We start from the raw sequence: 72,089 nt of genomic DNA on the forward strand, positions 1-72,089 counted from the left end.
ACGGCGATAAATACCACCAAAAATTTTGTATATGTATGAAATCGTGCTGAATGTTAAATGCGTTGAATGAGTGCGGGAAGTGAGCGGAAATCGTGGTGCTAAAGGTGCAACAGTGCTTGGGAAAGAAAAATACAAAAAAGCGATTGGCTTGAAAAAATCATAACATAAAGTGGACTAAGCAAATAAGCAAAGCAGAATGAGTAAAGTGGCATGGAATGAATAAAAAAACAAAAAGAATGCCTTAGTGTGCTTTGCTTTGATATTCGATCGTTTGGTTGGTTGACTGGGTGCTAGTCGAAGTATTGAGTTGTGTAGCGATCGGCGGTTGCAGCTGTTGTGCGAGTTACGTGAAGCACGCGGTACATAGAAATAAATAAAAAATAATAAAACATAACTAAACTAAAAGGAATAATGTTAAAAGAAAATATAAGTTAAAAAGTAACATTCTTGTTGTTATTGTTATTGCTGTTTTTCGGTGTAATATTTGTGCCTTTTAAAATAAAAATTACCTTGATAAATAATATAAAAAAATATATGACCGCAAATGCACGGAAATTGTTGAGGAAGTAACGCAAATCGTCAAAGCGAAGGAGAGCATAATTGTAGAGAGCTTAATTTTTTGATAAAATTAAATTAAAGAAACGCTTAAAAGAATGTGTGTATGTATGTAATCAAATAAATATAAAAAACTGTATAAAATATCTACGCATACGTAAATATGTTGCAAGATCGCTAATCAAAAAATAGACTTCATCAAATAAAACTTTTTGTAACGACTACGTAAATAGCTATTAAAAAATCTTGAAAAAATAACAAACAAAAAATAATAAAAAAATTGTGAGAAAAATCAAAAAAAATTTAATTGATGTTTTCTTCACATCCAAAAACCAGCGAATATAAAAAATTGTTGAAAGCAAATTTTAAATACATAGGTAAATAAAGTGAAAATATAGTTTTTTGAAAGCCAGCTGATATAAAAGTGTTCTACAACTGGAAATTTCGACTTAAAAATTGCAAAAAAAAAAAAAAAAATAATAATGCAAGTAAAATAGTAAATAAATAAAAGAAATTATCATTAAAAATATGTATAAATAAAAAGAAGTAAAACTGCAGTATATAAAAAATTAATAAATTAAAAAGTTAATCTGCGAGCGAGAAGTATGTCTCCAGACATTTGACATTTAACAAAAAACAAACAAACAAAGACAGATAATGAGATTAAGTGTTTAAAAAAATCAAACATAAAAAAAGAAGTCTGGGTCATGAAAGAAATTTGAGATCTGCAAAAACAAAACAAAACGCAGAGTAATGGTAGTCATTAAAAAAATAAAACAAAATGCACTTTTAAAAAAACTTCGAAAAGCTCTAACAAAGAAGCAAGGAAATAAAAATATATTTAAAATTAAAAAAATTGTAAGCAGAATCAGCCAGCACTTCTAAAATATTAAAAAATAGTAAATATTAATTAAAAAAAAAAGTTAATATTAAAAAAATTAATATAAGAAATAACTAATATTGTACAATAAAAAATTAATATTAAAAAAAATTAATATTAAAAAAAATATTAATATTAAAAAAATATTAATATTAAAAAAAAAAAATTAAACATTGAATTTCTTTCAATTAATGCAATTAGCCAAAATAAATGTGCTTGTTAATTTACATTTATTAAACTGTTTACTAAAAACCGCAACAACTTGTGATTGTTAAAAAAGAAGAAGCATTAAAATACATATTTTCATACAACAAAGCACAAAATCTATTACATACATACATCCGTCAAAGTGTCGTCAAATGAGAATAAAATTGTAAAAATATAAAAATATAAAAATTAAAAGTTGCACAATATTCCATTCTCTCTGCGGTTGCAAGCTCATCCGCAAACAAGTCAAAGCACTACCAGGCAATCGGCTCGCTTATCAATTTTTCTTCGCCTGCGCCTGCGCCTTCCACACCCACCAACTCCAATCCCATCTCTCCCATCTCGCATTTCACTTCTCGCTTCCTTTGCCGCTTTGCCACTGTCTTCTTGTCGTCATCGCCATTGTGTTGCAACAACAAACAATGTGTAGCCGGAAATGTTTTCGCGTACACACACTGGTCATACTCGGCATCATAATCACCATAGTGCTCGTCTGCATTGTCGGCATTACGCTTACAAACAGCATCAACATATCGAATATCATCAAATTGCGCGAAAAGGTCGCCAGCGATTCGGCAGCAGCGACCGGTGCGAATGCTGTGCAAACACGTGCCGCGCTCGTCGAACAACAATACTCGACACTGCAGCAACACCATTTGTCGCGTAGCGATTTGAATTATATTGCCGCAACGCATCCGAAGAATTTACAACGATTCGCCGCCACTGGCAGCGGTAGTAGTGGCATTGGCGGCCGGAGCGGTGGTGGTGATCCGGCTAATTCTGCGGCGCAAAATAAAATTGTCATCGAAATTGGTGTACGAAATTTTTCGAGCTCACCAGCTAATGCCAGCCTCACTGAAGTTAACTCTGCCAACTCATCGCTGGTGGATACTTTGATTACTAGGCTCATCGAGCCCATCACAAGCGCCATCGTTGATGGCAATGTTGATTCGATTTCGGTACCTGCCACCGCTACGCGCCACCAAGCGAATGCATCACTTTCGCATTTCGTTAATACGGAGAAGCCGCAACCGCGCGCAAATCCAACAAAAACGGAAATCAATGCTGCTACACTGGCAGCAACAACAGCAGCGACTACGGTTGCTTTAGAGCCAAAGCAGTTTACCTCCCCGGTGACAACATTGCCATCATGGCAAGCTGCAGATATGTTGAGCATTGCCGACCACAATCCCGGGCAGATTGATTTTGCGAAGCGCGAACATGTCAAGCAGGTAAATGAAATACCTATTGGAATTGCAAAAGTGTGATATGTAGGTATATGTGAGTGAGGAAGCGGTATGATTTTGTTTCTATTTTTTATCCAATAGAGCAATGAGTTATTTGAGCGCATGGGGGCCTCAGTTTGGTGGGAATGAATGTGCCCACATACCGGTGGAGTTGTTAAAGCGCTGATTGTGGCCCTTACACTGACATGCTTGCCTTAAGCGCTTTGAAGCTGAACTGATTTTATAAAAGCTTGAAACTCCTGTTGGGTAAGAATATCGGAATATACCTTTAGAAACAGCGGGGATGAAAAACCGCAATTAACTACTAAACTTCTACTACGGGTTTACTTCGCACTTTAAAGCAGAAGGCAGAAGTTCCTGGGCACAAAAATTGCAGCTGATTTAAGCAGCGGAATGGATGCACTATAACCGACTGCATGCGGGGTAATTCGTGTAAATCTCTAATGCTTATCAACAACTTGATTGAACAGCTTGCAAAGTTGAGCAAGTTTTTAAGTAGTTAGAGGTGTGGTTAATGCCTTTAGGGTAAACAGGTAAAATGCTGCCCCATTCTGATTCACAAGTGGCTTTTTCAGCTTGGGCTCGTTGGCTAACGAAATTAACATTGGGTACGTATTGGGTTGGGGGAAAAGGATCGAAGCATTTTTACCGAAGACTTTTGTTTAAACAAAAAGCAATAATTATATCAATAAGTTAATCAGTTATATATTCGCCGTTGCTGTTTACAACCTCTTCCCACCGCTCGACCAATTTGTTGATGCCGTTCCGCCATCGACTGGTCTGGTGTAAAAGAAGTTGTTGGGCCAGTTTTTAAGAACCTCTTTGTTATCATATGGTTTGACAGGGAGCGGAAAAGATGGTAACCGGTCAGTGTAAGGTGCGGAGAATACTTCGGATACTGAAGGACCTCCCATTAGAGCTCTTGAAGTGCGGCTTTGACGACTTGTGCAACATGGGGCAGGCCTGGTCGTGAAGGAAAATGGTTTAACCGTGTTTATCAGGTCTTTTCAGTCGAATAGCCTCATTCACGCGGTGTAGCTGGGTAATGTAGAGCTCCTTGTTGATCGTGGAATTCTTTCCGAGCATTTTCCAGTGCGCCATGCCCTCCCAGTCCCACCAAACACATATCATGATTTTCTTTGGATGAAGATCCGGCTTGACTCTCGATCTCGGTGTTTCTCCTGGAGCCACCCACTCTTTTTTTGCTTCATATTGATGTATAGGCACCATTTCGCATCTCCCATGACGATTCGGTACAAAAAGCGCTGTTTATGAACGCGTGTTGCTCGATGGTGTGCGAGATGCTGAGAAGCAATTTTACGGTGACTGTTTTTGTTTTTTTTTCGTTCAGCTCGTGAAGCACCCAGGCTCCCAATTTTTCCGTAAATCCTATTGAATGAAGACGATTGAGAATCGTTTTATGATCGCGTTTAATTTTTTCCGCCAATTCATGACTGGTTTGTGTTCCGTTCACCTTCAAAAGTGATTTGAGACGTTCTTCATCGAGTTCAAAAGGTCTTCCGCTGCGGCACATGTCGATGACGTCGTGAACTTTGCAAACCTTTTCCGTGCGGTAGACTCGCCTATGATACCTTCACCATACACGTCGCAAATGTCCGGGGCTACTGCGGCAGCTTTTTGACCTCGATGATAAGCAGAAAAGCAAAGCAGAACAGGTGAAAGGCATAATCGAGAGGCACAGCAGAAATTAGAGGCAAAGTTCAAGAGAAGCCTGTGGTCGAATGTTCTTTAAATAAATTTGTCAATCTCTCACCATCTACCTACTCCACTTTCTCTCTCAGACTATAAAGTTGGTAAAACCGTGTTCACACCTGGGAACTTTTGTTGCTTCAATTTCGTGCATTCTCTTTTGGTGTTGTCCGTATCTTTCACACAGGCAAACTCCGTTGCTTGCAACTGCTTTAGTTTTTAGTCTACTACCGAGAGCAATATTGAGAAAAAAGCAAACACAAGCAAACAAAAGCGAGCTGCCTGAGCACGATCAACTCAGTGCCACTCGCTGTTCCTCTTCTCCTCCTCTTCCACATATTACGAGTTGCTTCAACAAAAATTGCACTCTAAACTAGCTGGAGAATAGACTGAATGCCCATTAATTCCTTAAGAATAAAGTATAATGATTTTTATCTCTTTTTATTTCCCTTTACTCTCTATATTTCCTATGCAACCATATCTCAAATATAATAGCAAAGCGCGAACTAGTTCAAATAGTTATAGGAGTCCTTTAGAAAAAAAGGTATGAAGAGCTTAACCTCATTTTAGTGATAGTTTCATCGAGAGGTTGTTGTTCTCTGATCATTTGAATTTAAACTGATTTCAACTTGAAAAGGTTCGTTTTTCTTTATACACGAAATATTTATAAATAAGTATTTGCATGAATCCTCCTAAGTGTAAATTTATATGTACTAATTGAGGCTTTTATTAGGGGTTCGTACCTCTCGGCTTCCTACTGGTACATGGTTTATAGAAATGGTTTTTAATGTACTTCAAAGCCGAACCTGTCGAACGGTAATTACTCACAAGCGCGTTTGGTTACGACAGCTCCTCAATTATCCTAAGCTTCTCGTGTATTCGACTCCCTTAACAACCGTCGTCTTTGAATTTCTATTTTACTGGCTAATTTGCGCATTTGATGATCATATCATCTACACCTCGAGCTTCTAAAATTTTGTATTATATTTTATGTATTCTTGTTATGTCTATTTATAATTTACTAAAAAACAACAACAAATATTAGCGTTTTTCATGAAGCTCGAAACTCATTACATTTTATATTTCTTCTCTTTGTAGGTAAGCGAAAATATTTATAAAATGCAAAACAAAACAAAAAACCAATAGTGAAAACCGTCTTTAACCCATCACTGCCTAATGGGTTTGTAAAAGACATATAAACCAATGTTGGTGCAAAAGATCATATCTCGGAAATGGTAAGTGATATCGATTTAGTTTGCTTTCCTGACAATAGAAGAAAGATGAGTTAATTTACGTATCTCTGCAGATAAAACGAAAACCCAATTACTTGTTGTTCTTTGTTAGGCTGGAAAAACAGAGGGTGTCAAAAATTAAAAATTGTCTTTATATGGAATGCTTAAAATTCGATAGCATATTGTGAACAGTTCGTTTCCTGTACCTTATTTAAGAAAATGGATTGCCAGTTGCCTGTCGCCCTGAGATTCTTCAGCCAATTTTCTTGACTTGGGTATTTAAGTCCCTCGCCTCCTTTGAAATGCTGTTTTTTGGGTGTTTCTTTAAAAGCGTGTAAAACGAAAACGAAAAAACATTTTTTTTATTTTTCTTTCAGTATTTTATTTTTTGATCCATTGTTAAAAAATAATTTTTTTTTTACCATGCGAAGTTCGTTCAAAAAGTTGTGAGCCTTTATCGTTATTTGCCAATATCTAGAAAACTACATGAGAAAAAGAAATGATGTGGATTTTCTGATTTATTGACAGATTTTACAGAGATTTTATGATTTTGGATAAAAATAGGTAGATTTTTCGAAATTTTGTGCAAAGTTTAAAAGTTTGATTTAAATGGTTTTAGTTAAGGGGAAAAAAGTATATACAAAAATAAAAAAAAGTAACAAAAAAATTTTTAACTTAAAACAAAACAAAAAACAACAACATTGTTAATATTAAAAGACTTAAATTAAAAAACATAAAAAATCATCATATACCCAGTTAAGCTCGAGTTCGATTTATATGGTTTGGGTTAAAGGATGAAGAATATCTACAAAATTTAAAAAAATAACAAAAAAAATTTAAACATAACAAAAATAGTTTAATTAAAAAAAATATTGCAAATATAAAAAAATAAAAATAAAATATATAATAATAATTTTAATAAAAACATTTAAGCAAACTTAATCACAAAAATAAATTTTTTTTAATAACAAAAAGCATTGTAAATATTAAAAAAATTGAAAATAACAATGTTTATGAAAATTAATACTTCATAAAATAAAATTTAGAATAACAAAGAAAAAATTGATTAAAAAAAACATTGGATATATTAAGAAAAAAAATTAACAATGTTGATGAAAATTAATTGAAAAAATTAATATGTATTAATAAAAAAATGAGAAAGAATTAATATTAATAAAAGAAAATTGAAACAAAATTTAAAATTTTAAAAATAAAAATTTTATTTTAAATAACAAAAAAAATTTAATTCAAAAAACATTCCAAATACGAAAAGAGAAAAACAGTTTTAATAACAACATAAAAAAAAAAAATTGTTAAAACAAAAATAAAAAAATAATTTAAATAATAAAAAGCATTGTAAGTAGCCACATTCCGCTCTCAACATGTAAAATGCTCATCGATAGAGAATTTCACAGCATTGCTGATCGGAGGTGGCGAGTGGAAACTACTTGCGTTACGACCAGACAAATCTGGCCATTCTACAATCTGGAACAGACAAAAGCCCTTATAAGTCTTTCGAAACACGAACTAAGGCATATAATATCTCAATATCTCTTATCACCGGCCATTGCCTTTTGGGCACTCACGCACGTCGGCTCGGAGTTCCTCAAAACGACCTGTGCAGATACTGCAAAGACGAAGATGAGGAAGTATCGAGCAGGCATTTGCTGTGCAGTTGTTCCGGTCTAGCCAGAAGTCGACTCGCTCTTCTAGGATGTCCAACAATTGACAATCTTTCAGTACTCTCGGACCTGAAAATCGAATCTCTCATCAAATTCTCGAATCGAATTAATATCTTCGACCAAAATCTGTAATAAAAATCTCGGTTAGGTGGGGAAATCATACAATACATTTTAACAAATAACAAGAAAAATGTTAATTCAAAAATCATTGCAAATATTAAAAAAATATAAATAAAAAAATAACAATGTTAATAAAAACATATATTATAAAAAAATTAACATTAATAAAAAAAATTAAATAACAAAAAAAATTGTAAATATAAAAAAAAACAATATAAATGAAAAAATAACAAATTCATTAATTCAAAAAAAAAAAAAACAAAAAAAAAACACATTGTATGTAATCGGTTATCTAATAAGAGGTGTTATTTTGATATTTAAAGAAAAATTCTATTTTTCAATATAAATGATCGGATGTTTATTTGATTATAAAAAGGAAGGAATGCCGTTAGTTGTGGAAAATACCATCAGGCAAATGACCACCACGACCACGCTTACAGGACAATATCTTTTTCATGAAATTTTCCATAACCGAATTGCAAAGTGGCTGCCCTATGTCCTCGATAGCCTCACGAATTCCATTTTTGAGGTCTTCAATCGACACTGGGCTGTTGGCGTAGACCTTTCTCTTTCACGGGGCCCCAAAGAAAAAAGTCACAAGGTGTTAAATCACAAGATTTCGGTGGCCAATTGTGATCACCTCTTCGAGAGATAACACGGTGCGGAAACTTTTCCCGTAAAAGATCAATGGTTTCGTCGCTTGTGTGGCACGTAGCGCCGTCTTGTTGAAAATAAACGTTGTCCAGATCAATACGATCCAATTCCGGCCATAAAACATCGTTAATCATCTCTCGATAGCGATAGATAACACCTGTTATTGGAAAACCCTTTATTACAAAAAAATCATCAGGTACTCAGTTATGCTCGCTACAGTATGTGCGAAAATATGTGTGTATACCATGCATAATAGTTTTCGTGCTATCGCATATCGTTGTTACAATTAGTACTTTACAGCTACGAGCAATTTTGTGTATATGTAGTTGACTTGACGATTTACGAACTTTTGAAAATTGTTAATCGTTATTTTTATGACACTCCACAACTTTTTTTATTGAAATCCCGTGCATGCATGAAGTGACTGTGCTTTGATTTGTTGCTGTGATGTGACTGGCAGCTACCTAAAAGCTTCGTCAAGCAAAGCCGAAATGATGGATCTCATAAATAACTGATATGCATGAACGTATTTGCGTTTGTATGTGTGTGCGCATGCACACCTATTGCAAAAGTTTAAATTGTATGTTTGCTAACAGTGAGAACCTATTATTTACTTGGCTATATTACGTATTCGGCTATTATATTTAATTAGACTGAATGCAAATAGCTGCTTGTAGTAAAGTTTGAAGTGTTGTGCGCGCGAAATTTATTTATAAAACTAATAATTCGTATATCTAATTGGCAATTCTACAGTTTATATAGTCGTATAATGCAATTCAATAAGCCATAAAAGTCTATTTAATTTGAGGGGAGAGTGGCGGAGTCAAGCATTGAGTTAGTGTTACCTGAGCTGCTGGGTGAACTCGTTTAAGGGGGTATTCTGGTCTAGACGCTTTAACTTTAGGTAAAGGAGCACGGTCAAACACCCAAAAAGGGTATACGCGCCAATTATAAAGGGTGGTTAAATTTCAAGGACCGATGGTGAATTTGAACCGCACCTAAACGTCAACGACACCATTGGACTTTTTTCTTTGAGGTTATTTGAAAGAAAATGTGTACGTCGGTAAGCCAGCAACAATTCAAGAGCTAAAGGATGAGATAATTCGGCACATTAACGGCATAGAATCTCAATTATGCCCCAGTGTCATCAAAAATTTGGACCATCGGATGGAGGTGTGTCGCGGAAGCCGCGGCGGCCATTTGGCCGATATTTTATTCTATACGTAATTGAGCCATACCAATATTATCATAATAAAGAGAAGTGATAATAATTTCCTAAAAAATTGTATTTTATTCAAAATCAGCACCGGCCCTTAAAATTTAACCACCCTTTAGATAAGGAACTATTTGCATTTGGTGGTGTTTGGAGGTGTGCCGCAGAGGCCGCGGCGGCCATTTGGCCATATTTTGTTCCATAGGTAATTGAGCTATACCAATATTATCATAATGAAGAGAAATGACAATAATTTCTTAAAAGAATTGTATTTTATTCAAAATCAACACTGGCCCTTGAAACTTAACCACCCTATATATGAAGTTGCGACTATATATTTATATATACCCTGTACTAATGGATGGTCGGCTTGGTTTGATGGGGGTTCTAGATCTGTGTTTATTACTTCTAGGCCAGACCTGTCTAGTTATCTTACAGATTCTCTTAAAAATCGAGTAGTTTTAAAATAAGCTGGTTTTTAATGACTCCAGGATCTTAAATTTGGAAAAACAACTGAAAAGGTAATCAACTGAGCAATATTGAATAGTATTACTGGGTAGCAAAGTAAATATGCTCATGAAGTACTGACTTCCTACTACTTTAAGTATCAATTCTGCCCAGCGCTAATTTGCACGATTTTTTTTTCTAGCGGTTGCCACAACAAAAACCTCCTTCGACAAGTAAGCCTCCGAGTATATTTCTGTCAAATATTTCCATAAAGATATAATATAAATAAATATATGGAGACATTTTTAAATTGCAAACTGAAATTCGTTTTATAAACAATGCGAGGTTAAAAGCATCCACAACAAATAACTTTCGCCACACCCGTAACAAAAGTGGAGCTCAATGGAGAAAAAACTGCATGGATAAGTGGCTATAAAGTGAAAATACAGTCGTGCATTTGTGCAACTCTGTAGTGCACACTTACCCAAATACTACATAAATACATACGAGAAAAAATTGCAATGCAAAACGTAAAAATGGAAAATGTAAAACGAAAATAAACTTGACATGCAAAACGTAGCGTAACAAAGAAAATTAACATAAGTAATAAAGAAGGAACTTTAGCGGCGGATAAGAAAGTTGCGAACAAAACAAAATAAAACATAAAAAAAATAAACCAATAAAGAAACAAGTACAGAATTTCGAGATAAAAAAACCTAACAACAGTCGTAACACGTAACATGTCGCGCTGCAATGAGTAAAAACAAACTAAACAGAAAAGACGAAAACAGAAAAAATATGAATGGCAATAAAAACCAGTTGAGGGTAACAAACTAAAGGAGCGCACATTTCAACAGATGTAAAAACATAAAACGCTTCAGAATTTTAGCAGTAAAGCAGACATTTTGACAAAATTGTTGAAGCGACTACAGAAATGGGTTCGGCTTCGAATTTGCACTTTTTCTTATTTGTATTTTTTTTTTTTTTTATTTTTTTTTTAATTTTTTTTTAAACTTTTTTTTTAATGTAAGCTTTTGTACAAACTTCTCCGGCTCTGAAAGTATTCAATGCGGTACCAGCTGGTGGTAGCAGAGGAAGAGGAAGGCCTCCTTTGCGTTAGAAAGATCAGGTGGAGAAGGATTTGACTTCACTTTGTATGTTCAACTAACGCCGGTCAGCACGAGAAGGAAACGACTGGCGCGCTTTATTAAACTCGCCCAAAACCGCGGAAGCGGTTATCGTCCCAATTAAGAAGAAGAAGATGTACAAACTTTGTCGGTTTAACTTGATAAGCCAGTCAGATGACAGGGTTTGGAACGGTAAGCAATATTTTGGATAGAAAGAAATATTTCTAGACAAATTTAACTAATTTATGCAAGCGACACCACCGAACCTTTGACTGTAAGTTCTTTTATGTGGAAACTTTTTCATGCTGCACCTGCACTGGGACCTGTGCCAATGCCAGCGATTAGTAGAAAATGTTCACCACAGTGTTGATGGTCTTTCGAGACCAATGGAGGGAGTGGTGGTCAGGCCAAAATCCACTCATCTGCAGCGGCCAAATAGCATAAATATTCTCTTACACGAATACAAATTTTTGTTTTTTTTGTTTTTCAAGAAAGGACACATTTTAATAATAAAAAAATAAAACTATAGGAACGTCGAGTGCGACCGACATACAAGGTAAAGTCCAAACTAAACAAGACTGAGCTAAATTAGAAACGATAGGTGCTTTGTTCTAGTAACTTCGAGTTTATTTATTCAAAATGGTCCCCTCTGGCCTCGATACGCTATTTTGCGTGATCTAAAAGCTGTTCAGGTCATTGAGCGGAATGTTCTTCAGGATGTCGGTACAAGCCTTTTCGATGACCTTTAGGGACGCAAAAGGTTTAACTTTCATGTCCAAATGCAATTTTCCGTATAGGTAGATGTCACAGGTAGGCATATCAGGCGAATACAGTGAGTGATTGATGGTTAAAATGTGATTTCTAGTGAAGAAATCAGTCACAAGAGTGGATGGCTGAGCTGGTGCCTTATCATGCGGTATCCTTTGCGGTATTCCGAGCGAATTCGACAAATGCGTTGCAACAAACGCTACAAAACACCAAGATAGAAAATTGCATTGACGGTTTGGGCCGTTGGCACGAACTCCTTGTGGACAATTCCCTTGGAATCGTAAAAACAAATGAGTATCGACTTGAGTTTTGATTTCTCCAAACGAGATTTTTTGGTTGATGGCTCGTCTGGGGCCTTCCATTCGGCACTTGGACGCTTAGTTTCAGTTTCAGGTTCATGTTGGAAACACCACATTTCATCCATCACCAGTTACAATGTTGTAAAGGAAGTTCTCGTCTTTTCTCGCCTCTTTAATTAGGTCTTTCGAATGTTCAATTCTAAGCAATTTTTGGTCCTCAGTTAACGTGTGCGGAGTGAAACGTGCACAGACCTTTCGTAAGCCCAAATGATTAGTTAAAATGCGATAAATCGATGTTTTGGAGATATTCAACTCCGATTCAATGAATTTCAACGATGATTTCGGTTCATTTTTGATAAATTTACGAACAATTTTCATGGAGTTTTCGGTGATTACTGATTTTGGGCCGTATGTTCATTGTCATTTATGTCCTCACAACCATCTCGGAAACGTGCAAACCACTCGTGAACTCTGGCACAAGATAGACAATCATCGGCATACATTTTTTCATCAATTTAAATGTTTCGGTAAACGTTTTACTAATATATGGATAAGTTCGTGCGGTTTTACAACAGATGGCGTAACTTGATTATTATTCCATCGATCCACATTTCCAAACATTCATTGGAGAGCTACTGTCGTAAGGCACAAACGTCAGTATAAGTTTTTTATTTGAAGCGTAAACAACAATATTTTTACCACACTTGAAAATGTCGAATTTCGTGCCAAATAATGTGTTTTTTTTGCGGGGAATTTTTTAATATGAAGAAAAAAGCAGCCGAAAGTCATCGTATCTTGGTGGAAGTTTATGGTGAGCATGCTCTAGCTGAGCGAACGTGCCAGAAGTGGTTTGCACGCTTTAAAAGTGGTGATTTTGGCCGCGCCGCCAAAGTTCATGGATACCGAATTGGAGGAATTGCTCGATCAAGATCCGGCTCAAACGCAAGAAGAGGTTGCAAAAACTTTGGGAGTTGATCAATCAACCATTTCCAAACGTTTAAAAGCCATGGGAATGATCCGAAATTCAAATTTCGAAAAAAACCGCACGAACTTATTCATAGACCTATTATTTTAAAATAAAATTTGATATTAGTTCTTTGTTCGAAACTCATTTTTGTACCGATGACACAAACATACTGACACTTTAGACGCAATAACTTTGATTCCATTGAACCGAATGTCATCAAGCTTTCACTGAAGGTCAGCTAGGGATGTAATTCATTAAAAATATGGTGCCATGAGAAACAGTTTTATGACGCCAGTCTTGTTTATTTGGGACTTCACCTTGTAGAAAAAAGTTGAGGTTTAAAAAAAATGATTTTGGAAATTCCCTCTAAATACCTCAAATTTACCAAATCCAAAGATTTTTGTCATTGTGCAATAATTACTTATATTTTGGAGGGATCAATGTGAAGGTTCTTCTCTCGTTGCTAAAAAAGAGCTAACGGAAATGTTGTTGCCGGTTACTTAACTTTATTTGAAAAAAAAAAGAAGAAATTGTTTTGAAAATTACATTGAAAAAACATTAACGGCACTTAATTGTACAATATTAAACGCGGAACTTAAGTGATTGATTAAATTATTACAAATTTTTTTTAATTTTTTTTTTAATTTTTTTTTAATTTTTTTTTTGTTTTTAACGTGTAGCAAATGTGTTACCGTTGCACATTTTGAAGAGTGCTTATATTTTATTTTCAACCTAATTTGAATATTAAAGGCCCATTTTAAATTTTATTTAATTTTTTTCTGTGTGCTTGAATTTTAAGCCAAATTTTTGAAAACCGGGTTGAAATTTAAAATTCACATTTTGCTGATGTGAAAAAAGTTTCGCATGCCCGTTCACTATATATTTACAAATCCAAAAATGATTGAAATTTATTATACCACGAATATGGCAGTGAGCTTCGCACCTTCAACGAGGCCGCTTATATGCTGATCGATGTTTAAAAACAAAAACCAGAAAAACTGCGAGCTGAGTTCAATTAAATTATTTTTCGCTAATTAAATTATTTATCTTAAATTAGCATTTAAATAAAGAATCGCGATCTTAGCGCGCGCTTATGACATTTTTATGGCAGCGAATTTGTTTATTTTTTTATCTTGCGAATTCATACGCGCCTACTGCTGATTAATAGCTGGCAGCGGCAGTTAGATGAGAAAACAGTTGTACTGATTTGAGCAACACTAAGCAGCCACTTAATATTGATTTTTGTAATTGGCATTTTTTACTTCTAACTGAACGCTGTCTCATTATTAGTTTCTAGTTTTAAGTCTTTAAGTTTTCAAGTCTTGCTTTTTTACATTTTTTGGGTATTTTGTGTTTACTTTTCACATTTTGTATTCTGTCGAAGTTGTAAATTGTTTTCATATTTTTTATATTTTTATTTCGAATTTTGTTTTTCCTTTCGCGCATTATTTGCTATGCGTGTTGTACTAATTTACACTGCCATATGAATGCTTATTAACGCGATTTACATTCAAAATACCCGCTAAGAAATGAATAGGCCATTATTTTTCATTTATGCTCCTTCTTATGCCTAATTGACTATTTAATCAGCTTTGCGATCAATGATAATCCACTTTAGCGAGAGTAAAGAGTAGCGAGAGCATTGAGAGTGTGAACACTAACAGAAGAGTAGATGAGTTGCTTATCCTTCAGTTGCGTGCTTATTTATCGAACTCAGAGATGATCCCCCTCACAAATACTCATCAAGTCCATTATTCGTTTCTTAAGTCTAATGAGGGTTAAAGGCATGAGAGCAGCCTAATAGAAGTTTGATGCATGCTGATACCTGTATAGCTTTTATTAATTGGTTGAGTCTGGCTGCTCATGAAAGGACTTTATAAGAGTAGTCTTGCTCTTTTCCGTAATACTAGCAGTTTTAGATTTCAACTCAGATTTTCATAAGCCAACTGAGAAGTGTAGATATGTGGGGAGCAAATGAAATGATAAGCATATGACCAGCCTACAGTTAGATGAGTAAGACGATGGCGATCGCTGACTTCACCACACTGGCAGAGCTTGGTAAACTGCTACAACAACAACAACATAAGGATATGGACTTGCAGTTCAAAAACGCATGTTTCTAAGGCGTTTTTTGGTGCTACAGATACCACTAGTTTATTCAGTCATCTTCTATGTATATAATAATGCAACATTTGGACAATATTTTCCTAAATTTTTATTACAAAATATCGGTAATTTAACGAATGACAGTGCAACTCCGGAGATGCTTAGAAAAACGTGATTTTGCGTTGCACATCAGAACCAGCAATAGAATCTGCTGAAACAAACAAATTTAAATGCATGAAGGTTTTTGGGTGTATGCTGGGTGGGAGGGTCTTTTCGGTTTTAAAACTTTTTGTAATCAAAAAATCAATTTTGGCTAAGAAAATACCTCAATTTGGTATTGTTAATTAATATTATTAAAAAATCTCTCAGAGTTATCTGATGAAGTATGTAAAGAATCAAAATCTGACGAAATTTTTGAATAATATATTGACTGCTTGTATAAAATATTATACTTCCCTTAATTAATTCCTTATATGCTATTTGTATAGTCTATTGAAAATTGCACAAGTTGACAAAAAAAAAATTACTAAAGCACGGGGTCAACCTTTCCAAAACCTTTCGACTTACTGATTCCAATCCGGAATCACAATTCCTCCGATAGCTTCCTAGAAATTTTAATAAAAAAGTGCAAAAAATGCAATCGTCGGCTATATTTGAGGTTATGTGGCATTGCGATCTTTATTTAACTCCACAAAAAAAAAAAATTTGGATGTGAAAGCAACAACAAAGTTATCGAGCAAGATTCGCCGCTAGCGAGTATGGTTATACCACATTAAACTGGTATAACTCACTAATTTCAGTGCTGTCAAGGCAAGATATTCGACCAGTTGCTAACGCTTGGCGAATCAAAGAGGACTATAGTATCTCAAAGTACAAGTCTTTTTCTTTCGAATAGCGTTAAGTCCACTTCTAATTAATTTTTTAGATACAAAATTTTAAGAATTTCTAATTACATGCCTTGTTCTTGGTAAATTTTTATATATTATATTAACAGATTGATACATTTAAAAAGTAGACTCTGGTTATAAAGGGTTTTTCAATAAGAGGTGTTATTCCCGTAAAAGATCAATTGTTTCGTCGCTTGTGTGGCACATAGCGCCGTCTTGTTGAAAATAAACGTTGTCCAGATCAATACCATCCAATTCCGGCCATAAAAAATCATTAATCAACTCTCGATAGCGCAATCCATTCACCGTAACTGTTGCTCCAGCTTCATTTTCGAAAAAGTAAGGTCCAATGACTCCGCCGGACCATAAACCACACCAAACAGTCACACGTTGAGGATAGAGAGGCTTTTCAACAATAACTCTTGGATTTTCTGACCGAGCTGGAAATGGGCCTCATCACTCAAGATGATTTTTCAGTGGAATTCCAGATCATTTTCATGCATTTCAACGACCCAATCAGCAAAGGCACGACGTTGTTGATGAATGGACAGCTTGAGTTCTTGTGTTAACTGGACTTTATAAGTCATTATAATGCAAAATACGGTGTAATGACGCTTGTGGAATTCCTAATTCCAAAGAACGACGAGGAATGGACAAACCTGGGTTTTCTTCAACACTTTCAGCAACAACAGCAATATTTTCGGCTGTTCTTGAGCGACGTGCACGGGTTTTATTCATCACATCTCTAACTTGTCCCAACAGCTCGAATTTTTTCACCACTTTCTGTATTGCGGTTCGACAAGATGCTTCACCATGGCCCAAAAATGTTCGAATTTTACGAGCCGTCTCTGCCAAATTTTCACCATTCTTATAGTGAATTTTAATAATTTCAATGCGTTGTTGAAGCCTGTATCGTTCGATTTTTAGCAATGGCGTAGTTTCTACTTGTCAAATATCACATAATGACAGCTTCAAAAGTGACATCTACCAAAATAGCGCGGTATTCAAAATAACAGCTGTTATTGGAGAACCCTTTATATACCTCCGCTTAACTTTATCGGCCCGTGCTTTAGATAGTTTATCGATGGTATGTCATAAATTATCGGCCACAAACCAGATCGCGTCAGCATCCATAAGTGTTGTAGCTAGTAAAACCGTTCATTCTCGTTCTGCTGGCTATAAAATAGTGGTTTATTTTATTTAATGTTTTGGTCATTTATTCTTTTAACAAAATTATGTATCTTTTTTACTTCCTAGATATTTACTTTGCTCCATTTTTCCCCCCTTTTTTAATTGAACTGCATTTTTCGCACCGCTTTAAAAGGCCACACGCCAGAATTACCTGTCGCCGTTATGTTCGTACGTGTATTTTATCACTTCAAATGTTTGTTAGACTGTCATTCCAGGTGCCCACAGTACGAGTTCTAACTTTGCTTGTTGTTGTTCGTGCCGTATGGCGGTGTATCGTGGTATTCGTTAACATACATAGTATATATGTATGTGTATATACAGGTGCAGGTACGTGTGCTTGCATTAGACCGCCGCTAGATTATGCAAGCCTGCACAACGAGAGAGAGAGAGGGAGAGAATTGTTTTGCGGTATTAAGCTTCCGTTTGGCTAGCGACGTTTGAAATGCTTGACTGCCAGCTGATTGGTTACTAAGTTCTTTGTGCAAACTTATTTTCCATCAGACAGATTGTTGAGAGTTGAGTCTATTTGTAAATTTGCCTTCTTTTTTTTTAGTCTAGTTTTTAGCGTTTGAGCTTCTTAATTTGTGGCGCAAATGCACGCCAACTAATGCAGTAACTTGCCAAGTCGCGAAACTGAAATTACGGACAACTTCTATCGTGCTAACATTTGTTCTCACATATATTTTATTTATGTAATATTTTTCTGCTTTTTGCTACTGGATTCCTCGTAACTTTTTCGCATTCTTGCATTCTTGCACTCTTACCGTTTTGTTCATTTATTTTTAATTTATAGTTGTTGCTCTGTTGTTTGTTAAAAAATGTTGGCACTCTAAGCGCATAAAACATGCAAACTCTTATAGCAAAAGCATGAAACCCAGCACTGTTTTTTAATTTGTTTGGTTGGTTATTTGCTTGTTCAGTTGTTTGGCGTTTGACTTTAGTTTACTTTAGTCACAGCTCACAAGCCGAGGGCAGTTAATACTCACACATGTGCTCAGCACTTCTGCCTCTTCCCCTTCGTTTCTTCCCAGCATAAATTTCCTGTTGCTTTGTTGCCGCGTGCTTGTAAGTCTGCTTAGATTTATTTCCTTTGGCAAACAAAAGTCTTGCTCGACTCTACTTGAGCAACAGCAGCAGCAGCAGCAGTAGCAGAAATAGCATAGCTTAGCTGCTTTAGCGCTTTAGTGTGTGACTCCATAAGCCAGACTAATAAATTACTTGTGTGTACTTGCCACTTAAGCAGTCAAATACTCGCAGTTATGCAACGAAACAAGCTAGCAAGCTGACTGCTATGCTAAGTCGGGTGACGTTGATTTGCTGCTAGGCGGGGCCAAGCTGATACTAATTTCGTGGCTGCTTTTAGTAGATTCCCTTGTATGCCCTCAAGTTAATAATGGTTTGCAGTTCAGACGCTAGGTTGGCACTATTTAAGTTGGCTTATTTAGTTTTTTTGTACGAGCATTATTTGTAACGCTTTTAACATGTCGGCTACCTGATTTGAAGATTTGGTTGCCTTTTAGCATTTTATTATTTACGCTCTTTTGTACCTCTTCTTGTAGTGAAAGCCAGTTTTTTTAGTCTCGCTCAATGTGTACATCAACGGAAACGCTATATCGTATTTTAGTTGAGTTTTATTTTCTTCCTGCGGTTTTGTGGTTTTGTGTTGTGCCACTCACACTGAGCCGGTGGCGTTTGCTTGCTCTCGTCCATATGTGTGCTTCATTTTTATTGACGTGCACTTAATTGCCTGGCATTTTAAGATTTTAGCGCCTATGAAGAGAATTTTATTTGCTACCTTGGGAATGGCTTAAGATTGGCTTGCTTCGTTCAGTTTTGGGAATTACGAGTGGAATGCGCTTGCCTTAGCTGTTAGAATGGTTGTGTGTGTTGATTTTGCTTTAGATAGAACATCCAAAGTCTGGATGGCTTTTATATTTCAACATAGATCAGTTTAAGGTCGGTTTATGTAGAGTGCACAAAATGGGGGGCAGTGAAGATTAATAACAGTGAGATGCAATACTTTGATGCTGTTTCCAACCAACCACTTTTTCCATTATATAATTATAGCTCCAATTATGGAACCCGTAGTTTCCGTTTTTTTTTTTCAAAGTTAATTAGAATGGTAACAATTTTTATTCGACTCTTTTCATATATCTCAGTCGGAGTTGTTACCCACTTTTTTTGTTTCTTATTTAATTAAAAGTTTTTTTTTTATTTAAAAATGGTGCGTTCTTCTAAAAGAGTCAAATAAATCTAAGTTTCAAACATTGTGCAAATAAAAAAAAAAAAAAAAAAATACATTCATAATAAATTTACAATAACTAATTCATAACCTTTAATCAGAATATTTGGAAAAATGTCGTGGACTCAGTTTTATAACCTACAACATTTTGTCATTTGGTTTTTTTTTTGTCGGGACAGACTAGCAAGTACAGCACTCAGACACAATTAAATCCATTGTACTGCACTCGAATTCCCTTTTTAATTTTCTTTAAATCTAGTCGACCTTCGAGGAAATCTGAGTAGATCTTGTGATGCCAAGGAGCCAAGGTCGTCGCTTCTTAAGACATCAGTGCCAAAGACCTCAAGCCTGATTCGAGGCAGGCGCACAGGAAGTGGTCGGCCGTCTCATCCTCCTCTCCACATGCTGAGCAGAGTACTCTGTCTGAGATGCCCACCTTTTCCATGTGTTTTGCCCATAGAAGGGGCCCGTCATCAGTCCAGCCAGCCTCTTACAGTCCCCTCTGCTTAGTGACAGGAGCAACTGCGACAGTCGGTCGGACATGACAGGTAACATCAGTTTTGTCCATCTGCAGGCTCTCTCAGCCTGCCAAGCTCGCTTGTGGGTGGTAGTTACCCATTTGCTAACCGTGGCTTTGACGGCTGCAGAAGGGAGTGGCAGGACGGGCTCCGGGCGAAGAAAGTTGGCCTCAGAGCCCATGGAGGTGCCTGACATAATCAAGTTTATTTTTTATATTATTTTTTTATCATTTTTTCTTTATACTTTTTAATATTTTTTTTTTAATCTTTTTTATATTGTACTTTTTAATATTTTTTGTTTTTTACATTATTGAATTTTTTTTATATAAAGTTTCTGGAATTTTCATTCATGTGGCTTTTGCTAAAGAACGATTACATTTTTAGTGAAAATTAGTTAAAATTACACAAAAAAAAAAAAAAAAAATTCAGAATTATGGTATATTTGTAAATATAAAATGATATCTTCGGAAACTGCATGAATTTCTCTAAAATATGCATCTAATTTCAATCACTGACAAATCACATTTCCAAATCAATTTAATGATGAAAAAAAGCTAAATAAATCATAAATGCACTCATATGAAGAATCCAAGTCACTTAAAGCATTGATTAGACTTGAAAAAATAACTCGTAGTATTGAAAGGCTCACTGCCTAACGCAACTGAACTGATTAGACGATATCGCGCCTATTGGAAATTAGTTGTTCATGGGGGGAGAGAGGGTCCGTAAATTATGTGACATTTTGTAATCATGACTTTTAACTCACTAACCAGGTTTTTTTCTATCAATTGTCATCATCACTTTTATCCGTATAATCCTTTATAGACGAAACATTCCGGGCTATATGAAACTTTTTTTACTAAATGCTCATTTTGGAAATTTATTTAAAAGTTATTGCCGGTGTAAGCTCTTGCTTAACAGTTCTGGTTTAACAAATATCCCTAATAACAGATCCATTTCAGTAAACTTTCTCAGTAAAGCCGAAGACTTCTGCAACCTCTGCCTGATACAAATTTCCTCGCTTTTTTGGTGGCGTATTGAGTTTTGTAGGTAAAGTTAATTTTTTGGGTTTTGTTTCTTTTTTGTGCTAATAAATTTCCAACCTTTTGGTGTTGACGTAATATTTTACTTAGATTTGCACAAAATCATCGTTTGTAACAAAAAAAACAAATCATCTCTCTTATGTTCCCAATCTACTATATTTGATTTATCCGCGAACGACTCTCGAAAGCAAAAATTTCGTTTATGTAATTTATCACCCCCAAACACTTGAACCAACCATTTTTCAAGTGTACTTTGCACTCTTCATATTATTTTCCTTTCCCCTTTATCGATGTCACATCACAACCTCTGCACTTTGAGACACAGATAAGCTATGCTAAATTTAAAACGATTTGCGCCAATTTTCTTCAAATGCTCCAATGGGTGGGAAACTTACTCAAAGTAAACACCATTATTTTGTTGAGTCGAATGGCAGGAGTATCCAGTGAGAGCATTCATTGTTCAAGAATGTTAGCCAAACAATTGCAACAATGGCTGTTACTTTCCTCATGACGCGCTGACCTCCTCCGGCACACGAAAATACCCATTGTGATTATGTTTCCCCTGAATAGGAATACGAATAGCAGCAAAGTGTTCTACTTTTGTGCTAGTAAGTAGGTTTGTATGTTTCCCGGTATATTAAATATAGTAGCACTTACTTTGTTGGTTGTGTTTTTTTATTTTTACTATTATTATTTTTTTTTTTTTTCGGAGCGTGCTTTTGCTGACCTTTCTAAGTTTTCTGCAAAGTGCCATCCATCTGCAGCGACTATTAGGTTTTTACGCTTATTGCTGCTGCATTTAGATTTCTTATAAAATCTCTTTTCATTGAAGCTTTTGCCCCGCCGGGCCACTTAAGTTGAGTTGAGCTGTGGTTAATTTAACCTACTTAGACTTAATGTTTTCCAAGCGGACTTTTTTGAACTAATTCCCACTGCAATTAAAACGTATCTAGTAATATTCGTATGTATGTGTATGTATATAAATATGGTGTGAGCCTTAGGGGCATGCATTTTTTAGTCTTGTGGGAAAATATGAAATTTTGCAATGACATGCAGTAAAATTTTATTAAAAAAGTATTAGAATAGAAATTTAAGCATTCCATGTATTGTACAGTTCTATTGAACTTTCATCCATAAATGTAGGAAAGGGAACCAGATCAAGTTTTATTAAAGAAAAAAGAAAGAAAGAAAAAACGTAAAAATAAAAATAAAAACAGCTGTTTCTTCCAAAGAGTAGAATATAGGGAAATGAAATGGTTATAAAATGAAAAAAAGCTGCCAGAAAAAATTTAAGAATCCATGAAAAGTTATTAGTACGAACTTTATTTGAATTTTTATTTTTTGTCCTTGTTCACTGCTCTCGGGAGCATCATACATGGTTCTGTTGTTTTTGCTCCGTCCCATGAGATGTCGGCATCTGCTAGTTCGCGCAGCATCAACCTTATCCAAGCGTTTTTTGGTCGACCACGACCTCTGCTCCCTTGCGGGTTCCAGTCATTTTTTTCCTATTTTGTTTTTTCTCAATTTTTTGACCTATCCATCGCCACTTTCTACTAAGGATGGGTTCCTCGTTCGTTAATCTCCACAGTGCGTCGTGCGTCGGCAATTCATGATGTAAAGGGTCATCGATTTAGAGGTATCGGATATTAAATTGAAATAAAACAATAGAAATTCCAATTGAATGGGTAATCTTTATTATTTTTGTGTAGAACCATTCATGACATTTATTTTTTAAAACTAATCCCTTTCAAATGCTGGTCGCAACTGCACCGTAGTTCGGCCATCCGTAAACATCAATTTTGAATGACTCACGTGAGGACTTCGGTCGGTATCTCGTGAATAACCTTAGTAACGTTGGCTTTCAATACCTCAATCGAAGCTGGTTTCTCCACAAAGCATTTAGACTTTACATACCGCCACAAATAAAAGTGCAAAGGTGTGATATCTTTTTTTTTGTTTTGTGTCGGGACAACTAGCACTCAGCCATTAATTGAGTCCATTGTACTACACTTGGATTCCCTTTTAATTTTCTTTCTATCTAAGTAGACCTTATGGTGCCAAAGAGCCAAGGTGGTCGCTTCTTAACATATCAGTGCCAAAGACCTCAAATCTGATTCGAGCGAAGGCGCGGCAGAAGCACAGGAAGTGGTCCGCCGTCTCATCCTTCTCTTCACAATGTGCTTCGCCGACAGAAAGTAGCCCGTCATCAGTCCAACCAGCTATCTCTGGCAGCACTACACTGTATCTCTTTTCAAGTACGACTCTTGAGGGCATGGAGTCAAGCGGCATGCAGAGAATTGTTGGATCGAAATCCATGCCTTCTCTGTTTTCCAATGCCGGACAGGGGCCGTACCAGTTCCCATTGTGTTTCAGCCTGCAGATGGCCTTCAAGAACTCTTCTTGGATGAAAGCATCAAGTGGTGGCAAACCAATCAGAGCATCTAGTGCCAAGCCGAAATAGTCGGAAAAGCTTCGGTGGAACAGATGGCCACAGTGCGTTGGTGTGATATCACACGATCTTGGTGGTCAATCTACTGGTACGAGACGAGAGGAAAATTGCTCACCGAAACGATGACGCAGTAAATCCATTGCTGCACGGACTGTATGTCAAGTAGTTCCGACTTATTGTGGAGTGCGCGGGCTCCCATTTTTTGGATCAAAAAGTCGTCTATCATTCGCCGTTCACTGTTACATTGGCGCCAGCCTCGTCTTTGAAGAAATATGGACCGATGAAAGAAATTTGCGCTGCAGCAGCAATATTCTCAACAGAACATTCAGTTTTTGGTCTGCCAGTCCTTTCTTTGTATACTCGGCAGAACCTTTATCTTGAAATTGTTTCACCAACCGTTGAATTGTCGACTCATTCGGCCGATTATTTCCACCAAAGGAATCACGAATTTTGCGATATGTTGTTCTTAAAGATCGACCATTTTCATAATAAGTTTCAATCATTTGAAGGCATTATTTTATTGTGTAAAATTGTACATCCAACTACGCGACAAATGTCAAAGATGAAATAAAAAAAAAACATACTGTCTAGGAGTTATTCACTACTGTCCTTCTGGGTTCAAAAGAAATACGCAGCAGAGAAAACCGCCTAGTTGACATCCCGAATCAGTAGACTAATGGCAAACACTGGGTGATCAACTCAAAGGAGACGGGAAATAATGCTGGCTACTACGCTATCCGTTCTCTTATGCGAACCTGAACTGTAAGGAAATTCCGCTAAGGCCAAATCAGCGGTGTAAGCTTCTAGCATCGGTATAACGAACGGCAGCTCTGCGAAGTGTGCCTACCGCATAGTATCAGGGCCAGCTGTTTAAGTGATAAGCGATTCAATACCGATAGATTTAATAGCCTTTGAGAGAAAAAGTTATGGGCATGAAAAAACGAGAGGATAGAAGAAGGAGTTATCAAGAATATAGCGCACGAAATAAAGGAGGAAACGATAGGGCTATGGTAAAACTGCTGGAGAAACGAAACACGCGCAGATGGATGGCCAGACTAATAAACGATGTCGCCACATGGAGCAGCCAATTTTTATGCAACCCATATGCAACTCAAATTCTGCTGGCACATAAGCATACACCTTGTAATGACGAAGATGGAACGCCGCTCTGAAGTAATGCGGAAGAGCTTCCAAGGTGGGCTTCGGGTCCAAACGAGAAAGAGCTTTTTAGTCTTCGGACATACCAATGCTGCGACGACAGCTTTGATGATGCATTAAGCATTTTTAGCCTCCTCATCCGCAAAAAACAAAAATTAGAAAAGGAACGGGACGAGGTAAGACAGGGCGAGCTCATCCATGCGTACACAGATGGCACAAAGCTCGAGCGCAGGGTGGGCGGAGGAGTATATTCCGTACATCTGGGGATCGCCTTCAGTTTTCGGCTCCCCGACTACTGTACTGCCTTTCAGACTGAACTGATGAATAATGAAAGTCGTGTTGCGATACCTGGAGATGATATCTACATTTTCACTGACAGCCGGGTGGCGAGAAATCCCGACAAAGCAGCCGGCAACCTCCAAGGTAGCCATGAAATGCGCTACCTCCTAACGAGATGGCTGAGTCATTTCACTTAGAGGTAACATGGGTCCTTGGCCATTGTGAAATTGAGGGTAACTGCAGAATCGATGAACTATCGAAACTCGGCATCAAATTGACCGATGAGTAGATGATATAGGCATACCCTTGCAAACATGTAAGCTATTTATCTTTCAGGAAATTGTGAGAGCAGCGAATGAGAGATGGCGTAATGAAACCACTTGCAGAATCGCCCGACAACTGTGGCCGACACTCAATGTCGGAATGAAGGATCTTATAAAATTTTTGAAAAGTACACACTGGTTTTAGCAGTTTTCGGATTCGAAGAGCCTGCGACGTGAAAAAGTTCATTAACCACATTTAAGAAAACTCGATTAGTTCATGGGACGCTTTTCCACATGTGTTAATTGTATACAAGACGCCTTCAACTTGGATTCGGAGCCGCTTTTAATAAATAAGTAAAGTTTTCATGGTAATAGCAAAAAGTCATACCCCTAATGTAAAGCATTAAAACATAGCCATACCTACATATATGTACATATGTTTATATCCGCAAATTGCATGCGAAGAAACTTTGAAATCGGCTGACAACCACTCAGCCAGTTCGCTAGCCAAGTGCTATTGAGTCTAGGCAATCTAGGTTAGTTGCATATGTATGTATTAGTGTATGTATAGAAGAATTCGCATACGCTGATTAGTAGTCTAACGAATTTCCTGCGTATTAAATCAAATTGAAGTGCATATTTAGAACGCACTTTGCTTGTAAGGCGGGTCAGTACAGGTCAGTAGCAGTAGAGGCTATGCAGCAGGAAGGGCAGACAGCGAATGAGGACAAAAGTTTGAGGTAAGAGTATAAACATACATACATGCATACTCTCATTTGAATGCACTTGATAATCAGAAAAGTGGAAAAATATAAATCTGGGAGTAAGTACACAAAAAAAAAAAAACCAAAAAAATATTTTCTCGTTGTGAAATGAGTAGCGCTTGTTTCGGCAAATACAAAAACCGCTGATACAAAAAAAAAAATCCAGAATAATAATTACTAAACTGGGACGAGATCTGGAGCAGATAGTTGCCCTGTTAATTGTAAATTTTATTTACAACTAATTAATAAAATATCCACCCCTTTGTCACTCGAGTCATACGAGTGAAGCCAGGTGATCCAGAAGATTACGGAGATTTCAGGTATATGCCTGAACGGCACTGTAATGTGGTAAAATCATCACAAATTTTAGCTTTCGCGGATCACATCGATTTAATATGCAGATTTACAGCTGCATTGAAAAATGTCTTTCAAAAATTTAATTTGTGTATGCACTGAAAAAGTTCCAAATGCATGCGAATCTGTCATATTGATCGGCAGTTATACTTTTGAGCAGGTGGCATCGTCCAAATATCTTGGATCTATCATCTCTAAAGACGCAACAGCCAAACAAGAAGTGAGTACGAGGCTCCAGGCGAGGAACGTGGTCTTCTTTTCGCTACCCAAGGCTCTAGATTCCTCGTTTCCTTCAAGGCGAACGAAACTGAAACTACATACATAGAACAATAATTAAGCCTTGCATTACTTATGCTTCTGAAACCTAGGAGATGCGTAAGACGGATGAAGAAAAACTTAACAAATTTGAGCGAAAAATCGTACGCGGACTGGTACGGTTAGATCACGTCAACAATCGGCTACGGTACAACGATGATTGCCTAGCTGAGCTACACGATTTCCAAATCGCTGACTGTTCACATCAAGCTTCAGCGTATTAAGCGGGCGGGGCATGTTTTGAGGATGGACTCAAACGAATTTGCAAAAACAGCGGTGGACGACCCTTTAGCGAAAAGGTAATTACTGTCAGTGAAAAGATGATTATCGAGGCAGCTGTATTTGAAGCTTGCGTAGAGCGAATTGAAAATGTACCAATATTTGGAAGTTCATCAACTACGCAAACACCAAAGTACGCAAATAATATCAGAGGCAGTGATCGTAGTGACGAGGAGGCAAACTCTTGTCATAGCTCCCAACCAGGCTCACCGACGTCAGCAGAAGTGTTAGCACCAAAACTCCACGAAGTAGAGCAGCGGGAAAATACTTAAAAACAATGAGTTCTGCTGCCTATTGTGCGAGAATCGCTCTTCCAAAACTCTTCTCTTGCCTGAAGATGCGTTTTGATGTTGTTCCGCAAATGGAGCGAGCTACGGTTTTTAGTTATGAGTTTCTTCATGGCAGAAATACACTTGGAGGTTTGCCATTGTCTGTCGAGGGGCGTGCGCTATTAGAAAAATCTTTTTCTATCATTTCGTGTTTCATGCACGGAAACTGCACGAAATACACATCTCACGAAACTACGTACTTCCATTTGGTAGTCACGCACCAACCCATTCGGGTATTTTATACTGTTCCACAAACCACAGCTAAGCGAATATTATGGCGCAAACCGTATTACCATCGGGCATAACATCCTTTCCATTTTTTCTATACGTGGGATATCAACTTCGAGACAGTGCTCGTGTCCATATCGATCAAACAGTATTGCTGCCAATTGTAGCACTGGAGGCACCACTTTGGTTTCTGATTTCGTTAATTTTTTTTCTGTAGAACAAATTCATAGGCTTCTTTGATTAGGCGGAATTGTTTCAGGAATCTGCAAAGAAAAATTTGCAAACGGGCTAGAAAAATTAACCATTTACATATTTACCTGTGGCTGAGAATGTATTTGCATTGGGTATGGGTATAAGTTTCCGCCCTCGTAAAAGAGGTGTCGTAGCTGATACTATTTTTGTGTTCGCTCTAGTAATATACTAGTGATTTGAAGGTATATATGTGAGGTCTCGGTCGCAGTAATTGTCATTCGCTTGAAGTGTAAAGATAATTTTATATGTGTCGTCAAAAATGTCTATGCTCGTCCCGAAAAACAGAATTTGCCGGAAGTCATGCTTCATTGTTTTCATTTAAAGTATAGCTGTAACGTGTCGTATATTGATCAATATTAACGGCAATCACGCTCCATCAAACACAACTTCTCGAGAGTGGTTTGGATGCTTTCAAAGTGGCAATTTCGTCGTGAGCGATAAAGATCGCGAATGGGTACCGCAAACATTCGAAGATACTCAACTACAACAATCATTGGAAGAAGACGCATGTCCAACCCTTGATAATATGTCTAAAGAGTTGGATGTTGACAGATCAAGCGTCGATAAAAACGTTTACACGCGATGGGAATGGTACAGAAAGCAAGTAACTGGGTGCTACTTCAATTGAAGAAGAGGGATATCGAGCGACCTTTGGTGACGTGTGAGATGCTTCTTGAACGGCAGAAAAGAAAAGGTTTTCTGCATCGCATTGTCACTGGCGATGAACAATGGATCTATTATGACAACTCTAAACGTCGACAATGTTGAAGCCTGCCAGGTGAGCCGGGTCCATCGGCAGCAAAAAAAACAAAAAAAAAAAAACTGCATGCTTCAAAGGTTATATTGTGCATCTGGTAGGATCAGAAAGGTGTCATCTATTATGAACTCCCTAAACCATCTGAAACCATCACTGACGATCGTTACCGACTGCAGCCGGAATGGGACGGTAGACATGACAAAATGATTTTGCTGCATGACAATGCCAGGCCACACGTTGCTAAATCGGTCCAAAAATATTTAGAGGGATTGAATTGGGAGATCGTGTCCCAGCCGCCGTATTCCCCAGACATTGCACTTTCGAATTACTATGTGTTCCGATCAATGCAGGCAGCCCTTATTGGTGAGCGGTTCACTTCTTACGAGAGAATCGCAAACTGGCTTAATGAATGGATGAAGTCAAAACAACTCGAATTCTTCGTCAGAGGAATCCGTATGCTGTCTGAAAGATGAAGTAAAGTTGTAGCTCCCAATGGCACATAATTCACAAAATATTGGGTAGTCGAAAAAGTCTTTTCGTATTTCTAATCAAACTTCAACTCATTTTTCTTTATATTTATAATGAATTTTATTAAACGAAATATGTACCATTTTGGTCGACCACCTTTTGCCATTTTTCTTCTAAAGACATTATTCCATCAGTGTAAAACTTTTGTGGTTTCTCGGCGAAAAAATGCGACAAGTAATTTTCACATGCTTCTCTTGAAGCCAACTTTACTCCATTAAGGAAGTTCTGCATTGACCGAAACAAATGGTAGTCCGATGGTGCAAGGTCAGGGCTATATGGTGGATGCATCAAAACTTCCCAGCCAAGTTCTCCCAGTTTTTGCCGAGTCATCAAAGATGTGTGTGGCCTACCGTTGTCCTGATGGAAGACGACGCCCTTTCTGCTGATCAGTTGTGGCCGTTTTTTTTCGATTGCTTGCTTCAATCTCATCAGTTGTTGACAGTAAAGTGTAGAATCAATCGTTCGAGCAAGCTAGAGCAGCTCATAGTGGATGATTCCTTTCCAATCCCATCAAACACACAGCATAACCTTTCGAGGCGTCAATCCTGGCTTTGCGACCATTTGTTGAGCTTCACCACCCTTGCATCATGATCTTTTTCGCACATTATTGTCGTATTTGATCCAATTTTCGTCTCCTGTTACCATGCGCTTCAGAAATTGTTCGATTTCATTTCGTTTCAGCAAAGAATCGCAGATGTTAATTCGGTCCATAAAATTTTTCACAGACAATTCATGTGGTACCCAAACATCGAGCTTCTTTTTGTAACCAGCCTTTTTTAAATGCTTCAAAACTGTTTGATAATGAGTGTTTAGTGCCTTGGCGATGTCATGGCAGCTTATGTGACGGTCCTGGTCAATCTTTTCCATAATTTCATCGACTTTTTCAACGATAGGTCGACCGGAGCGAGGTGCATCTTTCACATCGAAATTTCCAGAACGGAAGCGAGCGACCCATTGTTGTGCTATACGAACTTATACAGCATCGTCTCCGTAAACTTCACAAATTTCATTGGTGGCTTGCGTGAAATTCTTCCCTTTCTTTACAAAAATTTCAAAATATAGCGAATTTCTTCATTATTTTCACTCATTTTTTAACAGCTATAACTTTTTTTCCACTTCTCCGAATAAAATTTTTTTTTTGGGTAAAATGAAGCTTAAAATGTCACCTTTCTAACACCATATGATAAGACACAATGTGATTGGTAGCACTGGAGATAGATGACTCCAACGACATCTATTGACAAAATACGAAAAGACTTTTTCGACTACCCAATATCATGCATTACTTAATTGTTTAAATAATTCGTAACTTTGGCTAAGAAAGGACGGTGATTTATTCCCATTCCCAATATTTATGAAATTTTACAACAGTGTTCACGGTTCCACGTCATTTTGATCTAAAATACGATCCAAAGCATTGTGGAACTTGAAAACTATTGTGAATTGAAAATAAATTTCAATCCGTTTGAATTTGTTGGTTTGAACGCAATTCAGCTTACACGATTGGCGTATCACGTAATGATATTTCGTATGGTTAGTGATCGGTATACGGATGATTCGACCCCTGGATGCAATTCTAGAATTTGAGCATAAAAATTAAATCATACCTTCCATCACTTAACATTATTGAAGCACCAATTTTATGTAAAGACAAAAAAAAATTTGCGAAAAAATGCTTCCTACAAAACAGAACCACCCTAATGTGCTTGCTCATGCTTACTCAAATATATCTACTTTTCCTACAAATTTTGCCCGTCTTAACCTTCATCGAAATGCCAATTCTCCGCCCAGCTCGTTTGTCCATACAAATGTATGCAAATAATCTCGCCGTGATTTTGAGGTGGAATATGTGAACGGTGCTTGAATGATTACCGTCGTTATTACTGCAATAGCTCTTGTTGACTTTGAACTTTATGATTGTGTGAAAAATGTATGTATGTATGTATGTAAGTGTGTGTTTGTAGTAAATTTTGTTGTTCTCTTTAAGGCTGCTGTTGTGATAGTATAACAGTTAAGCGTTCTTGTTTGCTTGCTTTGCTTTTTTCGTCATGTAATTTCACTGACAGCTGTGGCTTGATTGAAACTTATCTCGTTCATACTTAACTGCCTACTTACCTAGAAAATAAATTGAAATTATGAAAACAATTTTCATACCACGTGACCTAAAACTCAAATTTAATATGGCATAAAAGCGAAAAACAAAAACAATAAGCCAACACGAACAACGACAGCACAACACGATTGCTTTTGAAGTTTGCGTTTAAATTACTTTCGGAAATGATATATGATTGTTTAGTTTAGAAGGTTTGCTTTTAAAATTAACAGTTATGAGTACTTATGTATCCAGCTACGAGCGAAAATATCACAAGTGCACATTTATCCGATAAACGGTGTTCGTACATACCAGAAACGAGCAAAATGTAGGAAGGCTGTGTTTCTGAATTATAGGCTGCCGCTTTATCCGGGAGCGAGTGGGGTTGTACGTGCCTACCACTTGATTTGCGCATAGCCCGATAGTCACTGTCGATGTGAGTTTTGGGATAAAATTTTTTTTTTTTTTAAATAGCAGTTGACCTTCGGCAGTTAAAGGTAAACTGCTCGAGTAGATTTCCGAAAATGCTTTTCATAAAAGGACCGTTTCGCTCTAAGGAGCATTGCACTGTAGGCCACTCCACGTGAGAAAACATAAAATGGATGAGAAAGAAGACGCTTTGCTAAGCACGGATTTGTGTATCTATAATAGGTAGTGATGCCTCACCATACACAAAAAAAAAAAAACTAAAAAACAAAAAATCTATACTGTTTTTCTATTGCGATTATACAATTTATTATGTTTTAAGATCTTGGCCAAAATGCAGTCTATGTCGGAAAAAAGGAACCACGATTATTCATGAAATATAAAAGATATATATTTAAAATTTGGATCACCTTTTCGACCCTAACCTGAATTAGCACTGGCGTGGTAGCCCTTGAGTGGGACTATTATAGAGCAAAATGCAGAACGAAATATATCTTGAAATTACAAGAAAACAACCGCTTCTTTTCTTTTGACACATACTGTATCTCGCAAACGTTTTAAGATTTACGTGAGCTGGACCGATTTATAAGTACCTCTTAAACCTAATTATTTTGATAAGGTTGATGAAGTTTTCACCATTTTTATACAAATCTTTTTGACTTAAAATCTTCTATTATCTGAAATACTTTTCTAAAAGTTCAGTTCAGGTAAATCTTAACACATCACCGAAATATTTTGGCGATAGTCTTGAAATATAATAAATTTTGGAATTCCAGTAGAAAATCCAAAAATTTTTTTTGTTGAGGCACTCTAATGTACGCCGCGCCACAAAGTGGGGAACACGAATCATTTGAACAAATTTTGACTAATTTTCGTTTTAGCCTATAGTTAACATCTTTATCTTGGCCGCCGTCTGTCGTGCTAGTGCAGCGGAGGTAGCAGAAACTCCACTCAACGCCAGTCATATAGAATCTCGTTTGATTGTGTCGAATGGCTTCTTAAAGTCAACGAACAGCATGTAAAGCGGGGAGCGCTACTCAACTGACTGCTCTACTATGACTTTAGAGTGTTGGCTTTGTCAGCACAGCTTTGGTGAGGGCGAAATCCAGCTTGTTCGTCCCGGTGTTGATTTTGAATAAAATACAATTTTTTAGGAAATTATTGTCATTTCTCTTTATTATGATAATATTGGTCTGGCTCAATTACGTATGGGACAAAATATCGGCCAAATGGCAGCCGCGGCTTCGGCGGCACACCTCCATCCGATGGTCCAAATTTTCCAAGACGCTGAGGCATAATTGAGGTTCTATGCCGTTAATGCGCCGAATTATCTCATTCTTTAGCTCTTGAATTGTTGCTCGCTTATCGACGTACACCTTTTCTTTCAAATAACCCCAAAGAAAGAAGTCCAACGGTGTCGTTGACGTTTCGGTATGGTTCAAATTCAACATCGGCCCTTGAAATTTAACCACCCTTTAACTCACGTATTTTCACAAACAAATGTAATTTTTGGCAATTCTTTTCTTATTATTTATAGCAGCCGCTTCATCTATTCGCCACTTGCTAACGCATGTCGAAACGAAGCGTCCTAGAGAAAAATCAAACGAAAATTTTGAGCCACTTCAAAGTAGCACTTTCTTATAATATAATAAACTCGAATAGGCTATGAAACACTTTTTTTTTTTTAATTCATACTAAAAAACTATAATTTTGATAGGATCGACTCATTCACGCAATCGAATCGAGCTTTTTTCCAGATATTGTCTTATTATGCGTTATCTAAAGTGAAAAAATCTCTTTAGATTGCCAAAGGTTCATTCAATATGGCAATGTCGGCGAATCAAAGTAATGACAAAGCGTACCTCGATCCCCTGGCAGCTTACATGACGATGTTGAGCCGTGAGCTGCCAAGTTTGAAGTCATAACTCTATTATGGTATTTTTAACAAGAATTCACCTCACCATAATCAGTTTCTATAAATACGTAATTGATAATAAAAGGAATCTAGATCACATCACCTCAATAATGGACTCCTCCTCTCAATAATGGACTGACTTATTTGTGTTAGGAGGCGTTCTTTGCTGTATAACCAATGTCGCTGTGAGATTAGTGGATTAAGTATTAACCTGATTCTTGTTTGTTCTCTGATTCGGACTCAATTATTTTGATTATAAATTTGATTACATATTTGACTAAGTATTTAACTAAGTATTTTATATCTTTTTTTCAGGTAAGTTCTTCATGACCTAATTCTACTGGAGTTTGAATACCGTAAGTGACATGATGAAATAATGTCTACTCCACTATTTGATTTTAATTATCGGAAGGATGGCCTTAAAGGAGAAAAGCAGAAAGTGTATCGATCTGCCTTTATGGGTAGCGAATGCCTTGAACCCTTCTAAACAATCTAAGCCAAGTTATAGGTCTTTCAAGACTTGTATGAGAAATTGTTCGCAGCAACTCTTTAAGTTGGAATTTCGACTTCAATACTTAAACGAATGGGCAAATTTGAAAGAAATATTTCACTTCCCATTTCTTCAGAGCTCATCAAACATGTTCAGATAACGAAATCAACCTGAAAGTTGGTATGGTGTTATAGGATATCTGTAGAAAACTACACCGGGAACAGCTCGGAAATTTCGTCTTCGTATACATTCGTAGGTATTGAAATTGGCCGAAATTGTTCAATTTCTTGTAATTTTAAAGATTGTAATGCCAATTACTAGAAATTTGAAAGTCGATGTGTCTCTACAGCAAGATTTCTCATTCTATTATTTTCTTGCAAATGAAAAAATAATAATAGAAAGTAAGAAAAAGACGAAAAAATAAATAAATAAATAAAATATAAAATGAAATACAAAAAGAAAATACAAAAATTAAGTAAATAAAAAAATAAACAAATTTAAATATAAAAAATAAATACAAGAAAGTATATATAAAAAAATAAATAAAAAAAAACTTTAATGAAAAAATGAGTATAAAGAAATAAAAAAAACACTAAATAAATAAAACTATTAAAAAAGGAAAAAAAAAAAAAAAAATAAAACAAAATAAATAAAAATATTAACAAAAAAAAAATAATTAAAAACCAATTTATTTAAAAAAAGAGGAATTTAAAAAAATTATATATTTATATTAAAAACATAAATAAATAAAAAACTATTAAGAAAAAAATAATAAATAAAAAAATAAATAAGAAAAAATATATATATAAAAAATTAATTAATTAAAAATATGTTAAAAAATATAAGTAGAAAAAAATAAAGAAAAATAGAAGAAAAAAGTAAAAAGAATAATAGTTAAGAAATAACTAAGTAATAACAAAAATTATAAAAAAATAAGAAAGAATTAAAAAAAAATGTTAAAAAAGAAATAAACGAGAAAAAAACTAAATAATAACAAAAATTAAAAATGTTATTAAAAAATAAGAAAAAAAATAAAAAATAAAAATTAATAATTAAATAAAAAATATGTATAAAAATATATGCATAAAAAAAAATAAATAAAGGAAAAAAGTAAAAAAAAAAAAATGATAGTTAATAATCAATAATAGAATAATAAATAGAAAAAATTAAACAAAAATGTGAGTAAAAAAAAAATAACTTAATAATAACAAAAATTAAAAAAATAAGAAATAATTACAAAAATAAATTTTAAAAAATGTTAAAAAACAAATATACGAGTACTAGCTTTAACCCGCGGCCCCGCTCGCGTAGGAGTAGTTTTGAGGGATTTAGGATATGTATATAAAAGAATCACAGACAATAATTTCATAGAAAATAATTTTTTATTAATAACTATAATATTACAATAACCGGCATCCGTTGTTATGCCTCGTTGAATAAAATCAAAACAACCAATCAGAAAAATATCAAGAAAAATTATTTTTATTAATTTTCTATCTCAAACCGTTTTTGAACTTTACATTTGGGTCATAGTTGAACAGCTTATGCGGATTATGAAGTCTAGAGTGTGCTATAAATAGTGGGAAATAGGAAAAAATAAGATTTTTTAGATTAAATTTAAACAAATATTCGATTATTAGTGACGAATGGGAGTGGTGGCGCGGGCTGGGGGCTGTGGGAAGAGAGTTCCATCATAAAAACATGCTTATAACCTTCATTGGGTGAAAATATTAATGTATACAATTTTTTACGTCATTTGGTGTTGTCGTTTCGTAGTGATGCGCGGACAACGTACAGACATTCACCTTTATAGTATAGAAGATATGTATATAAATACATTGCTTTAAAAAGGCCAGGCCTAACTTAAACCCTCGTTTACTTGTTTTAATTATAATCTTATTATTATTTAAGTTTTTACGTTTTAGCAAAACAAATATTTGGCCAGCTGGCGTGCTTTAGTTTGAATAATTTGCGTTTCGCTGTTGATTTACCGACAGTATCACTTTTGCGAGATGATTAAACTCATTAGCGATCTGAAATATAGTGCCATAATCTATAAAGGCAGCAAAGCACACACATAACCATTTAGATAATTCACACATTCGGTCTATACACTTACCCCAGCTGCTGGAAAATATGGCAGCTTGCATCAGAACTTTTGCAATAATTCGTAAATATTCAGATGATACAGAAGATATATGGACATATACTATGACGTACGACCAGCTTACGTACGTATGTATGGCATATACCGTATTTGCATTGCACACTCTTCGGAGGAAAATCCAGGTGTGGTAGGGAGGTGGAGTGAATATATCGTAGCAGATGCCTTACACCTCGAGTTTGGTGAGTTTAATCGAGGTATGAGCGAAAAGACTGGTTGGTTTGGCCAGATGGAACCATGGCTTCACAAAATCGCTACAGAATTTTAAGATACAGGAAATGAGATATACGGGTTAATATTATTATGGGTAATAAGGGTACTAACAGGGAATTGTCTAATTGGAAGGCATGTAAATAGACTAGGACTACCACATAATGACTTTTGGCGAAGCTGTCGAGATAATGAAGATGGAGAAACCGTGGAACACCTTCTGTCTACATCCTTTGCTCTGTACAGAAAAAGGCTTTCCGCGCTCGGATTCGACTTTCTTGACATTATTGAAGAGATTTCACAAGTAGAGTTGGCGAAATAAAAAAAAATCATTAAATCTACAGCTTGGTTTTGAGAAGTTTCAGGACTGGGGCTTAAGTTTGTCGGATGACAGCCACTAACTTAGGTTAGGTTGAGTGGCTTTCATCCGACTTTTTAACCCAAGTTAGTTTGAGTTTTAAGAAAAATTTCAGGTATGCAGTTTTATAACCCTTTTATAAGGACGAGCTCCTGTGGTATTACAATGATGCTATTCAGACTTAAGTTTGTCGGATGACAGCCACTAACTTAGGTTAGGTTGAGTGAGTGTCATCCGATATATTAACCCAAGTTAGTTTCAGTTTTAAGAAAAATTTCAGGTATGCAGTTTTATAGCTCATTCAATATTGTTATGATGCAATTTTGAAGTGGCTCAGAAATCGCGCTAATTTTTGACAATTTTTTTTGTTTACTGGTGGTCTTGTGCATTTTATTCATATAAAAACATTTTGAGCACTCATTTTATGGCTGAAAACGCACAACACCGTTTACAAAAAAATGATAAAAAATCAACACGAATTTTGGGACACTTTAAACTGGCACAATAGGTGTGTCAAAATTTTAGGGACTACAGAACTGCTCAGAATTTTTCTGAAAATTCTAAATAAAAAGTTTGACATCTGATTCAAGGTTTTTGCAAAGCTTGGGTATTGGAGTTACATGGTTTTAGTTGTAGTATTGTAGTATCAACTATATAAAAACAAAAATAAAAAAAAATAAAATAAAATAAAATAAAATAAAAAATATTAAAAAAAAATTAAAAAAAAATAAAAAATTAAATAAAAAAAAGTTTAAAAAAGTTTAAAAAAGTAAAAAAACAAAAAATAAATGAAAAAATAAAAAATAAAAAAAAATAAATAAAAAAAGAAAAATAAAAAAATAAATAAATAAAAATATAAAAAATTTAAAAAAATTAAAAAAAATAAAATAAATAAAAATGAAATAAGTAGTAAAAACTTTGCAATGCTTCGTACTGCTATTATTGTGAACACAGCTGTACATGCGCGCGTATTGGTTGCACCTTTCCATCGGCCAGATGCAGTTAATTTGTATTCAGCGTAAATTTGCATTCGGCATATGTTTACCGTTAAGTTTTATGCCTTCGAATAAACAAACATTCAGTCATGTGCAAATCAACTGCATACACACATACACACACGTATTTATCATATTTGAATAATTCTACAATATTCCACTTACAACAATCTCTTAAGTGCCTACGTATCACCACAGATGCACTTATTCATGTATTTGTGTATGTATGCATGTATGTGTGTGCGTTTATTTTGTAAAATTATTGCTAATTGCCCGCTTATGCTTGTACTAAATTTTCCGTGTTTACACTCGTCTGCTTACGGATTTCTAAAATGAAAATTGCGAAAATATTTGCGGTGTTCGCTATTTACCCGAGGATGTCATTAAATACGCAATGCAAACACAAGTGGGCATCAAATTTGAAATTACTTTATATTATGGCACTCAAGTGGCGGCATCAATGAACAACGAACGGTTGTTATAAAGATACATATGGACACACAAATACGGTGTAAATATTGTGCATATATTAGTTTCATGAATTATCTATTTTTAAAAGTTGTTGTTTTTGGCTTTGAATAGCATCTATACATTTTTTCGTAGGTTTGTACGTTTATTTTGCGCAGTTATTGTTGACGATCTGAAATGCTATATGCAGCTGGTAAAACAAAAGGTATCAAATATCTCTATACTTTTTTTTTCTGCATACATCACAAGTCTCTGTTATATTTGCTATATGCTGATATTTTTTTTTCTACTTTTACTAAATTAGCAATAAATTTTGCATCGAACAGAAATGGAGATGAGGCATATTTGTTTTTGTTTTTGTTTTTCATTGTACTTTTTTAATGATTTATGTAAGTGCTGCTGCTATGTTTGCTATTTCTAGAGTTCACAAACGCCCGCCACCCAGCCAGTCGTTTTCAGTCAAGTGGTCAAATTTATTTATTACATTTTATTATTGAGCTCGCTTTTGCGCTTCACTTGCGTTGAATTGCGTTATTTGCGTCAGGTTGAAAGCTAATGAGAGGCCCCATAATAATAATATATGTACGTATGTATAATCACACGCATGCCCATCATTCTATACAAACATAGATATATACGTGCGTGTAGGTGTGCGTATGTGTTTGTGTTGTTGGAAAGGTTAAATGCTTGTGAAATTACAGGCTAATATGAAATCAAATACCGAAATATTTTGGCGTGAAATTATTACTGGCAAAATGGCTGTTTATTGAGGTGTTCACTCATTAGGGAATTAGTGCTTTGTGTGTGTGTGTGGTATAATGAGGTGCGCTCTTGATGAAGACAAAAGCAGTTAAGTTAGGTGTAAGGCTAGGTTGAGAGATATATTTTGTAGTAATAATTTATTTTAGATGATGCGATGACTTTTTCGAATGGATAAGAGATGTGAGTAGGTAAGTAGATACCAGCTTGATTCCGGTAGTACCCGGAACATTTTTAGAAAATTCAAAATAGAAGTTTATTCCTTAAAAGTGGTATTATCGCCAAAGTATCAGGTCAGTCCATAAGTTCGTGCGTTTTTAAAGGTGGTTTTAAAATTAATAAAAAAGATGTTTAAAATCATTATTAATCAATAATATATTTTCCTTCATTATTTACAATGTCTTCCCAACGTTTAGGCAAATTTTTAATTCCCTGCTCAAAAAATTGTTTGTCCTTGGAGCCAAAATACGCTTCGATATCCCTTTTTATAGCTTCTTTTGAGGAGTAGTTCTTGTTACTCATATGGGAATGAAGTCCACGGAAAAGGTGATAATCACAAGGTGCAATATCTGTAGAGTATGGTGGATGCGCCATTAGCTCCCATCCGAGCTCGTTCAGCTTGCCTAATGTTTGCCTTGCAGTATGAGGTTTGCGTTGTCGTGGTGGAACAAAACTTTGCGTCTATTCACTAAAGACGATTGATTTTTTTTAAGTGCCTCATTCAGGTTTGATAGTTGATGGGAATAATAACACTGCCCTGCATCGGTTTTGCGAATAAGATGGGACCTAGTGATCCCGAAGGGAATTTTCGCGCTAAGCACGAATCCGAGTTCAAAAATTTTCCATCACGTCAGGTTTTCGAGAAAAAGAGGGTTGAAACCCCTAAAAATAGCGTATTTGGCCATTTTTCAAAAATTGTGGAGCAGAACCCTAACGTGCTACGATCTTCGTTATTGTCAGTAATTGAAGGTTAAACTTTGCTCTTTGAAATAAGCCCAAACCCAAATTGTTCGCATGCACCCTTAGAGTAGGGGGTGTACTTATGTCTACGGGGGTAGAGAAAAAAATGAACATAGGAACTTATCTCCACCCAAGATAAGATATAATGAAAAGTGCAGTGTTCCTAAGGTATTTAGTGTCGCTGATTACAAACCTGTAGTCAGATTCCCAAAATTCAAAATGGCGGACGAAAATGTTAAAAATTTATCCGATTTGCTTGAAACTTGTTACTAGGGAGTTTTTGATGCCGCTAATTACAAATCTAAAGTCAGATTTCCAAAAATTTTCCATTACAAATCTAAAGTCAGATTTCCTAACTTAAAATTCCTAAAAAGGTAATTTGTTTCAGATGGCATAAAGTGTATACGGTTTTTTTTTTCAATGTGGAAAATTACAACTTCCACAGCTTTGCGTCTTTTTGTAGGGACGCGCGGTTTGACCACCTGTAAATGAAATGTTTGTTTTACGAGGATCCAATTTTTTTCGATTATTCAAGTAAATGAGTACAAAATATTTATATATTTTATCAATTTTTTGCGAAAGTCACTTAAAAAACAATAATAATAAAAATCGTTCGAAAAAAAAACAGGTATGATTAAAATAATAGAAACGCGATATTTTGGCCAGTGTTGGCTACTTTTCTTTTGCTTTTTTAATTTCAATATTTGAATCTTTTATTTTTTTCTTTAAAAAAATATGGTGCATTCTTCAACAAATATCACATAAAATATAACACACCCATGACCAAATTAATAGATACGCGACATTTTGAGCAGTTTTGAGTACTTTTCTTTTGCATTCTGATTCTGATTTTGATTTTAATATTTTTTTTAACAATATCATGTAAAACATAAAACATCATGTAAAGCCATGATCAAAATAATAGATACGCTTTTTGACTACTTTTCTTTTGCTTTTTTACTTAAGTATTTTAATATATTTTTTTATAAAAACAAGGTGCATTCTACAACAAATATCTTGATGAACATAAAAAAACCTGTAGTACACTCATGATCACAATAATAGATACACCAAATTTTGACCAGTTTTGACCACATTTTTTTTGCTTTTTTCATTTTAATTTTTTATTCTGTTTATTTTAAATATGGTTCATTTTACAACAAATATCATACAAAACATAAAAAATTATGTAATGCAGCCATGATCAAAATAATAGAAACACGTTTTTGGTTACTATATTTAATGTAATTTTGTTTCATAAAAGTTTTTTTATTTATATGCTTATTTATATGCAGCCATGATCAAAATAATAGATATGGTTTTTTATTGTATTTTTTTTGTTTTATAAAAATATATTTTTTTTAATTGTAACTTTTAAGTATTTTTAATGTTTTTGTTTTATTTATATATTTATTTCTTAAAATAAAATATTTTTAATGCAGCCACGATCAAAATAATAAATACGCTTTTATGGTTTTTTAATTTCAATTTTTGTTTTATAAAAATATTTTTTTTTTTTAATTGTGATCTTTTTTAAATATTTTTAATGCGGGAATGATCAAAATAATAGAAACGCTTTTTTGGTTTTGTAATTTAAATGTTTCTTATAATTGTTTTTTTATTTATATATTTATTTATTTAAAAAAAATATTTTTAATGCAGCCATGACGGAAATAATAGAAACACGTTTTTGGTTTTTTAATTTAAATTTTTTTTTATAATTATTTTGTTTTATTTATTATATTTATTTATTAAACAAAAATATTTTTAATGCAACCACGATCAAAATAATAGATACGCTTTTTTGGTTATCTAAGTGTAATTTTTTTATAAACATTTTTTTATAACATTAGATTTAATAAACCAAAAAAATGTCTCTAAAGTATTACTTTGGTCATGGCTGCATTACACAATTTTTATGTTTTTTATGATAGTTTTTTATTTATTTTATTTTTTAAAATATGTGTTTTTTTTATAAAAATATTAAAAATATTTTTTTTTAAATTTATTTTTTATTTATTTACTTCATTTTTGTTATACAAATTCTACAATTAATACCATATAACTCAAACATTGTCTGGATTTAGAAAAAAAAAAATTACAAAATTACAAAATTTGAAACTTTTGTATCAGAATTACAAGTAAAAAGTTGTGAGTATGCAATTTCATAGCCCATTAAATTTTATTATAACAAAGTGCAGGTTGGAATTCGCCCAAAATTTCCATTGATTTTCGATAATTTTCCCCTTGTCGGTGTTCCGCATGTTCCCCATTCTCCATACATCGAATGCATAACATTCCAGTGTTCGAGTACTAGTGAGTATGTGAATCTTCCATAGTCACCAAATCTTCTTTACATCCAACCAACCATCCGCTTGACTTTTGGCACAATGAGTACGGAAAGAAGTACACCAAGACGAAAAAAAAGATAATATAATATAACAAAACGACCAAAGTCTAGAGTGCCAAACACGCGGATATTGTTAAACCATCAGCCGGGAATGGCATTTTACTGAAATCTCTGAAACGCTTCCTGCGACAGGCGGACACAAAACTTTTCTACCACCACCGCTGTGGAGCTAGGCAAGAGTGCGAGCGCATAGCAGCAGTTGACAGCTTAGTAACCGAGAATCAGCTACCAGCCTTTTGTAATCAGCGCTCGTGTAACGTAATGTGCACCCAAGCTGGTTGCTGCTTACTGCTTTAGAAGCTCAGTTGCTGCGACACTCCTTAGAGGAGTAATGCTTGAATAGTTCGCATGACTGAGACTGTAATGAATACCAGTACTCACTTAGTTGAAAAGGTTGTCATCATTCGCAACAACGACAATGTGCCGCAGCTGACCGGGGATAATGATGTTGCAGCGGAGGTGCAGAAGTGCACAAGTACACCAATACACCTATAATTATATACTGTAGCAAAATTGCAGCGAATGGCTACTATTATTTGTTTTTGTTGTTGTTATGCTTGCTTAAAAAGCTATATAGATTTTAGAGAGGATTTTTGTCTTCACAGTGGATTGTCGCTTTGTCTGTTTATTTCTTCATCCGTCGTTGTGTCTGTATTCGTCTCCTTGCAAATATTTCACTTTTTACCTGACACTAATATCGTTGCCGCCGTCAATTCTTCAGCTTCACAGTCCAGCTGCTGCTGGCTATAATCTACTGGCTGACTACATTTACAGATGTAGGTACACATGTACATATCGGGCTTGTTGGCCACACACTTATGTATGTTGTTGGCTGCTTATGGTTTCTTGTTGTTGTGCAGTTGAAAATGTCGTTCGAATATCTCAACTCTTGTTTGTTGCAGTAATCAATGCTCGATACCGGAAAGTATTCAATTTCCGCTTGTTCTGTCAGCAACTCAAGAAGGAAGTGGTGTATGCAATAAGTACAACATACATACATACATACATACCAGATATCAAGGAAGACTAACAAAAGTTCGTTTCATTTGCAGTGAAGAGTTAGCTCTTAGAATTTATGTTCGATGTATTGTATAATACATTTATTACAAGAAACGATAAAAAAAGGATTGGAATTAAGTTTTAAGATTGAAGTAACCTTGAGCTCTGAGGTATTTTGCTCAAAATGAGTTGATCTCGCCGTAGGGCGGACAAATTCTTTTACTATTATATAAGTGTATATATTTAGTACATAAAGCTCTCATGATGCCCGTTCCAGCTGGTGGTATCAGAGTAAGAGGAAGACCTCCTCTGCGTTGGAGAGATCTTCTTAATTGGCGCGACAACCGCTTACGCGATTTTGGCTGAGTCCAACAAAGCGCACCAATCATTTCTTTCTCGTGCTAACCGGCGCCAGTTGGACACACCAGTTGGAGAGATCGCGTAGCCGGTTATCACGCCAATTAAGGAGAAGAAGAATATGTTAGTTATTTTCTCTAACACCCAATTTGAGTATTTGGCCGAGCAAATAGGAAGTTTACGCCTTGATGTTTTCCACAACTGGGCAAACCTACAGTTTTACACCCCCTTCGAACGGCAGATGGTTTTTATGAGAAACTATTTCGTGACAAAAATGCATCGGAGGTTTGCCATTGCCTCTCGAGGGGCGACCACTATTAGAAAAAACTATTTCTATCATTCGGTGGTTTCGTGTCTGGGGTTTCGAACCTGTGCACTTCCAAATGTTAGTCACGCACCAACCCATTCGACTACGGCGGCCGCCTGAAAATTAAAAAAGGCGAGCCAAGAAACACAGAGAATGGTAATCCTTACAACTGTCAGACTAAAAAGCCCATTATACTCAAAGTTCTGGAAAGTAAAAGGGTTGATAGTCGAAGAGGAAAGGCGAGAAGTGTCAGAGAGAAAGAGATAGGATAGAATAGAGACAGAGACAGAGATAGCTAGTTCTGTGAGAATTTTTAGGATTCTTTGGTAAATCTGAAAATATTCTCCAGTTTGAGAGAACGAATTTTACTCATTCTCATAACATCGAAACCCAAATTGCGTAGCCTTGCTCTAGTCCTTGCAAAGGCAGGACTCTCACATATAAAATGCTTCCTGCTAACCGGCTCCTCTAAGTAAAACCGGCAAATCATGCCCTCAATGATTCCAATGGTGGTCATATGCTGACTCCGTGGGTTGTGTCCTATAGTAGTACCGACCATCCACCGAACGTCATATTATCACCTCTAAGTTTAGTAGAAAATTCAACAGTTCTCTGTTTGGGGTTGTTATAAAACACTTTGTCGTTCTGCAGTGTTCTATACCGGACCATCGCACTTTATGTATGATATGTAAATTGCATACATAATTGCTGATCAAATTTATGATTTCTTTTATTGGCTCTGGTCTCTGTGGGATATCCGCTGATCCGCTGTTGGTCAATTCATACTTACTTGCGCGGTATGCAAAAAAATATATTTGGTTTTAAATTTCACACCTCTTATTCTACATTTCGTGAGCTTAATACTACAATCAAATAAAAAAAAATTAAATGAACCTTCTGCCTAGCTTGAGAGCTCAGATAAAACATATTTTTATGAAACCAATAAACTTAAAGGAGGATCTGAGATACATATATAGTAAAAAAATTAGAAGGTTTTATTTCTTTTATAAAAAAATAATTTTTGCTTGAATGCCTGATATTTCGGCTGTTCGTATAAAAGAGCACATCCAGCGGTTAATCAAGTCAACCCATTAACTTGAAATTGAAAAATTTGCACATTCATACTTCAGGCATAAGTGGCACGATATATCTTTCCACACCCCTGCTTCTTCATTTTACGATATTTGTGATCTCCCTCGTATATATCTAAGTATATATATATAATTGGCACGTACACTTGTCTTAGGTGTTTGGCCGAGCTCCTCCTCCTATTTGTGGCGAGCGTCTTGATATTGTTCCACAAATGGAGAGACCTACAGTTTCAAGCCGACTCCGAACGGCAGATATTTTTTATGAGGAGCTTTTGCGTGGCAGAAATATACTCGGAAGTTTGCCATTGCCTACCGAGGGCCGACCGCTATTAGAAAGACTTTTTTCTTCATTTTGGCCTTACAGCGAAATTCGAACCTACCATTCGGTTATGGTGGTCGCCTCGTATATGTATACATTTTTTTTTTGTGGGGACAACTAGCAAGTGCTCATACATTAATTAAGTCCATTGTACTACACTTGGATTCCCTTTTAGTTTTCTTTAAATCTACCCAATCTTCGAAGAAATCTAAGTAGATCTTCTGCCAAGGAGCCAAGATGGTCGCTTCTTAATACATCAGTGCTAAGGACCTCAAACGTGATTCGAGCGAAGGCGGGGGAGACGCACAGAAAGAGGTCCGTTGGTCTAAGGCCATAAGCGCAGCTTGGCTGTCGCTGCAGACACATATAGATCTGCCTCTCCATCGGTTTTCCACAACAAAGTTCATCGCTTCTGGAACTGCAAACACAGATGCATGCATTCCAAGAGCAAAGTGCAGTTTTGTCCCGCTGGATTCCACGTAGATCCCCGAGCCGGAGCCTTATATGTGTACATAGGTACATACGTACATATTTATATTGTTTCTCACCCAATCAACCGCTGTTTGGTTTTACTTTTATATCTATTCACTTTTCTATTGATGTCTTACCGTTGGAATTCCTTGCCTGGCCTTCTTCTCATTTAGTTACATTTTCAATTGCGGAAGCTACTTCCGCTTCAATTAATGCGGCTTGCTGCTACTTTACTTTTTCATTGCTATTGGTTTTTTTTTGTGTATTTCCTTTGATTTCTTCTTATATCTTGCTTTTTTCTGCTATACATTGAGTTTCTTTAAGTGCCCTAATATTCAGTGTACTTAGCTAGTGCACATTTTAAATTAATAATGTTGTCAATGTGCGCAAAGTTACATTTTTTCATACTCCTTACGTTTTAATTTGACTTTTTATTTGATTTTCTCCACCAACACCACCACTCTTTTGCCACTTTGCTAACCAACCGCTTCTTATTCTATCAACATGCGATAAACCGCTTTACTTCACTTTGCATTGCATGCCATTTTTTCCCTTCGCTTTTTTCTGAGCTCTTTGAAATTTCATTACTTCGATATTGTCTCGCTTTTAACCTACATAATTTCTGCGAATCATCAATTCAACGAAAAATCTTGACTACATCATCTTCCTTGGTCAGCTGTGCTTAGATTTTTTCATGTGCTTTAGATCTTTCTTTTATATCCCAACATCGGTCGTCAATCGCTTCAATCTGTCGAATTGCTGATTGCAGTGTTTCGTATTTTTCTTGTTTTTCACTTTGCTCTTCCTTCCTTCTGTCTTTCTCTCATAGGATTTTGCTTTCGGCCATCAATCATTTGTGTTGCTGATAAATTGAATAAGTATACAAGATCCTTAAAAATTTGTTCGACCGTTGTGAAAAAAAACCAAAAAGAAAAAAAAAAACAAAAAAAAAGTTTTTATTTCTTCCACCCAAATCAAGTTAAATAAAAGCAGCTTCAGTTTTTAGTTTGCTCAATTGTCTGGGTATAAATACAATTTGGAAAAGTTTGTGTGGTTGTATTTTTAAGTGTGTGTGTGTGTGAGTGAGGCTGCATTTTTACTACTTCATTCCCTTATGACTACACTTCCTTACTATTTCAACGCTTCCAACTTCCAATTTATAGCTGGAATGTCCATTTTTGAGTAGCTGACATATTGGTTTCGTGTTGTTTTATTTAATAGCAGAGTGTTGAGGCAAATTGAAAAGCAACAAGAAAGAAATTTATTTTGTCTAATTTTGCTTTTTTCTACAATTTTGGCCACCGTTTGGTGTTGTCTTCATTCGTGTGAACCCTTGTGGGATGTTGGTGGTTGGCGTATTCTGTATTAACTGAGATTTGCAACTGAAGTAAATTGCGAAAGTTTCTTTTATGTGAAAAAACTGAGCGGATTGAGTTGCAAGTTGAGTTGATTGGAAGTTTTCTTCGAAGATTTTTGAAACGCTTGAGTTATTATACAAAAATTATGAGTAAAAATGACATTTAAAATACAAAATTATGGGACCACCACCTACTTCCACTATTCACTTATTTAATTTTTTCTTAATTAAGGGGACAGATACCTGTAAATGGCCATATTTTCCCTGATTTTCATTACGGCATCACGGCTTCAGAGCAATCTCCAGAATAGTTTCCCGAAAATATTTCGCATTTACCTTGACGCCAGGCTGGATGAAAATGACTGGAGAGCGCCCATTTGCGGTTACAGAAGCCCAAACCAACACCTGTGGCGGGTGCTGCCTCCTGGTGGCCAATCGATACTCAAATTCTGGTATGAAAGGTCGGTCAAATAATCCCTATCGTTTTGGGAGTTTACGAATTGCTAAATTTGAAAAATTTTCTCGTCAGAAAACACAATATTCTAAAATTTACCGCTTTCGACCAAGCGAAGGAACTTCTTCGCTCTTTCAAGTCTGTTTTGTTGCTGCTTTGGTGTGAGCTCATGCGCCTTTTGGATCTTGTAAGGCTTGACTTTGAGATCATTTTTCAATATGCGGCGGATGCTACGGTCAGATATTTTCAGTTCCTTCGCCATTTGATTGGCACTTCGTCGGGGATTTCGCGCAAGTCGCTTCTTCCCTTTTTAAAACATTTCACGTGACATTGCAGTCTTTTGATGACCACCTCCATGACTTATAGCGATGCTACCAGTATCATTGTAACGAATAGTGACGCGATACGCAAAAACTTTGTTTACTTTAAGGTGTTCGAGCTGGTTGTGATTTTAGAGCCAAATATAATGCAATCCCACTATTACGTTTGAAAACCATTTCTGATTTTCTTTTTTCGCGTTTACTTTCAACAAAATGCTTTCGCGCGCTTGTAAACAATATTCTGGACTGTCATTAACCCAACTAACAGATAACCCAACTAACTGCGCGAGCGTTCTGTAGTTGGTTACACTTCGAGTGCCGGACCCTGTAATTGTTTATGTTGGGTGGGCGGAATTTGATGCAATCCTAAAGATTTTGCGTGTTTACTTCCGTGTCAAAGCCGTTGCAGTTCTGCCTTTTGTAGTTCTAACCATAGGAGGCACCTTGTTTTACATAAAGTTCCACAAAGTCTGGACCTCGGCCAATCTTGTTGGCAATTTGGCGATTTGAAAGTGCCTCTGAGCTCAAGATATCGATCATTGCCTGTAATCGAGTGAATCGGACTATATAGTTTTTTACAGATATTATAATTTTTAAGTGTAAAAATATCATAACTACTATCAAATTCAACCCCAGTAAGTAAAAAATGTCAACTCCAATCTAGAATATCGACTGGTAAATTAATTATACCAAAATTTCTAAAACAAAAACTAGTTGTCTCGCTATCAGGATAAATATCATTAGACTCATAGAATTCATTATGAGGGATAAGTGGTTATATTATTTTTATAATGAGCTGCTGTTAAAAAAGTGTTAATCGAATTTTCCTTAAAATAAGCGTATTAAATATCTAAAATAACTCAAATGAACATTAAAGAACAAATTCATTTAGAGAAACTTTAGCACATTCCACAATTTTATCTTTTATTGCAAAATAACATTCCCCTTGGCATAACTTCTAATATCTACATGCTTGTGTATGTGTGTACAATGATGTTGAATGACTTTACAAAATTTCTTCCCTAAAAATGCTACATGCGTTGTAATTTAACCACAAGGGAGACCACAAAGTTACACACAATAAATGTAATTATTTGTATACTCGTATACCCTGTAGGGAGATCCACTAGTACTGAACTTGCGACCTTCCAATGAATTTGCAACAATAGCGAATACTGCGCTGCTTTCTGCATAACCAAACAACTAGTACTAAATTCGTAATTCTTGGTAATTAGTGCTAAATTCGATAGATGCTAACTGGTACCCTCAGATTTTCATTTTATCTGTTAGAAACCTGTACCAAATTCGGAAGAAAGTATCTGCATAGACGTTTGCTTATAAATAAGTATAAACGAGTAGGTACAAAGAAGTACGCAATAAATGCCTTTTCTGATGGTCGTTTGCTCGACGCTAGTGTTAAATCCGGCAGGCAAGTTTTGCGGTAGTTCCAAGCCTGTACCGAATTTGAAAAAAGTACATATCTTATAGCTGTGATTGGTTCGTACTCAATTCGACTAGCGTTGCATAGCTTTTCCCATAGTTCGGAACTTGTAGCAAATTATTTTAGCTTGAACTTATTTAGTTAGTACAAAATTCGACAAACAATACCTAATACTCTTTCTAAAGATTCTTGTAATAGTTGCGAACCAGTTGTAAAATCTCACACCAAAGCAACAACAAGTCCGACTTGCGAGAGCGAAGGAGTTGCTTCGCTTGGTCGAAAGCGGTCAATTTCCGAGCATTGTGTTTTCTAACGAGAAAACTTTTCAAATTGAGCAATTCGTAAACTCCCAAAACGATAGGGTTTATTTGCCTGAACGTTCCTACAAGAATTTGAGTCATCGATTGGCCACCAGGAGGCAGTACCCGCCACAGGTAATGGTTTGGGCCGCTGTAACCGCAGATGGGCGCTCTCCAATTGTTTGGAGCATCGAGCCTGGCGCCAAGGTAAATGCGAAATATTATCGGGAAAGTATTCTGCGGGTTGATTTCAAGCCGTGGACAGACAAACATTTTGGTGGTACACCATGGACGTTTCAACAGGACTCGACACTGTCACACAAAGCTCGAGTGAACCAAGTATGGCTAAAAAACAAAGTTCCGAGCTTCATGACGTCCGCACAATGGCTCTCAAATTCACCCCCGACGCGAATCCGATGGATTATACTCTTTGGGCTATTTTGGAGCGAAAGGTCCGAACTAAAAGATTCACCATTCTCGAGGCGCTGAAAAAAAGGCATTGGCTGCGAGTAGCCCAAAGGCCATAGTTAATGGAAAAGGTGGTCATATCAAGAAAAAGTAAATTGATTCTGAAGTGTTATTTTCACACATTTTTTACTTTGAATTGAATAAAAGTAATTTTCCAAACTAAGTTTATGGCTAATTGGTTACATTTCGAGTACCGGACCCTGTAATATAAGAAAAGAGCTTTGAAACCGTTGAAAGTTTGGAAAAAGGCCTGTAGTTCGCGATTTGAATACAGGTGTGATAGAAGTAACTTTCCAAGCGTCTATAAATTGCAGACAAGCTAGCGATTTATTAAAATCAGCAGAAGTGGATAGGCAAGAGCCGAACATTTTTTTGACAAAGAACAATGATAATCCTTCAACATCCACTTGCTATGAACTTTTGAAGTGCTGAATATCGTCAATAGTTAAATTAAGAGAACCAAAATAACAGACTCATATCTAATTGATTCCGACGCAGATTCAAAATTCGAACTGAATGATTGCATTTAAATTTGGAAATTTTATAAATTATTTTTCATAAAAGTTGAAATGTTACACAAAAAAATTTCTTTTATTGCACCGAAGAAAGGGGTGATCTTCGATGAGGGGTGGTCTTCCAGGCCTAAGAAGCGTTAGTAAAAACTTGTGCCTACGGTCGTAATCTTTCACTGTAACTGTCACCCGTGTATGTGTATGTAAGTAGGGAAGTGGGTGGCAGTTGGCGAAATAGCAATAGTTCCGTACCAAAAATACGTTTCACTTACTCCGATGCTTTCCTGCCGGGCACTAGGAAATATAAACTACTAGTAATATGAAAATATCTGGATAACAGTTATGAATATGATGAAATAAGTAATAATTTTTATTATTATATGTATGTATGTATGAGTAAATATGTAGCTATGCAATATTTCCTTTGACCACACACACAAAGAAATGCCTACAGAAATTTGATTGTTAAGATGTACGCAAATATTTGCGGCAAGACTTTGGCTATAAAGTCACTAAGTGAAAAAGTAGATGGAGGGTAAAAATAAATGAATTTATTTGTCAGATGGTCGTGAGTGGATTGAGTGCTGTTGTGGAGGCAGGGTAGAGTAGGGGAGTCTTGGATAAACAAGGGGGTTGATGATAAAATTGGTGTATGAATGAGCGATATTCTATTCTTAAGTGGTCAAAGAAACCCAAGGAGAAGAAAAACAATCCACAGGAAAAGTGTAAGCGAGTAAGCGGGTGAGTGAGTGCAGTGACCGACCCTTGAGTGGATACGAAAATCCAAAAACAACAGCCAAAAAAAAAGAAAAAGAAAAATATAGAAAATGGCGAGATAATGATGTGTGTGACTGCCAAAGCACTTAGGGGTTTAGGACATAACCGAATTTACGATAAGTATAAATATTTTTGGACGCAAAAGAATATTTATGTAAGCAATGAGCGAGCACACACACACACACACACACGTGCATATTGAGTGTGTATGCAAGAGGATTTCTACGAATCTAAGGGCTGCCAAAAATACTTTTGTACCCAGTACTTGTATGAATCCACATTCCGCTAGGAGTGACGAACTTATAGAGCCGATAGAACGCGGATGCAAGAGAAAGGGAAAAAGGCAAAGGGAGCGTGAGAGTGAGATATGTACAGCTGGCGCATAGGAGCACTTTGAAAATTGACCCTCAAGTGTTTTATAGTTAACCTACCATCACTTAGTGTTGCTCCCCATTGGCTCTTATGTGCATACGCACATACATGCATACATACACGTGTACACATGCCCATGAAGAGGGCACTCGTGTGCCTGAACAAAAAATTGCTCGCCCTCGAGTGGGCAAAAGCCATTGAACGACTACAAATAACAAATAATATTAGTTCATATGCTGCCTCAACCACCGCAAAATGTTTTGATTTTCATTTTTTGCTCATTCATATCAGATGCCATGCCAAGCTAAAAGTGGGAATACAACTCATTACATATTTATGAAGACATTTTTATGGTGATTATATTTAGTCTGACGCTTTGGCGATGCTGCAATGGTCGGAGAAGTGAACGGAAATGCAAGAAATCCCTTTTAAATAGTAAAGTGAATTTAAAAGTTGGCAACTTCAATACTTTAAACGTGGAACGCGGCCGCCGTCGTCGAATGGGTTGGTGCGTGACTACCATTCAGAATTCAGAAAGTGAACGTCGGTTCGAATCTCGGTGAAAGATCAAAAAGTTAAGAAAAAGTTTTTTCTAATAGCGGTCGCCCCTCGGCAGGCAATGGCAAACCTTCGAGTGTATTTCTGCCATGAAAAAGCTCCTCATAAAAAAAATATCTGCCGTTCGTAGTCGGCTTGAAACTGTAGGTCCCTCCATTTGTGGAACAATATCCCCCACAAATAGGAGAGGCGGAGCAGCTCGGCCAAATACCCAAAATGGGTGTAAGCGCCAATAATTTATTTTTATTTTTGAAGTGTTTACCGAAGTTGGTTGCGCTGTGCGCTCTTATTTCATTCACTTAGCACACTTGCAATTCTCAACGGACTTGTGAAATAATATTACTAACAAGGATTTACTCGTGGTTGATTGAGGTTACCATTCAAATCAATTCTGGCCACTTAGAGCTTCGCGACAGATAGAGTTTCTGCGCAAATATAAGAAGGGATAATTAGGGCCCTGGGCACGATGATGGTGCGCTCGAAACTGGTCGGGGAATGTCAAGCTGTTCTTTAAATCGCATCTGAATTCGTTGATAGTCAGCTCATTCTGGTCACGGCGTATTGCGGGAAACTGCTGAACGGAAAACTGATGAGGCGGTTGCCACCGGAAAGGAGAGTGTTAGGATTCATTTGACTGCGTGCGGTCCGCCCCCCCGAAATCGTACTGGCCACGTGTGGATCGGAGGCAGTTGTGTGAAGTTCTAAGATAAAAAAAACCTCAGTTCTCGAATTGCGCGGCAGCACTTTTCGAGAACTTTGTTCGTCAAATGTATAGAAGATGAGATGGGATTATCTGAACACCTTCTCGTTAGCTGTCTTACTCCTGTGCGACTAAGATTTAGGCATCTAGGCTCCCACTTATTTGCTGTGTCTGCTGATATAGCAGGTCAATTAGATATTAGCTACCTTGTTAATTTAATTAGTAGCGTGAAGCGGTTCATTCATTTATTATTCTACTGTCATTAATCACCCAGTTTTCTTCCCTCTTTGGAAACCCGTGGATAATCGTTTTACCTAACCGAACCAAATTGCATGATCGTTGCGGCCAACCGAAGAAGTGGTGTTGTATCGCTCTGCACCGACAGCCACTGCCAGTCCGATGATGGCGTCTTGCCATAGACGGCACCTGAGAGTCGATCTTAGTTTGGTGTCGAACATTTGTGTTTTGTGTTTGCCCCAATTTTTTGCCCAAATAAGGAGCTCATTTCCATCGTGCACATTTCTTCCGTCAGTGCGATTTTAAAAAGGGTTGACTCTCTGACGATGGCCAATTGAACTGTTCGACGCCGAATCGATGATATTCCTGGCACTTCTTCGTTACTAACTAATATTTTTATTATTTTACTCGAGCTCTTCGGTTAACTAAACAAAATAATTTTGTTGGAACCACAGTTTTATTTGCGCTGCGAACGGAAATGGTTCTTTTGAAGACCTTTTTCATGGCAGAAATACACTCAAAGGTTTACCATTGCCTGTCGAGTGGAAACCTATATTAGGAGGGCACTGTAGAGTGGCTTCAGCTGGGTTTCTGCAGTGATATTTAATGCTCTAACTCAAAGAAAGCCTTGAAAGGAGCTAATGTTGTCCCAAGTTGGAATCATTGGTAGAGTCTTCAAATACTCTTGATTTTTTTCTGACTGAAATCATTAAACTGAAAAACTTGGAAAAGCTGTGCTATTGGCGTCCAAGTTAATTCACCACCATCCACTTTTTTTATAGTTTGACTAATAAAACATCTGCGTCGTCCTCCCTACTTCAGCTAGCCCTCTCTATGACTCAAACTTCTAAGTTTTTAAAGAACTAATTACCATTTCGTTCCTTGAGTGCGATTATTTGTGCCCATAGGCCTTATTAGCATTAGCTTTGTTGCTTTGCTGGAGACTGATGACGTAGTTGGTGGCCTCATCATCATCATTACCATCTTCTTCTTCTTAATTGGCGCGATAACCGCTTACGCGATTTTGGCCGAGATTAACAAAGCGCGCCAGTCGTTTCTTTCTCGTGCTAACCGGCGCCAATTGGACACACCAAGTGAAGCCAAGTCCTTCTCCACCTGATCTTTCCAACGCAGAGGAGGCCTTCCTCTTCCTCTGCTACCACCAGCTGGTACCGCATCGAATACTTTCAAGGCCGGAGCGTTTGTATCCATTCGGACGACATGACCCAGCCAACGAAGCCGCTGGATCTTTATTCGCTGCGCTATGCCTATGTCGTCGTAAAGCTCATACAGCTCATCGTTCCATCGTCTGCGATATTCGCCGTTGCCAACGTGCAAAGGTCCAAAAATCTTACGCAGAATCTTTCTCTCGAACACTACAAGCGTCGCTTCATCGGATGTTGTCATCGTCCAAGCTTCTGCGCCATATGTTAGGACGGGCATGATGAGAGTCTTGTAGAGTGTTAATTTTGTTCGTCGAGAGAGGACTTTACTGCCCAATTGCCTACTTAGTCCAAAGTAGCACTTGTTGGCAAGAGAGATTCTACGTTGGATTTCAAGGCTGACATTGTTATCGGTGTTAATGCTGGTTCCTAAATACACGAAGTCTTTTACAACCTCAAAATTATAACTGTCTACAGTGACGTGGGTGCCGATACGCGAGTGCGCCGACTGTTTGTTTGAAGACAGGAGGTACTTCGTTTTGTCCTCGTTCACCACCAAACCCATTCGCTTTGCCTCTTTATCCAGTTTGGAGAAGGCAGAACTAACAGCGCGGTTGTTAAGGCCGATGATGTCAATATAATCGGCATACGCCAGCAATTGTACTCTCTTATAAAAAATTGTGCCTGAGCGATTAAGTTCTGCGGCTCGTACGATGCTCTCCAACATCAGGTTAAAGAAGTCACACGACAGCGAGTCACCCTCTCTGAAACCTCGTTTGGTATCAAACGGCTCGGAGAGGTCCTTCCCAATTCTGACGGCGCTGCTGGTGTTGAGCAACGTCATCTTACATAGCCGTATTAGTTTTGCGGGGATACCAAATTCAGACATAGCGGCATACAGGTAACTCCTTTCCGTACTGTCGAATGCAGCTTTGAAGTCGACGAAAAGATGGTGTGTGTCGATTCTCCTTTCATGGGTCTTTTCCAAGATTTGGCGTATTGTAAATATTTGGTCGATGGTAGACTTTCCAGGTCTGAAGCCACACTGATAAGGTCCAATCAGTTGGTTGACGGTGGGCTTCAGCCTTTCACACAATACGCTCGCTAGAACCTTATAGGCGATATTTAGAAGACTAATCCCGCGGTAATTGGCACAAATTGCAGGATCGCCCTTCTTATGGATTGGGCAGAGCACACTTAAATTCCAATCGGCAGGCATGCTTTCATCCGACCATATTCTGCATAGGAGCTGATGCATGCACCTTACCAGCTCCTCGCCGCCATGTTTGAATAGCTCAGCCGGCAGTCCGTCGGCGCCCGCGGCTTTGTTGTTCTTTAGCCGCATTATCGCTATTCTCACCTCGTCATGATCGGGTAGCGGAACGACAATTCCGTCGTCAACGATTGGGGTATCGGGATCTTCACATTCTCTATGACATGCGCAGCTGTCACCGTTTAACAGGTTCGAGAAGTGTTCCCTCCATAGTTTAAGATTGCTCTGTACGTCAGTCACCAGATCGCCGTCTTTGTTCTTACAGGACAACGCCCCGGTCTTAAAACCTTCTGTAAGCCGCCGAACTTTCTGGTAAAATTTTCGGGCGTTGTTCCTGTTGGCCAGCATCTCAAGCTCCTCGCACTCACGTATTTCGGCCTCTCGTTTCTTCTGTCGGATAATACGTCTCTCTTCCTTTTTTAGCTCTCTGTAATGATCCCACATGGCTCGCGTTGCGCCCGATCGCAGCGTGGCTCTATAGGCGGCATCTTTTCTTTCGGCGGCAGCATGACATTCCTCGTCGTACCAATTGTTTTTTCGGGCTCGCCGGAATCCGATTTCTTCTTCGGCGGCGGTACGTAGGGAACGAGAAATGTTGCTCCATTGCTCGCACATGCCGGTGTGTTGGGCAGTGCTCTCCGAGAGCAGGAGTGAGAGTCGAGTGGCGAATCTTCTGGCTGTCTGTTGTGATTGCAGCTTTTCGATGTCGAACATTCTTTGCGTAGGTAGATGTACGTTTTTTGCTGCACAGAGGCGTGTGCGCAGTTTGGCTGCAACAAGGTAATGATCCGAGTCGATGTTGGGTCCTCGGATCGTACGTACATCTAATACACTAGAAGCGTGTCTTCCATCTATCACAACATGATCGATCTGGTTTCGCGTTTTTCGATCTGGAGACAGCCAGGTAGCTTGGTGAATCTTCTTATGCTGGAATCTGGTGCTACAGACTACCATGTTTCGGGCCCCGGCGAAGTCGATCAGCCTCTGTCCGTTACCGGATGTTTCGTTGTGCAGGCTGAATTTTCCGACTGTGGGACCAAAAATTCCCTCCTTGCCCACCCTGGCGTTGAAGTCGCCAAGCACGATTTTTATGTCGTGGCGGGGGCAGCGCTCATAGGAACGTTCCAAGCGCTCATAGAAAGAATCCTTGGTCGCATCGTCCTTCTCTTCCGTCGGGGCGTGGGCGCAAATTAGCGAGATGTTAAAAAATCGCGCTTTGATGCGGATTGTTGCGAGACGCTCGTCCACCGGAGTGAACGACAGTACTTGGCGACGAAGTCTCTCTCCCACAACAAATCCGACACCGAATTTGCGCTCCTTTACATGGCAGCTGTAGTAGACGTCGCAAGGTCCTATGTTTTTCTTACCTTGCCCCGTCCATCGCATCTCTTGGATGGCAGTGATGTCAGCCTTTACTCTCACGAGGACATCAACCAGCCGGGCAGAGGCACCTTCCCCATTAAGGGACCGGACATTCCAGGTGCATGCCCTCAAATCGTGTTCCTTATTTCGTTTGCAGGGGTCGTCATCAGTAAAGGCAGTTCTCATCCGAGGCTTTGTTGCTGTTTTCATTGGGGGGGCTTTTTAAGTGGCGGGTCCCAAACCCAGCGCACAACCAGCTATGCTGGGATGCTTCGCCTTCTCACTTTAGCTCACTCCCGAACGGGTGTTCGGAAGCTAACCAGAGGATACGTGGGCTAATCCCGGACGTTGTGAGCTGCTTGAACCATATGTAGAAGAATCGTCCTGGCCACTCCCAAGTGAATGGCGATCAGTAACTTTCCCCACTTGCGTGGACTTCTACACATGGAACCATCCTCCTCCATCCATCATTACCATCAGAAAACATTAAAAGCAGCATCAGCAACCATCAAATGTTGGCCGCAAAAGTCATTGTCATTTGGTTGTTGGCTGGATGTTAGCCATTTTCCATTTCTGCAAACCTTCAACTGGCCAATAAAATGCTATCCTCTCACTGCTTGTCCCCTCTTTGTGTGCATGTATGAGTGTAATAGTTTGCACCAAATAATTTAATGTTATTTCCAAATTTATGCTATGGCTTTCATCCGGCCCAAAATATTTGCCTGCTGTGCGGTATGCTCCTGCTGCTTACTCCCCGCCTTGCACTCACTTTTCCCGCTTTACTCTCCATTAAATATTTGGTGATTGCTTTTACTTGTTGGTAGTGTGGTGGTGGTTTTTGGTGAAAACTTTTGCCTTTGCAGCTTCTTTTGCTTTGTTACCTTCCATGCTTGGCTTAGTTAGTGTTGCCCAAGTAGTCGCACATAAGTTTACCACAGTGCTGCCAACACAGTTTGCTCTCGGAAAATTCTAAACATTTACATGTATAGCAGAAAAGTTTGTTACTGTTTGGCTAGTTGTTGCTGTTGTATTATTTATTTCCCTGCCGTTCTTTGTTTCGTTTTTTTTCTTGACTGGAGATGAGTTTTCGCACGAGCTAACCGCTACAGAGTTCATACACATCCTCCCATCTGAAATATGTGAGTGAGTTGTGCTGGTCATATGAGATTTGCTCCAAAGTTATTCATACGCCCTGTAGTACACGAGCTGCTGTTTAATTTCTTGCATTTAACAGTTGCTTTTGTTGTTAGGGTTCAACAAGAGCCTGCATTTTTGTTTAATTTTTGGTAGCTCTGTGATAATTTGAGTTTATTGTGGCGCATAAAGTTTAAATGTTGATACGAACATGTTATTACTTAGACACTATGAACTTGTCTCTACTACATTTGCATTTAATTCTACAAAAAGACAAGCTTAAGGGTATGTATACCATCGATTAGTAGAAAAATACCATACATTTTCTAGTTACTGCCATTTTTATACTCACTAAAAATAAAACTTCAATACAATTTTTAGCTCATTTTCAACTGTGATATAAAAAAGGAATTAGTAAGTGAATCATTTCTGTGGAGGTATGGAAGAGGAGCACAGTGGTCCTAATTTTCATAATATCTGCACAATTCATCTGCAAAAATTAAAAAAAAAAAAATGTAAGACGAACCAACGTAAACCGAAGAAAAACGGCATTTAGCGGTTAAATTTCCAATCCAGACATTTGCAGAGGAAGAGAAAGTACTCAACACACGCCTTTTCTAGCTTAGCTTTTCCGCGTGTGTGCCGTTCGTCCAATGACCGGTAAACACAGGTACGAGTTTGGAAAATGAATCGCGTGGAGTCCTCTGGACTTTCTAAGCCGTCCGCCTATTGTACTGATGCCAAAGGGTTTTCGCACACGAAGAAATGGAGCTCCATATTTTGTGCGCTTGCCTGAAAAATAATTTGCGCAGTTCCCCTGTAACAACAGTCAGGGGGGTGCCGATGATCGGGTAGCAGATCCCAATTCAGTCCCCTCCTTGGCAAGCGCATCAGCAATTTCGTTTCCCTCAATGTTTCCATTCCCGGGAACTCAGATCAGAGAAATATTACCTGTACACCCAAAATATTTGATCCTTACAGAAGTTGATACCATGGCGTCGTCAGAGCCTTGATTGCGGCTTGACTATTAGAGAAAATGTTAATATCTCCCTCGCTTCCACGTACCGTAAGCATTTTGCATGGCTGCAGGATCGCGAAAACTTCTGGCTGAAAAGCACTAGCGATATTCAGTAATTTTAACGAAATAGGTAATTTCCTGCTCCGACTCCCGGTTCCATTTTGGTGCTGTCAGTGAAGACAGAGGTACCAGGCTCCGTGCAGATTATACCCTCATTCCTGTCCTGCCTATTTGGAAAGATTGGCTTAGCACGACCCGGAAACCCCAGTTTGCGGATAGAGATATCTGTCCGAAATGCAGAGAAATACGGCGTTAACTGCCCAAAAATAAACTGCCCTGGGGGCACTGCGCTCCACTCCAATCGCTAACATACGCCTCGAAGCCAATATACGGTCGGTAGAAAATCAGAGAGACTTGACCATGGCAAGGTTATTTAAAACAATTTTTGTATCAAAACGCAACTCTGTCCATAACATCGCCAAAAACTACAAGAAAAAAAAAAATACATACCCAAACAAGAGCCAGCCATAGGTAAAATATTAAACCTCAGTGCAAAACTCAATCTACCTACAAAACATCCACAGCTTGCGATCCTGGATACGAAAACCTAAAGCAATTAATACTACCTTAAGTGACTTAAACAAAAACAATACGAATCCAATCTAGTATCAAACAAACTTTTACGAAATTAAAGAGAAATATCAGAACTATACCTTCATCTACACAGACGGATCTAAGATCGACAACAATACTACATACAGCATAACTTCACAAAACGAAGTTATAAAAATGTCAAACCTACCAAGCTATAGCTCAGCATACTCTGCAGAAATTATAGCCATATGTGAAGCTATAAACACAATAAAGAGCAAAACCAAAAACTTCGCAATAAGTTCTGAATCCCTCTCGGTCATCAACTCAATAGCAAACATATACAACTACGATAACTATCCAAACACCATTAGAAACATTATGATAGCGAAATACCCTAAAATCAAACTAATTTGGGTGCCGGGACACGCTAACATAATCGGAAATGAATTCGCTGACTACACCGCGAAACAAGCACATCAAACACCAACACTAATGACAGATAACTTCAAACTTAACCGACATTAAAAGACATATAAAAAAAAACATTTTGATAACAAACAGCACCATACATGGAACTCAACTAATGACTGGTACCAACAGGTAAACTATACAAAAACCCACGTAACGGACTTTATAAAAAATAATAAAAATAGGGTGATCCGACTAGACGTCATAAAGTTCGGGCGTCTTCGGCTAGGGCATACAAAAACTGCACATGGACATGTCATGACTAACACCAACCCAACTACGTGAACGTGCAACCCGGACGTAATATGTATCATACCCCATATCCTTCTTCATTGCCCACTATACACCGCCCGCAGAAGACAAATCTTCAGCAACTCGAACCCAATGACGCATCTATCTTCCCCAATCTCCGATTCAATATCTTTAATAACCATATTCCTTAAAATAACCAACCTGTACCATAGAATTTAAGACACAATACAAAAGAACTCCATATACATACACAGTTTAAGCGTAAGGCCTCGACGCTATCGCTTTATGTTACAATTAGCTTATAAGATTACTCTTTAAGTCAATTTTTAAAATAAATAAAAATAAAATAAAATTGCCAAAAAATGCTACCATGTTCCTTGAGAGATTGCCTCTAGAGGCCAACCTTCTATAAGCTGATTGCACTTTGCGCAGCGATGGAAATAACGTAAAAGTCTATGGGAAGTGAGTGCAAAAAATCATGCAAGTCAGTAGTGGGGCAAGTTCTACATGCTCCGATGATGCCAATAATAAGTTTTTTACTAAATAAAAAATTATTTTGAGTGATTTTGACCTTTGACCTGTACTGCAAAAAAAAAACTCAGTGTTCCAAATTTCGATGAGAATTTGGTGAATTTTTCAAAATTCAGTCGGCTATAAAATTGTAGAAACTTGAGAAGTTTCTAAAAATTTTGTTTAATAAGTTTGAAAAACTGATGAAAATTAGTTGATTTTTTTTTAAACGAAAAGTCAAACCTAATAGATGGTTGTCACCATCGGTCGCAGCATAATTTAAATATCTTTGGTAGGTGAGAATTGCCCTTTTCGGCACTGTGTAATTGATTAGATATTGCTGTTGTATGGCTGGAAGGTGCAAAGGCGCAGCAAAGTTAGCTTTCAGGAAATGAAAATCACAAATTTCTCAAACCGGTTGTGAGCATCATGACAACCACAGCATCAAATTCTCTATGTTCATTTTTATTGGGGACACAGCTTTACATATATACATACATACATACATACATCCCAGTGACATCCTATACACCTATTAACTTACAATTCACACAGCACTCCACCTCACTGCACGGCAGCCAACAATTTTCATTCACCTTGCACGCGCCATCTATATTAATACGCTTCTACATACATATGACCATTGCAGTTGCCACTTTTCCCCCCTAATTGTTTGCCTGCCACCTGCACGCCTTGTTTGCTCCAGCGCAAAGCTCACCTAATTGTGAATTCATTCGCACAGCGTGCAACTGGCAACTTGCAACTAGCAGCTTGCTACTTGCTCCATGCAGCAGTCAATATATGTATGTATAATATATACACACATACATACAAATAATCACTACATTTAAAATTCTCTAATGAATTTTCTAGCACAAGTTTGCTACTTCACTTCCGCTGCTGTGAATTTTCATTTCCCCATTCCAAGGGAATGCCGACGGTTTTTCACCACAATTTTCTTATGCATTTCATTGCACCTTTTCCTTTGGTTTTGTTTGTTTTCTGGCACTCCCCGATGCTCGTTGCAGCAATTTTACTTTGGCAATGACAATAAAACTAAGCGTAGGTGCGCCACATCCAATTTTATCGATAGCAATTTTTGGAGCAGATAGTGGAAGTGAGCATTTTTCCAGACCTTTTTCGTGTTTTTTTATTATCATTTTTCTAGACTATTTAATTTTTTTGTTTGTGATTGTAGAGCAATTTTACGTGTACCAGCATTTTATTGCTGTTATTCGTATCGCGTTTTGGCAGTGGCTGTAAATGGTTGGTCGGATTTTGGTCGGTACTCTAAGGTACTTCAGTTGGATTTTCATTTTAATAGTTCCGCTGGTTTCTAGTTGTAGCATCTTTGTTGCTGCTTACTCAGATAATGCATACAAATTTATTCTGTATAACTGTAGTATCGGAATTTATGTGGCTGACAGCATAAATTTGCCAAGTAATTTTATAAACCTCATCAATTATCCGTTGGTGCGGTTTCGTAATTAAATCAAGTTGAATACGCTAAAAGAAATAAAATGAAATTCTGTTACAAAAAGCAAATTAAGTAGACCGTCATGTGGAGGGGAGAGGGCGAAAGAGATAGCACAGAGCGAAAGATCAGAAGAATAATTGGCGTTCGTGGATTCGGTGGCATTTTGATTTAATTACTGTTATTTATAGACAAGCTGAAATACTGTAATAATAAAAACATGCAATCAAAATGGATACGAAAAGCAAAGATACAAAGATGCAGGAACAGTGGCGGTATTGGAAGTTAGAACTCCTAAACAGATGTAGTTTATACTGCTCTGCTTTGGTACAACGAAGTGCCAGGGGGGACCACGCCTAGTATTAGTATTAGTATTTAGGAGAATATAGGAGAGCGAAAAATTAAAAAAAATAAAATTAAATTTAAAAAAAATATTATATTACAAAAAAATATTTAAAAAAATATTTGTAAGAAATATATATTAAAAAATTACAAAAAAAATGTTAACGACGTACGTACTTTTCAAGTAGTTTAAAAGTGACGTTTTTTTTTAATATTAAAAACCAAATATTAGGAAAATATAAAAGAAGGGTAAAAGAAATATTAAAAAGATAAACAAAACGTAGTTTTCGGCGTACTTACTTTGTATATTACATATATATATATTTAAAAAAAATATATTGTAGAAAAACAAAAATATATAAAGAAATAAAAAAACAGATTGGTTTTCGACATACTTTAAAAAAATATTAAAAACAAAAATTAGTTTTCGACATACTTACTTTTTATATTATATTATACTTACTTTTTATATAAAAAAAAAATAATTAAAAAAAATATAGAAAAAAATATAAAAATAATAAAAAAACAGATTGATTTTCGACTTACTTCAAAAAAAAAAAAATTTAAAAAAAAGGTTAGTTTTCGACATACTCACTTTTTATATTATACTTACTTTTTATATTAAAAAACAATATAAAAATTAAAAACAAATTTAAAAAAAAAATTAAAAAAAAAAAGTTTTAAAAAATATTAAAAAAAATAGTTTTCGACATATTTATTTTTTATACAGTAATATATATTAAAAAAAAAGTAAAACAAAAAATATTAAAAAAACGAAAAAAAATATTCAAAAACAAAATATTTACAAAGAAAAGTTAGTACCGTATCTTTTGAGCACTTTTGTTGAAGGGGGTATTCTGGTCTAGACGCCTTAATTTTAGGTATTTTTAAAACTAAGTTAAAAAAAATGAAAAATTTTTACTATCCATGTTTTTTTATGGTTTTTGTTAATATTGGAAAAGTATAAAAAAAATGAATAAACAAAAAAAAAACAATTGTGGAATTACAGGCCCGCGGAGTAGGGGCTACGTAAAAAACGGCGCTCCATGGTTGACATGATTCCAACCCTTGTAGTGATCTAAAACAAACTAATTTAAAAAAATTCTTCATTAGTTAGGATGTTGCTATCGGATTACGCCAAATCATAGAAAAAAAATTCACAAAAAATTCTTCAAACTTCAAAGCGATCGGTCATGATGGCCATCTCAAAAAAAGTTGTTTCGAGAAAGTCGCGTTTGAAGTTTGAGTAACAATTCCAATAGAATAACGTAGGTCATAATATTTACTACTCACTCTGGATTAATCGGCGATATATTTCCAGGTATATATTATAGAAGTATGAAGTGTATATATATGTATAGCATAAAAAAAGGTTTGTGGTATATAAAAGATTTTCTGGAAAGAGCGAGTCTTCAAGTCGCCCGGTAAAATTTGCCGTTCATTGTGCGATTGGCTCCACTCGACCGGCTTAGGCGCCACGACACAAAATCCGCTGTATCTCCGAAAATAATTCGAATTTTGAAAAATCCGTTGAATGGCATATTTTTGAAGGTCTAAACTTTGAAAATATGCAAAAAAAATCCATTTTTTTCAAATTTCTACACCAGAATACCCCTTTAATAATGATGGGTCCTGATAATCATCGAAATAGTCGTCGGCCATGAAATGGTCGTCGAGGTAAACCATTGCTCATGTGCCACTTTTTACTCCATGAGTTTGTTTATTAAAACCATGAGTGTCCATTTTTTTTCTTCCAAAAATGCGCAATTTTGATATCTTCGCTGAATCGGTGCAATACTGTCGCTTAATACCCTCTTGTTATTGCTTTACCTCTTTCTAAAAAAGCCATTGAGTTTTTTACGTGTATCTTAAAAAGCTATAGTTACAATTTAGCCAACCAATTTCACCGTCTTCGCTTTCTTCAGAACCTGAATCCGTCTTCAAAATAAAATTATTAGTTTGACTGTTCCTTGGCCTCTAAGTGTAACTATGCTTCGTTTACTGTTACAGCCCGCGACAAAACGGTGTAAACAAAGATGTTGTGCATATGTTATATGGAGAGAATGCGCAAAACCGTCAGTGAAAAAAAAATTATAAAAAATCAGGGCCATTCTTCGGGAACTTGAAACTTGCACTTTGTTATAGTAAAATTTAATAAACTATAAAAATGCATACTTTTTTGTTTTAATTTTGATTAGAAAGTGTGAATTTTTTGTATTTTGCTGCTTGCCTGCGGCCCAATTATTTCGGACATTTTAATACGTCGCACACTTAAAAGCCATATCTTAGAGTTTGCCAACGGGAGTAGTCACTTCCAATGGCTCCAAATCGCGTGAGCTTCTAACAAACGGTTAAGCGGCCAAACAGTCAAAGCTTAGGTAGGGCATGATTGCTCATAAAGAAAAGAGTTAATAATAAAAGTATAGCAGAAATATATTTTTTAAATTTCTAAAATCGATTAAAGCTAATCACGTAACACAAAATGGAATTTAAACCGGTGTTTCAGTCATTAGTCCCTCTCTCTCTATCAGCAGCATGCGATGGATGGAGTATTGGCTAAGGCAAGGCGCTGGTGGGATGAAATGAAGTTAGTGGGAGAGAAATATCTACGCATTGCAATTCAAATAGAAATTGCAACACATTCTTAAACACTTCAAAAGTAGTTACCAGACATCCAGTCTTCAAAAAACAGGTAAAGAAAAGTATTGTACATCGAAGAAACTCCTCGTAAAATCGTTCTTTCCGCTCGATACCTCAACTTTACTAAAGACATCTGCTCGGAAGGTATGGTGTACCAAATGGATTCAAATCAGCAAATAATTAAATCTATATCGAATTTAGCCTTGTTGCGCCTATTTTGCGGGGTTTTCACAATATTTTTTTTTCTGTGTAATACAGAGTTTTTAGCGAGTTATGTCGCGTATAAGGCATTATTCTGTACTTGTAATAATTTCGCATTTAAAACTACTTTGTGTATTTGTCCAAAGGATCTGCTCTGGAGAAATGGTCGTGCAAACAGGTCTTCGCCAACTATTCTTAGTAAAAACTGGTCAGCCAAAGTTTTTTTCCAAAGAAATCCATTTCATTGAAGGATTTGCTGAATACAATATTTGTCCCCGCAAGATACTAAACAGAAATATTGTATTTGAATCTCGTAGATACTTTCATGGCCTCTATCTTTTTAATATGATAGCAGGCGATCGGTCCAATTTTTGACTACTTTTTCCTAAAAATCTGCCCGTATGTCGTCAATAGTGTGGAACCAAATGTCGTCGATGTCTAGTTGATTCATTTTGGAAAATTCAGTCAGTGTGACGCAATAGCGCTCGCCATTTACCATAACATAACCGTATGTCCTTCATTCTGCCGCGAAAGAAATTTTTTCAGAGTAAATTCCAAGGTGCTGTATTCGTTTTCTGCCTAGTGCAGGTCATTTACAAAGAATGTGTTCTGAACTTTCAGTGTCCATTTCACAGATTCGACAGATGATGGTCTCAGAGATCCCAATTTTGTTTAAGCGATATCTCAGTCTAGAGTGGCCGTAAAGTAACCAGTTAAAAGTCTTAAGTCTACTCTGCTAAGTGAAAGTAGCTTATCAGAAATTCTTCTGTCCGGCGTTAGGCGAATTGTGTCAGTGTTCAACGAACTTTTTCACCTCCCACCTCCTAAGAATTTGGATGATAAGGCCCTTTGTAAGTCCACAGCAACGTTCAGGTCCAATTAGGGGCATTAGGTTTGTCACTTTTTTTCTAAGTACGGGTGGGCCATATAGCGTTTGCTTTTTGAACCACCTATTTTTTTGAGAATGGTAACACAAATGACATGTCAAATGTGTTCATAATTTACTTAAAGGTCTGACATTTACGAAATGGGACGCTATACGCTTGAACAAAATTGGGAAATATTGAAAACCTATTTCCAAAGTGTTGAGTCTTCGTCTTATTTTCTGATTTTCACATCGGTGGCTATGTCAATAAGCAAAATTGTCGGATTTGGGGCTCAGAAAATCCACACGTTACTGTAGAGAAGCAAATGCATCCACAACGAGTCACTGTTTGGTGCGGTTTTTGGTCTGGCGACATCATCGGGCCATTTTTTTCGAAAATGAGCGAGGAGCCGCGGTTACAGTAAATGGCGAGCATTACCGTGACATGCTCAACGAGTTGTTTTCAAAAATTGAAGAGGATGACATGGACGACATTTGGTTTCAACAGGACGGTGCAACTTGTCACACTGCCAAAGTTACACTCGAACTTTTGGCTACCGTTTTTGAAAACCGAATAATCAGCCGAAATTCCGATATCAATTGGCCGCCTCGGAGCTGTGATTTAAGCCCGTTGGACTATTTTTTGTGGGGAGCCGTTAAAGACAAATGCTATGCGAACCATCCAGAGGCGATTGATGCTTTAAAACACGAAATCGAAGTTGCCATTCATGAAATTCGAGCCCAAACAATCGAAAATGTGCTTTAAAATTGAGTTGATCGAATGGCCTACTGTAAAGCCAGTCGTGGCAGTCATTTGAACGATATTATTTTTCGTTCTTAAATGACAATGTTCAATCTTCAAAATAAAAAGAAAAGTTTGAAAATTTTTTATTGATTATTTTTTTTTATAGCCGATTCAAAAAGCAATTTTTACATGGCCCACCCTATAGTTGTTTTTAAGCACCGGAGGTATAATTCAGCTGAAAATGTAATTTTACAATTTGCCACAAAACGCAATGAAAAAGGAAATTAGTATATGAAAACATGTTTTATTCATGTATTTATAATCAAAAAATCGAACTAGCTAATTTTTTCCATATTTATTTCCCATTATCTGTACTAATTTCTTTGCTTGCCACTGTATTTGATACACGAGAAATTTACATTATTAAATAATTCACATTGATATGAATTATTCATATGCAGTGGCGTGTTGTTGTTGTTGCTCGCAGAAAACAATCGCTTGGCTTTCTTTGCAAACATTTTCTTATCAGCCACACTTTTCGTACATAAAAGTATTGCAAAACAGAAATAAATATGCATGTACATATGTATGGATGGATGTATGTGGACATGGGAGCTAAATCCGGAAAAAGGTTTGTTACAACTATTGAAATAAATCATAGCAAGCATTTTACTTTTTATTGCGTGTGTATCCCATAGGCACATTTACACCTAGGGCCACTAGAATAGGTACGATCTATTATGTTTTCTTTAAACATATTTAATTGCAGTGAAACAAAAAAAATGCTCATGCAATTATTGTTGCATCAAAGCTAGTAAAATCTATTTCAGAGCAAAATAAGCTCAGCTGTGCTGGTCTATCATAAAGATTTTATGTTAATACTGGTAGCCAATACGCTTAAGGTGATGAGAATCCCCCGCCATTCAATTTCCAAACTCAATGCGGTGTTCACTGGTCACTGGGTGATCGGTACTCATGCGGAGAAGCTTGGAATTCCTTACATAGGGGTTGTATTCCATGCATTCGTTAGCGTGCCCTTTGGGGATGACTTGAAGAAATTTCCCAGCCTAGATCCCTTTTCTCTACTCCACTACACCAACAGCACTGGATGGCTGTAGACGGTTTTTACATTACATTATATGATCAGATCCACTTTGATCGGGGTTATCCTAGTTAATAGCTTTCGGAATTTGTTTATGTTCCAAAGTGTTTTTAAGTTTCAAACTTTCAAGGACAATTGTCTTGTTTCGTAATGGAGTCGTTTAATGCTTTATTAAAACTGCGATACACTGGTTCACCCACTATGCAAATTTCAAAAATCTAAAACGTAAACTTAATTTTTTATTTATTTGTTTAAATAATATTAAAATAAGCACAAAAAATAAAAATCGCGATTCCTTTTGCTCTTGAAAATTTTATTCTGCTTATATTAAAAAATGTATATCACTAGGAAATTTTCCATACCAATGCGAAATACAGAGAAAAAATAAAAACTATTTTTTATCAAAACTCAATTAAAATTTTGAGCCCTTTCAAACTAGCAGTTTGTTTAACTAAAATAAACTATGAAACTGCGTACCTAAATAGAAAAAAAAATAAAATCTTATTAAAAAATTTGAAATTATTAGGTGCGCAACTAAATGCTCGCTGTTTTTTTTGATGAAAATACAACTTTATTCTAAAAAAATGGTTGCAAGCGAATCACTGAAAGCATTGCCATCCGTTGGCTACTACTTTTTCCCATCTTTCTGGTAGATCTCGTATACCGTCGCGGTAAAACTGTTCATCTTTTGAGGCTATCCACGGATCAAGCAATTTCTTGATGTGTTCAATATGAATATGACCAGCAGGGTCAACTACACCATGTGCCATCGATCGGAACAGATGATAATCGGACTTCGCAATATCTTGAGAATATGGCGGGTGGGGTAGGATTTCCCATTTCAGTCTTTCCAGGTAGGTTTTAACGTGTTTTGCAACGTGAGGGCGAGCGTTGTCATGCTGTAGAATCACTTTTTCATGCCTCTCCGCGTATTGCGGCCGCTTCCCGAGCAGAGCTCGGCCCAATCGCATCAATTGAAGAATTGAAGTCGATACCGATCCCCAGTGATGGTTTCGCTTGATTTTAACGGTTCATAATAAATAACACCCACCAAATATATACATAGCATCACATTCGCAGCGTGAATATTCGGCCAAGGCGACGTCGAAGCGTGACCGGGCAGTCCCCATGACTTTCTTTTTTATGGATTGCTGTAATGAATCCATTTTTCATCACCCGATGCGATGAAGAAAACCCTTCCTTTTTTGCCGCTGGAGCAATTGTTCACAGGTGAAAAAACGAAGTTCAACATCCCTTGGTTTTAACTCATACGGAATCCAAGTCCCCTGTTTCTGAATCATTCCCAAAGCATGCAATCGCTTGGAAATGGATTGGTGGGTAACTCCTAATACTGAAGCAAACTCTTCTTGCGTTTGACACGGAAAAATCAACATTTTCCGCAAATGACGATTATTCGGCACAAAATCAGACAAAACCAATCTAACGAAGAAAGATAAGTTGCGAAACAAATGTTTTAGTGAAGAGATATTCTGCCGAAATCAAAAATATAATCTTTATTTTATTATCTTTAGCTCCAGTGTTCCATGTCACGTCTGGTTCTGTAAAATTTTGCAATTACAAAACAAAACAAAAAAAAAAAAAAAAAAACTGCAGAGCAAATATCGTTTGGACACTTTTTTTTAAAACCTTGGGTTGGGCACCCGGGTCTAGCCTGTTTACTTCTTGTTCGATGATCTTTTTTAAAAGGTTGTAGCCATAAATCGATAGAAAATTTAATTTTAGGAAGCTACCTGGAATTTCAAGCCGTTAGCTACAATGGAAATATGTTAAATTCACGTCCAAAGTCGAAAAAGGAGCCCAACGGAGGGAGGGAAGGTTAACGTTAGTTATAAAATTGCCACGGCCATTTCAAGAAGATGCTTCAATTAGGAAAAAAGGTGCGGCAAATATTGTTAACGAAGAGATATTCTACCGAATTCGAAAATAAAATCTTTAATGTATTATCTTTTGTTCTAAAATTGCCACGCCCATTTCTAGAAGATTCTTCAATTTAGAAAAATGTTGCGGCAAATGTCGTTAACGAAGAGATATTTGGCGGAATGCCCAAATAAAACCCTTATTTTCTTATATGTAGTCTTATAAATGCCAGGCTTATTTCTATAGTTCGGCTAAATCATCCAAATAAATATATTTCTATAGATTTATCTTCTTAAGCAATAATTTTCCCACATAAACATTTGTATTGGATGATTTTTTTCCCCTTGTTCACTGCTCTCGGGAGCATAGGTCCCCGACAAAACATTTGTCTTGCGTTGGTTACATTAATCTATTTGCTTTCTGACAGGGTAGGTGCCGCTATGATTATGATTATTCCACCGGAATCCGTGATAAAATTTAAATTTTTTACAAAATGCGAAAACAACTCACAATTCTACATTAAACTCTTATCGCTGCTGCGTACCTATTTCAATGAGCATCTGCGTTGTTACCTTCAGAAATGTAATTTTTTTTTCTTGTTTACCCTGCAATGATTTGTTCGTATTTGCCCTTTTATCAAATGTTCAATAGTGTGGAAAATTGATAAAAATAAACTGACAAAATGTAGAACATTCGCTTCTACTCATTTCCTTCGCGTTCAGTAAATTTCGCTCATAATTCAAATTGTGTGGCAAAACTGTCTATGGAACGCAGACAAATAGAAGTAAAAAAAGAAACAAAAAAATATGCGCCCACACACCCATGTAAAAAAATACTTACATCACCGTTGGCACTCACACATGAGCGCGTGTTTGTTTGGTTGACATCTCAGCTGGCGACAGCTCGCAAACACCCACAAAGATTGGCACTGCTTGCACAGCTAGATTGCCAATAGATGGCTGTGGGATAAACGCACACTCTCAAGCACTACCTCTCATACACACACACATGCTTCTCATTGCACGTACTAGTGTTTGTTTGGGTGTGGATTATATGCACTCATGCTTTTGCTAGTTTACACTTTGTCTGTCATCAGTGCGGGGTGATTGCGCGTGATATGGTTATTTTCTTGTGCTGGGCTGCGCTGCTCTGCGTTGTAATAATATACGATTTTTCAGCGTCTGATGGCTGCAAGTGGCGTGTGCGTATTAAAGCGAGGCGGGGTTGTGAGTGTGAAAAACTGTAAGTTGCGTTTCTTGCGATTTGGGAAATGCCAAAATTTGACATTTATTGCAGTTAACGTTTAAAATGCCAAGCTTAGGAATTTTGACTTTAGCTTAACTTCTTGAAAAATATTGAAAGAGATTTGTGTGTCGAAAAGATTTTGCTTAAGGTAAATTCAAGGTTTTAGTTAACTTTCGAATGTAGTTTTCTTAAGAGGTTAGGGGTAGTCAGAATTAAAAAAAAATGGATTTTATTTTACATTTTCTTAAAGTATAAAGTAGCCGAATGGGTTGGTGCATGACTACCATTCGGAATTCACAGAGAGAACGTAGGTTCGAATCTCGGTGAAACACCAAAATTAAAAAAAACAGTTTTCTAATAGCGGTCGCCCCTCGGCAGGCACTGGCAAACCTCTGAGTGTATTTCTGCCATGAAAAAGCTCCTCATAAAAATATCTGCCGTTCGGAGTCGGCTTGAGTCGGTCCCTCCATTTGTGGAACAACATCAA

The 72,089-nt window shown here is 36.8% G+C and overlaps 1 protein-coding gene across 1 annotated transcript; it reads left to right on the plus strand.

Annotated features, from left to right (window-relative positions):
• Positions 1 to 1,696: 1,696 nt before the first annotated feature.
• Positions 1,697 to 33,869, plus strand: LOC129237969 (uncharacterized). The gene is made up of 2 exons (XM_054872973.1): positions 1,697 to 2,874; positions 33,799 to 33,869. The coding sequence occupies exons 1-2, from the start codon at positions 2,065 to 2,067 to the stop codon at positions 33,811 to 33,813; spliced, it is 825 nt and encodes a 274-aa protein (XP_054728948.1). The 5' UTR covers positions 1,697 to 2,064; the 3' UTR covers positions 33,814 to 33,869.
• Positions 33,870 to 72,089: the final 38,220 nt, after the last annotated feature.

Source organism: Anastrepha obliqua, chromosome 2 (assembly GCF_027943255.1).
Source record: "Anastrepha obliqua isolate idAnaObli1 chromosome 2, idAnaObli1_1.0, whole genome shotgun sequence".
Lineage (NCBI taxonomy): Eukaryota > Metazoa > Arthropoda > Insecta > Diptera > Tephritidae > Anastrepha > Anastrepha obliqua.

Excerpts from the sequence above, each read along its gene's own strand:
- LOC129237969 (XM_054872973.1), top strand. The coding sequence starts at position 2,065 with ATGTGTAGCCGGAAATGTTTTCGCGTACACACACTGGTCATACTCGGC.